Genomic DNA, 60948 nt, shown 5'->3' with positions numbered 1-60948 from the left:
TAGACAAACTGCAGCAGCAGATGTCTACAAGAGATATGAGATAGAAAAAGCTAAGTTGATAGAGGTTTTGGTGAAACACAAGGGTCGAGTGTGTTTTACAGCAGATTTATGGACAGCCCGAAGTGTTGTGATGGGATGTAAGTTCTTCAAATTTTTCTCATTATTTGTCATTCAAAAACAACAGCAAGTAACTTACTGGTTTGTGTCTTTGTATATAACATGATCTCTTTGAGTTTGAAAATAGCCTCAAATCTAGTTCAAAAAATGCTAAGTCAAATCTGGAAACCTATTTGGATGTTGAACAAAGACTAGAGATGAAGACTTTTGAAGACATGGAAGTTTTAAATTTTTGGAAAGAAAATCAGCATCGATATGGTGATCTTGCTTCAATGGCATCTGATTTACTGAGCATACATATCACCACTGTTGCAGCTGAGTCAGCTTTCAGTGTTGGAGGAAGATTTTTGAGTCCTTTCAGAAATTGAATTCTTTCCAAAAATGTGCAAGCGCTAATTGCCACTCGAAATTGGTTAAGACGATTTGCAGAGTTTGAAGGTAAAATTTTCATTATTAACTTACAGAAATCGATTTTTTTATGTTGTTTATCTAACTTATACTCATTAACTACATGAGATATTAAAGATTACTTTGATGATGAAGATAATGAATCTGCAAAAAGTAGCTCAGAAGTTAGAGACTCTAGCACATGAAGGTAAAGCTTTCATTTGTTTATAAGGTATGACTTCAGTTAAGTACGAAATGTGGTTGGACAGAATGCTTATGTGTTGAGGTTTGTATGTGTGGTCTGTCTTTTTATGAGCTTAAAGCATGAGCTTGTTGTCTGTGTTGTCTGCGTTCTTATGAGCTTGTTGTCGTTGTGCCTGCTTCTGGTTTTGTGATCTAGTACTTTGATGTGTTTGTAAAGGTAAAGCTAAGACTGCATTCTTATGAGCATGCGTTGTTAGTTCATGAGATGTTAGAACTTGACTGGTTTTCATAGAACTTGGATTTTGATCATGATAAGTTGTATATCAAGTTATAGATGGTTGTTGTTACTTTTTTATATATCTACTTTGGTGGAATCTAGTTTGGATTTGTAATAGTTGTCCTATGCTCTGTTTGATATAGATTCTTTTTTGAAAAATGCAGATCAATAAAGTCAAGAATGAGCAGGAATGAACTGTAACGCCCACATCCGTCCACGGCTAATGGGCCACCCACACCCGCTCAATCAGCCCGTGGGGCCCATCCCATCCGACGGGGAGTGCATTAATTTTTCAAGGCTCGAAATCATTGTTTACTGACCCTGCAATCACCACATGACTTTTCCTCGTGCTTTGGCCTCACTCGCACGGTATCGCAAATCACTTCCCGATAGGTCACTCATCCTTCCACTACTCCAGCCCATGCACGCTTAACTCTGGAGTTCTAAACGGATGTGTGACAGAAAAGGTAAGTCGACTTTGGTGACATAGGTAGCCAAATCAATTCTCTTAAGCCTTTCCATATATCACAACTCGGGATGTTACAATTCACCCCTCTCAAAGAACGCAACGTCCTCGTTGCATTCCACGACATGTCTCAAGACGCCTCTTGGGTCAGAACCGAAATGGCTAACCAGCTCTGATACCACTTATAACGCCCCGACCGCCCACGGCTAATGGGCTACCCACGCCAGCTCACTCATCCCGTCGGCTTCATCCCGTTCCAACGGTCGGTCCGTTAATTTTTCAAGGCTCAAAATCATTGTTTACTGATCCTGCAATCACCACCCGACATTTCCCTGTGTTTTGGCCTCACTCGCACGATATCGCGAATTACTTCCCGATAGGTCACCCATCCTTTCACTACTCCAGCCCAAGCACGCTTAACTCTAGAGTTCTAAACGGATGTGTGACGGAAAAGGTAAGTCAACTTTGGTGACATAGGTAGTCAAATCAATTCTCTTAATCCTTTTCATATATCACAACTCGGGATGTTACAATTCACCCCCTCTCAAAGAACGCAACGTCCTCGTTGCGCCCTACGACAGGTCTCAAGACCCCTCTCGGGTCAGAACTGAGATGGCTAACCAACTCTGATACCACTTAACGCCCCGACCGCCCACGGCTAATGGGCCACCCACGCTCGCTCTCTCGGCCGTGGCCCCATCCCGTTCCAACGGTCAGTCCGTTAATTTTTCTAGGCTTGAAATCATTGTTTACTGACCCTGCAATCACCACCCGACCTTTCCCCGTGTTTTGGCCTCACTCGCACGATATCGCAAATTACTTCTCGATAGGTCACCCATCCTTTCACTATTCCAGCCCAAGCACGCTTAACTCTGGAGTTCTAAACGGATATGTGACAGAAAAAGTAAGTCAACTTTGGTGATCAAATCAATTCTCTTAAGCCTTTTCATATATATATCACAATTCGGGATGTTACATAAACATGCTTTGGAAGATAGACTGAAGCTGGTTGTTATCAAATTGCAGTCTTCAACGAGCAAACAACATTTGAAAGACCATCTTGTTTATTTGAGTATCACTAAAGTATCAAAATAATTTTTTTTTACAATTTTTAATGTCGTGGTTTGTTTCAACTTTTGAGCATGTTCTGTGACAATCTAACGATTTGAAACTTCTTACTATTTATATGACTCAAACCTTTGATTCAACGTTACTTAATTTAACTTTTATATAATATCACTATAAATAATATAATAACTTAATAAATTACAAGAAATATTTATTTGATGTGTATTTGTATATAAAATGACATTTATTTTGTAAGATATTATAATAAGTGTTTTTACATAAAAAAAAATATAAATGGCTTAAAGGGTTACGAAGGATTGAGCCCTATTTTACATAGTTTAATGGGTTCTAAAAGAGTTAGGGTTCACTTAGGGTTGAGCTTAAACTAAATAGGGCTGGGTTGAACTGGCCAACCCTATACAACATCCGTAAACACAGCTATACCCAACCACGCACCTCATCAGATACGGAGCATTACCTTGGCTGTAAGGAGAGGAAAATGCCAATTGCAGCCGTTGAATGGAGATGGCTGTTGTTAAACCAATGAGTTCGAACCTGGTAGAAATCAGCCCTTTCCTGGTGTCCAACTAAAAAGAATAAGTAGCCATTCCACATAAACCTTCAAACGGAAGACCACTGTGCAAAGACACACCGCCTAGTCGAGATAGAGCCTGCACATTTATGGGAAGCGAGAAAGACAAATGTGTTGTCACCGCTCTACACCATCCACCGGAAAACAAAGACCACAAAGAGACGTAGATGCACTCTCGTGGCTCGATACGCGCTGCCATAGAAGTCCACTCCTCTCAGGAGACAAAGCAAAAGTTCAAAAGAGATTGCACATCAATGTGATTTGGTTATCTTGGAGACCGATAGCCAATAAAGAGTTCTGGAAGTATATGAAACCATTTAGACCTCATAGACATATGTCGCCTCTTAGGAAAGATGTGCTGGTTATACAAGAGATAAATACAATATATTTTTAGACAATGTTTCATATAATCAAATACTTCTTATGTATCATTTTAATTGATGTTTAAGGTTTTTGCACAAAGATTTAAAAAAAAAAGAATAGAATGCATAGATAATCAACAAAAAAACACTCTCGTGTCTCACGATTATTCTATGATAATAGGTTCTAGTTAATTTCTCTAGATCTTAGTATGATAAACAATCCTAGTGTAGAATTCTATGAATATTTCTAGCAATCAATGATTATGAGTTTGACATTAAGCTTATAAAATCTATAAATCTAACAAGAAGTCTACTTAAATATAATCATGGAAAACATAATCATAGACAGAATAGAATGCATAGATAATCAACAAAAAGAGTTCCAGATCAACTCTGAATGAGTTCAATCTATCTCATCGAACCTAAAAGAAATATTAGCCTAAACAGTGGCTGCAAGCTAGTAAATATAGATTAAAACATGTTTTGGGCTCTTATTAAATAATAGAACTTGGAGAGCCAAACTGAAATTGTTGGAAGCTGATAAAAACTCGTCGCGAGAAAATCAGAAGTAGTGTCGATCGACACCAAGGTAGTGTCGGTCGACACTTATGCCACAACCTCGATAGCTTCCTCTCGCGCGTCAGATGGACAACTCTTCAGTACACTGAGAATAGATTTTGATCCAACAGTCTGATCAACCTCAAACATGTGGTATTGGAAAGATAACTCAATTTTCTATCTTGTGTAAAAATATGAGATTCTCCATATCCTAAGAAGTCATCCATCCATTGCTAAACTTTTGACGCATCTGTGCAGTTTTGCATCCCAAATAGTTCAAAAATCTTCAAAGTTGCCCAAAACATACATGAAACTGAAAAGACTCTAAAACGACTCCAACACATATAATAGACTCTAAATAAGACTCATGGTCTAAAAGTGGTAATAACAATAGTATATCACACTCCCTCTTGACATATGTGTCATTCCTCTCATGTTCTTGGGGCTCGAATTTTATTCTATGGAAAAATACAACATGTTAGTGTGGATGGAGAGTCCTAACATTTATCCTTGATGTACCCCATGATCTTGCAATGTTCACAACAAAGGTTCATTTTCTCAGACTGATGACTACTTTTTATTACAAGACTAGTTTCAGCAATCTCTGTGCCCTTTCTTGCATGGTCAGTCTCGCTTGTCACTTTAATAAGATCTCGTGGTCCTTCCTCCTTTTGGATCATCATACAAATTTGTTTTTAAGATTGGAACTTCTCAAACCTCATAATAGGTGAATAAGCGCCTTGTAGAAGTCATTCAGCTTGAGAAGCACACGACTTGATACTGCTCACTTCTTTCATTCATTTCTCCGACATCATAAGTAGGTCGTCTGAGCATCTCCAACTCTGCCAAAAGTCCTCTAAAATGGCCAAAGACATCCTTGAATTCTTTCTCTCCTTGTTGAAGATTACTTAATTCTTTATTCACCTCAAAGATCATGCTGATGTGGAGTATTGATGTACACACTTTTGAGAGTGTTCCATAATTCTTTTGGACTTTCAGCATATGAGTAGGCGCAAGGATAGATTAGTCTAGAGAGCTCTGAGAACATAAAAACAAGAAGGTTATCCTGGATCCACTCAGAATCTTCTTTACTGGTGATCGATATTGTTTGAGGAGACTTAACAAATCCAATATCCACTTCAGTAATACTACTATCCTCTGACGCCTTCTAAGATCTTTCAATATGCTCTCATAAACTATGGCTACCATGAACCAGTCTTTGTAGTCCTTGAACAAAACAAGTAGTTGTTCCCTTTAAGAACAACATGCAATTAAATTTCTTTATGGTGCTCAACAAGGATCCAGAGGAAAACCAAGACAAAAACAAGGCCTTTGTTTCTCTGATACCATTTAGGAAGTGATAGAATTTAGAGTAGAACATGAGAGAATGAAAAATAATAGGAGGAATGGAGAGAATAAACAAAAAGTGTATGTATATTTTCCTATCTTGCTATGCACAAGAATATACCTATTTATATGAATATAATCAAGCTGTAAACACACATAAATGATATATTTGAATGTAGAAAAGATACCATATCGCCTTGCACGAAGCAGAGAGAGTACATAGTCCATGATAGGCTTGGTCATTTGGAACCTTGGGTCGGGCTCGGCCCTTCAGGTCCTATACATTTGGACCCAACTGAGTACTTAGACAATTTTGGGTCGGTTTCGGACTGGGTCTTCTCGGGTCCGAGTCGGTCTAGGTAGAAAACTTCTATACATGTAAAAGAACCACAATATTTGGATACAAACGGGTTTGGTTTGGTTTTCGTCTCTTATGAGTTATTTTCGGGTCTTTTTCATGTTTTCATCGGTTTCTTTATATTTTTTTGGATCTTTTGAGTATTTTTTTTCAGGTTTTTGGGTTAGTTTCTTTGTAATTTCCGGGTCTTCTGCGTATTTTTGGATACTTTTCATGGTTTTGGCTAGGTGATTTTGTAATTTGCGGATCTATTTTATAAATTTCGGGTATAATTCGAGTCTATTTTACCCTATACCAGAATTTTAACCTGAAATTTACCATATACATGAGGTAGATATTAGACTAGGGTTATTAATTTTTGGGTCTACTTTTATACCATCAAGTCTAGGGTTTGGTTCGGGTCGGGTCCAAGACTTGCGGGTCTTCCATTATGAAACCATGTGGGATAAAATGGCATTATCCGTACCCGACCCAAACCATTTTTTGGGTTGGTTTCGGTTTGGGTCTTTGCGTCCGGGTAAAATACACATGCCTAATCCACGATGAGTCTAGTTGAAGTGAATTCTTGGTGGTAGAATAAATATTGTACATAAATATTCCTTAGAACACTAAACTGCTCATTTTAGAAAACCTGAAGTGACCACTTTGAGTTTGTAGATATTAGTTATTTCCTTTCAATAACACGTATCAAAGAGGTCTGTAATTGCTATTAGGTCAAAGACTAAATTCACGAAGAGGGGCACATGTTGTAATAGAAACTGTTATAGCTAAGACTCAAGATTGTATTAGATATATGGTTATGGGTAATGTCTACAAATTTCACAATCACCAACATAGAAGAGATTTAAACAATGATTAGCAAAACGTCTTGTGAATGACTCTAACAAACCAAACACAACAACACCTACGTTCTAATTTAAGCTGTGAACGAGGTTAATTGATGAGATAGGCAATGTCACAAAGTGAAACTACGAGATTACCCTTTACATTATGGGGTGATGGAGTGATTGTATCATTCAAGATATTTTCATGCTTTTCTCGGGGGTTTGGAAAAATCTAGAATCAATACAATTTTTATAATCCTTCATTCCAAAAAGGAAAAAATGTGAAATGACCAGTACAAAAAACATCAAGAAAACGAATCCACGTCATGTTTTGATAATCAGTTTCCACTTACTCATCTGAAATTGGTCCAAATAAGATCTTCTTTCAACTCTTGAATCACCTCCTTGAAGCTTTCAACATCCGGTTTCAGATTTTAAATTCTTTTTCTCAATGTTCTTAATGTATGTATTTTTTTTTTTTTATGATCCTGGTATCCGGAGCCTCGAGAGTATCCGACTAGCGCCAATGACCGTCCACCGGAACTTAGCCGAGGAGCCCGCCGAGGCATCTAGGAGGGCTGGTGATCACCTCATGTAAATCATGTGGGAACCGAAATTCACACCGTCGAGTTTTGTTAATCGGAGGAAAGCCAAGTTAACCTAGCCTTCCCTGAAGGTCCCGGTTATCTGCTGGGCCACACACGACATGATCAATATGAAAGAATAAAATGAAAATAAGCAGAAAAAGAGAATAAGAGGATCTTATTTCCGAATTCGCGTTTGAGCGTGAACAACAAGTAAAGACCTAGGCTACAAGAGCTGTCGGTACGTTCGCTAGTCTAGCGACCTAAATCTAAACTAGTTGAGTCGCAGCTCGATTAGTAAAAACGGAAAAAGATGCCTAAATTGCTCTAAGTTCTAAGTTGCTCTGATGTGCTCTTGTCTCCCCTCCCTCTTCGTCTTAGGTCCTCCTTATATACTCCTCCTTAAGTCGGTTTACCTCTTCTTGGGCCGGATTTGTCGCGAAGCGGGCTTTTCCATATTTTCTTCTTCTTTGTGATTATCTTCGGAAATTTGACATTTGTATCTTCCCGCGGATGATATAAACCGTCATACCAGTCTTTGGGCTCAAGTCTTTTGGGACCATAGATGGGCCGTTGTCCGCAATTCGGACCCTCTTTAGGCCGTATCGAAACTTAAGCGTTTTTACAATTTTACTCGCGAAGTAGCCGTTGGCATAGGCATGGTTCTTCCAACGGAACCCTGTTTCTTCGCATAGCCGAGGCAGTTGGTGTTAAGTTAACCGTAACCTGCTCTACTACGAAGAATAGGAAACCGTTCGAGAGACATAACCTTCCCAACTTCCCGAATACTTTCGACGAGGTTTTTTAGACGGACCATTGGTGTCGTGTCCACGGACCCGAAAACTGAGTTTCGGAAACTTCGGACGAAGATGCATGGTTATGGGATGGGACCAAGTTCGGAATGGTCCACGGAGAATTGGCCACGCTCGCCGGGCGAGCTGATCCGAGCCACGGTCGAGCTCGCCGGGCGAGCTGATCCGAGCCACGGTCGAGCTCGCCGGCGAGCCGACCGACAACACGGTCGTGCTCGCCGGGCGAGCTGGCTCGTGTCACGGCCGAGCTCGCCGGCGAGTCGACTGGCGACACGGTCGTGCTCGCCGGGCGAGCTGGCTCGTGTCGCGGCCGAGCTCGCCGGCGAGTCGACCGGCAACACGGTCGAGCCCGCCAGGCGATCCTTTTCGGCTATTCGTTTTCTAGGCTTTTTGAAGTTTTGAACGAGATTCGATTTTTCTGAGGACTTTCGGACATCGATTCCGTCGTGACCGATTTTGACCCCAACAGTTAGCCCCCCAGCTAGCTAGGATCTATGGACCTGGGCGTTAGGTCCTAGCTTGCGGTATGGTCTGTTCTAGGTGGAATTAGACGTAATCGTTTGTCGAAAGATTGAAGGTGAATAGTAAGAAACAAAATTGTATAAGTAAGGGAAGTAAGTTTTTCAAATTCTTTACTCACTTCTTCCCTTAAGAAAAGATTCCTCCAAGATAGAAAATTTTTCTCCAAGATCTCTCTTTGTTCAAAGAAAATGTCTTCAAGAAAAGGATCTTCAAAGAGGAATTCTTCCTCACACTCATCTTCTGGTGACTCTTCTGCCAATGAGGTGATCGCCCCGAAAGAAGAGTTTGAAGTCGAGGAAGAAGCAAAGGATGCGTACTACAAAGCTCTTTGCGGCTCGCCTCTGCCTTCGCAAGACATTCCGATTCCTAAGAGGCCCGTGAGGTCGCCAAACGCACCCCTCACGCCGAGCATGGTCTCTCCCGATTACCTCACGACTCTCAGGGACTTTTACCAGATTCCAAGTGGAGTCGTATTTCGGATCCCGAGTGGCAACGAGAGTGCGAAGAACCCTCCGGAAGGTTTCTTTACTTGCTACGAGGCCTTCCTGGTGTATTGCCGCATGTAGTTTCCGATCCCTGGTACCATCGTCCGCTCGCTTCACCACTTTGGGCTTTCGATCAGCCAGCTAAGCATTTCGGCCTTGCAGCATTGGCTCGGCGTGTTGATCTCGAGTTACGAGCTAGGAATGGATCTTAACCCCGGCGACTTCGAGGGATTTTGGTTTACGAGAGGAACGGGATCGATGGCTCACACCGCATGGCGCCAAAGAAGGGCATGGCTATAATTCAGGGGCACACTTCACATCCTAAGACATGGTTCGAGCGCTTTTTCTTTGTCCGGATAGATGGGGAGTCTGTCGAGGAGAGCTACCTCCACCTATTCCGTCGGGAATGGAACTTCACCCGTGGTAATACGAATAGTTATGTTTTTCGTTTTGATACCTTGAAAACATGCGAAGATGATTTTTTTTTACTATCTTGCAGTGAACAGGATCCTTCCGCCGACTCCTGCCGATCTTTTTGCCAAACGAGATCTTCTCCGCAGCAGGCCGTTCTTCTGGAATTCCTTCACCGTTGAACGGATTCGGAGCGCGGTGGAGCTCCATCGATCTCGACCCGTCTCTCAGCCTCTTGACGTTCCGTATGACGTAGAACCGGTCATTGATGTCTTGCCTGCTCAGAGGCAGAGAACCAGGTCTCGGAAAGGCAAGGGAGTTGCCTTTGAGAACGTCTCGGGAAACCCTCCGCTGCCAGAATGGAACCCTAGTTTCTCACCAGGGGAAAGGAGTGGAACCAGCGAGGTTCCCCTTCCCAGCGACCTTTTTGCCGACCTCCCTCCCGGTTTTACTACTCATGAGTCGCTGTACGATGAGTCGAGGAGGAAAGTAGTCGCCGAAGGCTCCAGCTTAATCAACGAGGTTTATCCTTTGAACTTTGATCTAAATTATATTTTTTTTGTTTCCTTTTCCGATCTTAAGTTCGTGCAGAGGATGAGGGTGTTCAATGGGTGTTCAATGCGGCGCTCGACGGAAGTTTTCGGGAGTCGCGTATCTCTCACTTCAAAGCCGAGGAGGCTGAAAGAGAACTCTTTCGGTTTCGGAAGGAGATCGAAGAACAGAGCCGGAGACAGGCTGATCTCCATTCTCGGGACCTTGTCTGTTCGGAAAGGAGAGGAAAGAGAGCGATTGTCGCCGAAATGAAGCGGAAGGCTGCTTTGTTTGCCACCGAATTCGAGAGCTTTAAGGATGCTCAAGAATTTGTGGGCGATTTTCGCGAGTGCCGTGGCTCGGTTGATACCCTCTACAAGTCGCAGAACGAGGACTTCTCTTTTCCTGCCGAGGTCGCTGATATGTCGGGTCTTATGAACGGGTGTTCCCATGCCGAATCCTTGGTTCCTCCGATCGAAGGAAGCGTCCGACAGCTTTGGGATTCCATCGAGGTCTCGGAGGACACGGCGGAAGCGGGAACCGGTGTTGGCGATGAAGGTGCCGGGGTCGCGGACGGAGAGGTGGACCAGCCTACGAGCTCGTTCGGGGTCTCCATGTCCGGGTTCTTCGACTTTGAGCGTTGAGGATTATTTCCCTTAGTTTTATTTCGAGGTTTGATGTATCTAGGCCGAGTGTGGCCGTATTTGATTTATGTGTGTCATGGCCTTGCGAGGCTATGTGAACTATGTGTTTGAGACCGGCCGTTTGGTGGCTTTGGGTCCAAGCCGTTTTTTGCGGCTTCTATATGAATGATTGACATTCTGTGCATTTTAGTTTATACTTCTGCCAAGTGTGAGGGAAAGATACGAGTAGTCACTTCGTATCTTAACTCTTAGTTTATCGTCTTGTTCGTTTTCTCTTACTGAACGAGGGGGTTCGGAAACGTTTAGGAGTTTCGCGAAGTTTCGTGAGCGTATTAGATATAGACGATGGGACATGTTTTTAAGATCTCGTATCATGTCTTGAGATGTTAGTGGACCAGTAGGACTGGGTTTAGGGCAAGACCTAGGTTTACTTTCGGCTCTAAGGCTGTGCGATGACTAATCGGCTCTCGTTTTGCCTGTGGGCGATTTCCACCTGGTTCTTTCCGATTTAAAGTCCGCGACTTGGCGCCGGCTTATATGACTTGTATGGAACGAACCGAGCACTCTCCAATGACCGTCTGGAGTGCTGACCAAAATTTTGGATTTCTTGTATAGTGCTCTATGGTATCCTCGTCGGATGTAAGAGAACCTTTACTTTTACGAAAGGTTAGACTACGAGTTCTTTTTTTAGAATGTTTTGGGTTTGTCCGTTGGGGCCAATCGACGGGCAATTTGTTTTTTTTTTTAGAGTCGCGGATGGACCGTGTGTTTGGATAATATCTCTTGAAAATATTTACGATGTCTCGCTTTTTCCGAAAGGTATATCCTTTGTAGTGAGAAAGTTACGATCTTCATTTTTAGAGAAGATGTATTTAGTCTTGCTTGACCATTGATATGCAGTGATGTTGTTTAAGTTAGTTCCCATCTAAGGACTGCTTGAAAGGTATGCGTGTTTGGAGACCCTTGTCTTGGGTGTTTCTCAGGTTAATCTCCGATTGTTGTGGCTTATTGCAAGTGAATCGGGTGACCAAAATAAAATGAGTTTTATTGGAAAAGTTTCAAAAATATCGAGTACATGTGTGGATATTCCGAACTTTTGTGGGAGTATACGAGTATACGTACCCACTCCCCCCCCCCTTTTGGAGAGGGGGATAGTTGAACTTGTCAATAGGACAAGCTGCCTACGTACCTCTTTCGAGGATCAAGCCATCTCGTAGTTCTGGTTTGTTATTGCGGGCGTTCCTACTCGTTGGATAGGGCTGTTTCTGTTACTTCGGCCGTTGAGGCTTTAGTTAAATCGGCGGCCGTTTCGTGAGTCGGGTTTTCCGCTGGTAGGGCGATGGACTCCGGGATCGCGTCACTGTCCGGAGCCGTTGCCTGGGCGAGTGATTCTGAATCGCTCTTGATGGAACCTCCGGGAGTACTCTGAGTTTTCTTGACTCGCTTCGGGCTAATCGCAGGGGTGTTCTGAGTTTGTCGTAGCTTATGCTCGGCCAAAAAGCAGAGCCTAGATTGTTTCTGGAATCCCCAGATTACTGCTGTTCCGTTTGGTGTTGGGAACTTGATGCTAAGGTGGTAAGTCGACGGTACCGCCTTCATTGCGTTGATCCATGGGGTTCCCATGATAACATTATAGATGGTCGGGTTATCGACTACGGCGAAGTCAATGATTTTCGTGACTTCCCTTGCCATGACCGGAAGTTTGATCGATCCGAGGGTCATTGATGTTGTGCCCGAAAAACCGGCCAGTGGTTTTGGTTCCGGGACGACTTCCCCGAGTTCGATGTTCATTCTCCGGAGAGTGTCGCGGAAAATAACGTTGATCGTGCTGCCTGTGTCGATGAGGATTCTTCCCACTTCGAGGTCTCGAATCACCAAGTCGATGACCAGCGGGTCGCAGTGAGGTTTATCGAGTCCGACGGTTTCCTTCTCCTCGAAAACAATCGTATCATTTGGAGCGTTGTCGGTTGGGGACCGAGTCGTCCAATTAGAACTTGTTTCCGCCTTTCTCCTGTAGGCCTTGATGGATGAAACAGAGTCGCGGTAGAATTGCGATTCTCCGATGATCATGTTTATCCACCGGCGGGTACTATTGTCTCCAAGGTCATCCTGCCTTCTTCCGCGTTTCTCGCCAGACTGGTTTGCGCGTGCGTCCCTCTCGGGAGACTCTTAATCAGTCCTGGGAGGGTGGTCGGAATCCAGGATGAGGTCTTTTATGCTAGTGACCTTCGAGAGGTCGCCAGCGAGGAGTTTTGCGGCTAGCCTTGCGCCGAGAACTTTGCAGTTCGTAGTGGAATGACATTTGGTCTGGTGGAACTCGCAGTAGGAGTTATCCTTGTACTGGTTCCTGGTCCAGGTGTTTCCGGAAGTCTTTCCTTGTTCGGAATTGATAGTGTAGTTGTGCTCGCCCTGGACGTCTTATCCCTCGTGGTGGACATACTTGTCGTTTCGAGAGCCTTGTTTGTGGGTATCTTCTGCGGGTTGTACTTCTGGGAAAGGATTTTCATCTCCTCTTCCATTACGATGAAGTCCGTTGCCTTATGAAGAGCATCCTGAATCGTTCTCGGTTTTTCGAGGGATATCTATTGCCGGAATTTCGACCGGTACCAGAGAGTTTTCTTCAGAGCATCGATCGCCACTTTGTTGCTGATCCCGGTGACTCTTGCCATTACTAGCTTGAATCTGTTCATGAACTTGCGAAGTGGCTCGTCTTCTGTTTGAGACAGGCTCTAGAGATCGACGTCCGAGGTTTCTCTGTCCATGAACATGGAATACTGCTTGAGAAACTCTGAAGCAAGTTGGCGGAAACTTCCGATGGAATTTCGTTTTAGGCGAGAAAACCATTCGAGCGCGGCTCCTTTGAGATTTTCGACGAAGAGGAGGCAGTAGCCAGCGTCTCGTTCGCGTTCCTTGAGTTTGCACCTCCCCATCGCGATCTGGTAAGACTGCAGGTGCGCTTTCGGGTCGGTGGTGCCATCGTAGATGGGAATTTTGATCTTCCCTGGGTCCGAGACGTTGGTCTCAGTAATCCGGGCAGTGAACGGGGTTTTGCGTGCTTCCTCGAGAAGTCTGTCGATCTCGGGTGCAGCGCTTGTCGCGTGGTGGATTTGTGATTTCACCGCTTTCACCTCCGCTGCGGTTTTCGCGATGTACTCGCGGAGATCTTGGATCTCATCAGGATTTCTGGCAGCCTTGCGAGCTTGTCTGTGTTGGCTGCGGTGGATCCTGGCCTGCTTTTCGGCCAGCTCCTCCTATTCTACCCAATAGAGGTTTTCTTCTTCCTCGGTCATGGGTCTTTCGAAGGACGCGTCCTGCCGAGCGGACTGGCTTCGCGTTCTTCTTGGGTGGATGTCAGCACCGTCGTCCGAGTGATCGGACTGGTCGCTTATATCCAGGTCGATGCGCTCGATTTCTTCTCCTTCATTGCTCTCGGTAGGAGGTGGAAGGTTCTCCGCAGTTGGATGTGCACCTGGCTGGAGCGTTTCATCAGGGTTTTGGCCTGAGGAAGCCTTGTCCGCGTGTGCAGCTTGATTGCCCGGAGCCTCGAAATCAAGTCTTCTACCGCTGCGGGCTCTTGTGGTCCCGCGCGGGGCTTTGCTCCTGGCATTCGCCATTAAGGCTTCCACCTGTTTTGCGAGAGAGGCCTTGAGTTTTCCTTGTTCGTCCGACTTTTTCTGAGCGGAGGCGAACATTTCCTTCATCTGGTCTAGTATCGCGGTGTCGGCAGTGACCGTTGATACGTTTCCAGCTGGAGTTTTATCAGCGTTGGCATCGACGGGAGTCCCGTCGTGCGTTTGCGGGTCTTTGTCAGCGTTGGTCGTCATCTCGGACTGAGCGTGTTTGGTTGCGAGAGAGATAAATCCGTACCCCCCCCCCCCTCCCTTCCTTCTAGCGCCAAACTGTGGGAACCGAAATTCACACCGTCGAGTTTTGTTAATTGGAGGAAAGCCAAGTTAACCTAGCCTTCCCTGAAGGTCCCAGTTATCTGCTGGGCCACACACGACACGATCAATATGAAAGAATAAAATGAAAATAAGCAGAAAAAGATAATAAGAGGATCTTATTTCCGAATTCGCGTTTGAGCGTGAACAACAAGTAAAGACCTAGGCTACAAGAGCTGTCGGTACGTTCGCTAGTCTAGCGACCTAAATCTAAACTAGTTGAGTCGCAGCTCGATTAGTAAAAACGGAAAAAGATGCCTAAATTTCTCTAAGTGCTAAGTTGCTCTGATGTGCTCTTGTCTCCCCTCCCTCTTCGTTCTATGTCCTCCTTATATACTCCTCCTTAGGTCGGTTTACCTCTTCTTGGACCGGATTTGTCGCGAAGCGGGCTTTTCCATATTTCCTTTTTCTTTGTGATTATCTTCGGAATTTGACATTTATCTCTTCTCGCGGATGAGATAAACCGTCATACCAGTATTTGGGCTCAAGTCTTTTGGGACCATAGATGGGCCGTTGTCCGCAATTCGGACCCTCTTTAAGCCGTATCGAGACTTAAGCGTTTTTACGATTTTACTCGCGAAGTAGCCGTTGGCATAGGCATGGTTCTTCCAACGGAACCCTGTTTCTTCGCATAGCCGAGGCAGTTGGTGCTAAGTTAACCCTAATCTGCTCTACTACGAAGAATAGGAAACCGTTCGAGAGACATAACCTTCCCAACTTCCCGAATACTTTCGACGATGTTTTTTAGACGGAACATTGGTGTCGTGTCCACGGACCCGAAGACTGAGTTACGGAAACTTCAGACGAAGATGCATGGTTATGGGATGGGACCGGGTTCGGAATGGTCCACGGAGAATTGGCCGCGCTCGCCGGGCGAGCTGATCCGTGCCACGGTCGAGCTGGCCGGCGAGCTGGCCGGCGACACGGTCGTGCTCGCCGGGCGAGCTGGCTCGTGTCACGGCCGAGCTCGCCGGCGAGTCGACCGGCGACACGGTCGTGCTCGCCGGGCGAGCTGGCTCGTGTCGCGGCCGAGCTCGCCGGGCGATCCGTTTCGGCTATTCGTTTTCTCGGCTTTTTTAAGTTTTGAACGAGATTCGATTTTTCTGAGGACTTTCGGACATCGATTCCGTCATGACCGATTTTGACCCCAACATATCCCACCAGTGGCCACACATTAGCAGGCTTCTCCGTATTGGACCCGAAGGTCCCTCAATATAATCACCTCCCAGCGGCATTCGAACCCATGATTTTCCAGGTTGAGTTTAACCACTGGACCACTAACACGTGGTTAATGTATGTATGTAATTTATCATACATATATTTCAACACTGACTCTTCTACTCACTTAAACAGATGTTCATATCAAACAACAATGATGTTGTTAATTTTATCTTCATCATCCAACAATGGTGTGGAAAATCATCAAATCAAACTTATATCTCTTTTAGTTTTACACTGCTAAAGTGAAGTTCAAGAATAATTCGTTGATGTGTATATAGACACATCACTATCACAAATATACTTTGAAGGATAACCTTATTTTCCAAATTGGGTTTTCTAAACAAAACGAAACTCATCTCATTCACGTATTCTTAACTATAAAGTTAATAAAATCGATTTGAAAAGGAAAAAATTTGGGCTTTAAGAAAATGGGGAAAAGGAAACAAAAATATGAGGTGAAATCGATATGAGGTTTAGGATTTTAAAGAGTACTATTTGAGTATTTAATTTCAAAGATTTTAACTTTGAAATAACGTCGTCTCATTCAGTGTGAACAGTAGACAATAATACATGGTGACTAAAATTAAATTTTAAATAGCCCAGTCAACGAAAATTTGCTATTTGTTTAGATTAATTAAGATAATGTGAAGAAAGCGATTGAGTTTAGTATTTAACGGTCTATTTTTCTATCTATTAGTAATTTTTACGAAACAAAAATAGCTTAGAAATTTCTTTATTTCGTTGTTTTTCTAACATTTTTGATATAAAGAATAGAAAAATCTCTAGAATAGACCTAAAAAAAAGTTTTTGTCACAAATATAGACCTTAAAAACAAAAATGACCAAAACATACTTAAATGTTTTATCAAAAAAATATACACTTATGCCCCTAGAGTTAATTAATCTAGACATTAGGGTTTAGAGTTAACGGGTGGAGTTTAGGGTTTAGGATTTAAGGTTTAAGGTTTAGGGTTTAGGGTTTAGAGTTGAGTAGTAAGATTTTGGGGATAAGATTTCAAATTTTAAAAAATAAAAAAATAAAAAAATAAAAAAATATAAAATTTTGAAAATAAAAAATGTTATTTTGGTTATTTTAATTTTGAGGTTTATTTTTGTGACAAAAACTAAAACAGAAAATTCTATTCGAAAGAATTGCCATAAAGAATTTAATAAAAACTATACACAATTAAAATAGTTAAATTAATTTATAATTAAAATAGAAAAAAAAAAGAAAGGACAAAACAACTCTAAACCCTAAATCCTAAACTCTAAACCCTAAACCCTAAACTCTAAACCCTAAACCCTAAACTCTAAACCCTAAACTCTAAACCCTAAACCCTAAACCCTAAATCCTAAACCCCACCCTTTAACTCTAAACCCTAAGTTTGTGACTTTTGATAAAACATTAAGTGCTATTTTTGTGACTTTTGACTTTGAGTGCTAGTTTGGGAACAAAAACTTGATTTAGTGCTATTTTTGTCTTTTTCTCTTAATAAAAACTATACACAATTAAAATAGTTAAATTAATTTATAATTAAAATAGAAAAAAAAAAAAAAAAAAAAAGGACAAAACAACTAAGCAACAAAATGGGCCTCAGAAGAAGCCCAATAGACAGCAAAAAGGCGCGTGAGAAATAAGAAAAGAGACGACAGTGGTTGTCACCGGTAAACTAATTCGATAATTCCGAGGAACGTCCATCCTTCCCCTTAAATCCCATCTCTACTCTGAGAGCATTGTGATTCACGAAAACATGTCTCGTCTTCTCAACACGTCGTTCCTTCCTTGTTCCACTTGCAGAACCCGATCCTCCTCCGCTCCTCATTCCCGCGTTAACAAGCCACGAATCGTCAGCGTCCGGGCGAAGATCCGAGAAATCTTCATGCCTGCTCTCAGCTCCACCATGACCGAAGGCAAAATCGTGTCCTGGGTCAAATCCGAAGGCGACAAGCTCAGCAAAGGGGAGAGTGTTGTGGTCGTCGAATCCGACAAGGCCGATATGGACGTGGAGACTTTCTACGACGGTTATCTCGCCGCAATCATGGTCGAGGAAGGCGGTGTGGCTCCCGTTGGATCCGCCATTGCTTTGTTAGCTGAGACTGAGGAAGAAATCGCGGATGCTAGGGCTAAAGCTTCCGGTGGTGGTGGAGGCACTTCTCCATCTCCGCCTGTCTCCCAAGCACCTCCGGTTGTTGAAGAGAAGGTTTCGGCTTCGGTTCCTCCGCCGAAAGTTGTGTCTTCCGCGTCGGCTGTGCATCCGGCGTCGGAAGGAGGGAAGAGAGTGGTGGCTTCTCCTTATGCCAAGAAGCTAGCGAAGGAGTTGAAAGTGGAGTTGGCTGCTTTAGTTGGAAGCGGGCCAATGGGAAGGATTGTTGCTAAAGATGTTGAAGCCGCTGTTGCTGCTGCTCCTCCTGTTCAAAAGGAGGCTATGGCTCCTGCTGTTGCTGCTGAGCTCGGCTCCGTTGTTCCATTCACCACAATGCAAGGCGCCGTGAGCAGGAACATGGTTGAGAGCTTGTCGGTTCCTACTTTTAGAGTCGGTTACACAATCAACACCGATGCTCTTGATGCTCTCTACAAGAAGGTGGCTTCTTCTTCTTTTTTTTTTTTTTGGATCTTCCATTTATTCTGATTGCAAGCTGATAAGAAAAACTAATTGGTTAAAAAGGTTTTTAGCTTTGGGATGAATAGTATAATTGGAGCTTAAGGGTTAGAGTTCAGTGTCATAGGAACCGGTTCTCACTGATCTGCAATGAGACATAGATACTTAAAAGTGTATATGATTTGCATGAGAAGCATATTACGACTGGTTCTAAAGGTGTTTGGTGTTTTTTTCTTATTTGGTTGGCTTGTAGATTAAGTCTAAAGGTGTGACAATGACGGCACTACTAGCAAAGGCAACTGCACTTGCACTCGCAAAACATCCAGTTGTAAACTCTTCCTGCAGAGATGGTAACAGTTTTGTGTATAACAGTAGCATCAACATTGCTGTTGCTGTTGCCATTGATGGTGGTTTGATCACTCCTGTCCTTCAGAACGCCGATAAGGTGCGCTCTTTTCAACAGTTTTGAGTTTACTCTGTCTTTGAAACGGTATCAACGGATTGTTCTAACTCATTTTGTAAACAGGTTGACATTTATTCATTGTCTAGAAAATGGAAAGAATTGGTTGATAAGGCCCGAGCCAAGCAGCTGCAGCCCCAGGAGTACAACACTGGTAATCCTGATCGTTTGCTCAAATGTAAAGAGATCGTTTGAGCCTTGTTTCTTATTCCTTCTGGGTTACTTTCAGGTACTTTCACTCTCTCTAACCTCGGAATGTTCGGTGTTGATCGGTTTGATGCAATTCTTCCCCCTGGAACTGTAAGTTCTTTCCCTTCTATGTACAAATTCACATTCTGTCAAACTAAGTTCTGTGATCAATGAAGGGAGCGATTATGGCTGTAGGAGCATCACAACCTACAGTGGTTGCTACTAAAGACGGCCGCATCGGCATGAAAAACCAGATGCAGGTAACTCTTGTTCTAGAAATTGTTACTCTTCTCTTTTTGTCTTCATGGAACTTGTTAATGATTACTGTTCACTTGCAAATCCACAGGTGAATGTGACGGCAGATCATCGTGTTATCTATGGTGCTGATCTCGCACAGTTCTTGCAAACATTGGCCAGCATTATTGAGGACCCAAAGGACCTTACATTCTAGGCCTAATTACTGCTTTTTTTGCGACCCAATCTTCTCTGCTTTTAATTCCATGGGAGCTTTGTATTTCTGCGGTAATCTGTTTCGTTGATAGAATCGACTCTTTTTTAAAAGAGTACTGTTGAACATATACTCATTTGTTTGTGTTGAGATATCTCCTGCAACATTTGGCACATTGAAAGGCCTTCTCATATGATTTCGTTGCAGTATTTTCATATCCATATTTGATTTCGATCTTATGAAGCTATCTGGTATTCTTAGGCTCGATTATTCAATCTGATATGGACTGATAGTTTTTAAACTACAAATTTGAATGCATTGGGTTCTTCTTGTTTCTGAGTGTCTCAGTAATGTAGATGCAGATAATAGGGGGTGCCATGGAAATCCTCTCTATGCTGCTTAGATAAACAGCAACAAGCAAAAATTTACACATTTTGCAACATCCTATATCTTTACTTAGATTCTTGTGAGCGTCCGTAGGACAGTATTCATCTTTGGCCTTTCCCCAGGAGATATGTTTATACAGGCAAGTGCAATACTGAGGGCACTTAACATCTGCTTTGTTGCTACAGTTGATGTTTTGCTCACTCTGAGGTCAAGAATGTTGTTGGGCTGCTCTTGTTGGCTCGAATGGCTCTGCACCCACTTGGCCAACTCTCTTCCTTCGTTGACGGCTGGCCTTCCGATTAACAACTCCAAAAGAATCACCCCAAAGCTGTAGACGTTACCAGCCATTGTCACCCTCATTGTGTGAGCTTACTCTGATGATGAGATCAAAAGTGAAAGATTAAAAGAGCTCATTTTTCTCCGACAAGCTCAGTAAGGTTTTGTAGTATTATATGCTCACCTGGTGGAATGTAGCCGATGGTGCCTGCAACTGACGAGAGGCTGCTATTGCTTCTGGAAGGATCGATTACTTTGAACAGTTCAAAGTCCCATACCAGTGGATCAGTGAGCGAGTTGAGCATAATTTATATACAGATGGGTTGAGCCAGACTTGGTCCATTTCATAATATTTTTCATAACACAACTAAACAACATTATCTTATGATTTAGATAAACATAATATTTTTATTAAAATATTTATAATACAAACAAATAATATTTTGTGATTTTGAGAGAAAACATGATTTTCGCATGAAAAATCATTGTTCGGTTTAGGTGAAAAAGTTAAATGTTTTGGTTTTGGCGAAAATTAGATTTTTTATTGTTTTGGCAGGAAAATTTGATTTTTGTGGTTTAGCCGGAAAACTTAATTTTGCGGTTTTGGCAAAAAAATTTGATTCCCTGAACTACCAATGCTATATTGTACTTGCTAGTCCAGTCAATCACATCGTTGGAATGGTTGTGTAGAACATCGTAAAGGGTACGAGTGTGAGCAAACTAATGGAAGAGCAAGAATCATTCTCACTATAGTACTTAAGTTAGTGGAACCATTACATTTGAGTGATGCAGCTTGCTCAACCTCATTAGGTCTAGATCTAGTGGCTCACTGCTGGCTTGCTAGAAAAGTATGTCTCTTGCGTTAAGTTTTTTGATGAAATCACTCGAACCGGAAGACATGACTGATCTGTAGTAACTCCATAACATTGTCTGGAACAAAGCATTCTCTAGATGAGGAACAACTACATGTGTAGAGAGTTTGACGTAAGGGATTTCCACGAATGACCTCGGGAAGTTCAGTTGATCTTTCATCATGGTCGACTTGCATGCTGTTTACTTCCTTGAAGCACCTAAAAGGTTTTGACATGATGACAATTATAATCACTGCCACAAGGGAAATAAATCCAACGGCTACAAACGTTACAACCAAAGCTAGTTTGCTCCTCTGATGGCATTTTTTGGATAGAGACTCCATCCTATTTTATCAACTTGAACCCGAGGTTTCCACTGACATTGATTATAATATTCTTGGTGAACTTTGGAATATTTCCAGTAAGCTGGCTGTTGGAGAGTATGAGCTATGTAAAAATATTAAGCTGATCAGAAAATCAGGGATTTCTCCTGAAAATCTGTGATTTGACAGATGAAAAACTTCCAAATGGTCAAGTTGAGACAATGACGATGAAGTTGGGAATGGTCCTTCAAAGATATTGTCGCTGAGATTCAAAGATATCTGCAACTTTCATGGCATTACTGGAATTCTCCCTCTTAGCCAGTTCTGCCCGAGCTGGAGTTACATCAGATTATCCAGAGATTTCCAACGTTATCAGGTATAGTACCACTTAGATTATTTCCTTGCAAGTTCAAGGTGAAAAGTTGCTCTAGCTGCGAAAATGAATGCGTATCGATCCACTCAGAGAGTTCCTGCTGATGTTAGGATTTCGAATGTTTACAAGCTGCACAGCACCCGAGCTAATAGTAACAAAAATTTCAACATATATCTATGTATTTATATGTTTTTGTTACTATTAAGACCACCGCAATTGTCTACCATGTTGCCATTTGGACCCTAAGAAACAAGAGGTTCCTTAACAATCTCATCTTATCTGGGATTGCTCTTGTAAGCTTTTTGATGTAGTTATCACTTAAAGCTTGGTAAGATTTCCAAATGCATGAGGTAGGATCCCCGTGAATCGTTCATTGCTAAGTTCCCATGGTTTCCAAATGCTGCCGGTTAAACAGCTGTTGTCAATCTCTGTATATGTTAGATTTTGCATTGATTCGAAATGCAGCATAAGCCACCAGTCCTTTTAGCTTATTGCTTCCTAGTCTCAGTCTAACCAGTCCAGGTGAAATTCATAACAAACTGATTAGATGACAAATCCACATAGACAAATTAGGCTGCGACAAAATGTTATCTGAAATGGAACCTCGGTGCATTTCTCTGGATCAGATCCAAAATCTAAGAGAATCGTTTACCGTTCTCAACCATTGACGAAGACCACGAAAAAGTGAGTTTTACCTCGTATCCTTGGATGTTGGAACTTTCCATGTCGCCTCCGTTGTAGTTTGTAACCAATGAACTCATCAGAGCTTGTAAACATCACATTCATTAAAGCGTCAGACGAAACAAGAAGACTAAGGCGAAGAGACATTAACCAAGGGAGAGCGACCCAAAAACCAGGCTGTATAATTTCCCCTCCAACGCCAAGATATGTGCAATGACCAAGAGACGTAAAGGACCTCTGAGTCCAATAACGAAGATACATAAAGAAAGGAATGAGAAGACCGCTGCTCTTGGACCAGAATATGCTCTAATACCTGCATAAAGTATTGCGATGCAACACTTGAAGAAACAAGTGAAATCCATGGTATTGGGATGTGTTGGACCACCATAAGGAGTCACCAAGGACATGAAAGACCAGCAAAGCTCGCAGACCTCCACAGCCACTCTAAATGCCGCCTCCGGAATCTGGAGGAAGGTTAACTTAAGCCGAAAATGGTTGATACCGGTGACGATGGATCAAGCCACATCAAGAACACCGAAAGAAAATTGCCATGAAACATGAATCATTTTTATGAGTTATGTCACGTTTTATAATTGAATAAACTTTTATACAGTTTGTTTTCAGATTTAACTTGAATCACTGCAGCCACAATAATTGACAATTTTAGTTGTTTTAGATTCAGAGTGGCATGCATTTTTAGTTGGCCTTTAGATTAATTATTATTGGCCGAGATGGTCATGGTCAGTGGCCATGCCTTGTGACAAAAGTTCACCTTGGCATCAAGGGTTCAATCCCTCCTCTGCTCCAATGGAAGGAGCCTCCCTTTCATGGGGTTAATGGGCTAACGGGCCGGCCCGTTGTGGCCCGAAGTTGACAAAAAAAAAGATTAATTATTGAGAAACAATAGGTTTGAGTCGTAGCAGCTGCTAGAAAAGATTTGGTAACCGATTCTTATCCTTAGTGTGATTGGCAGAGCAGTATACTGCAGAAGATATATACTCTTATTAAAATATTTAATAGAATGATTAGTACAACAATATGGACATGTTCTTTAAAATTATTATAAAAATAGTATATAATATATGATATATTTATTTCTGTTGAAAGATATATAATTTATTTATTTTATTTAATAATATAAAAATTATGTTTATATCGAAAATGTTATTTTTAAAATAAATTTTACAATTAAAATTAATATTTTATAAAATATAATTTAATTGTATAAATTAAATTGTATTTTAAATGTGAAATACTTAAAAATATATATTTTACTGTAAGTTTATTTTAGAAATATTTTTTTCTGAATATAAAAATAATTTTATAATATTATTAAATAAAATAAATTAATTAATTATATATTTTTAATTTTATAAATTATAAATATAAATGTTCTACTAAAAGTTCACATAAAAATATTGACCATAGAGCATTTGGAAAGTATTAGCATTTGGTAAATGTTTTTTTAAATATTTTTCTAACAAATGTTGATTGTATAATGTAGAGTATAATGTTTATACTAATATTGGAATTATGAGTTTCGGCCGAAACTTTTTGCAATTAGAAAAAAAAAGTTGATTATTGAGATAACGTTGTAAGTAAGCCTGGGCGTTCGGGTACCCGTTGGCGTTCGGATCAGGTTTTTTGGATTTTGGTTCTCTTTTATAACACTTCATATGTTCCATTCTAATAAATTTGCAAGTACGGATCGGGTTCGGATCGGTTTTGTATTACATCATAGAACCCATAAAGTAATCATATATCATTCGGATTCAGGTTATATCGGATCGGTTCGGATATACCCGAAATAAAATCTAAAATTTAAAAGTAAAACATAAGAAATATATATTTATTTATATATAATTAAGTATTTAAGGTAGTTATTTAAATTTTAAATACTTATTGTTAGATAACATATCAAAATAAATATGAAATTGAATATTTGAAGTATACATTCATGTTTCATATAATTATATTGTATATTATTTTGGACATTCGGATCGCTTTTTTCGGATATTTTTTCGGATTTTTCGGATTTTTCGGTTTTTCGGGTTACCCGTTCGGGTTCGGTTAGTAACACTTCGGCTTCGGATATGTTTTGTACCACCTTACAAGATCCATTCGGATATTTTTTACATTTTGGACCGGATACGGTTCGGGTTTTTCGGTTCAGATTTCGGGTTACGGATATTATGCCCAGGCCTAGGCCTAGTTGTAAGATTTTCATCTGAAAAGCCCACTTAAGGCCCATAACCTTCCTGAGAAAAAGAAAAAAAGGAGAAATGAAAGTGAAAACGTCTGTGGATAATTAACAAATTGAGTGTAAAATCATTCTCTCTCTCTTGAGGTTGAAGATGATGACAACAGTAGGATTTGCTCAATCGAATTCTTTTCTTTTTTCCATGAGAAGTCAATCCATCGAAAAGACTAAAGCTCCGCGAGCAAAATGGGTCACTTCTTCTTCTTCTTCTTCACATCTTCGTGCATCTTCAGTATCGCCCTCTTCCACTGAGGCATTTCATCGAGTAGATTATGGGCAAGCTATTGCCAATGATGGTATGAATGAAGAAAGCAGTAAGAAGAAGAAGAAAAGGGTCTTCTTCTTAGACGTTAGTCCACTCTGCTACGAAGGAAACAAGCCAAGTTCGCAAGCGTTTGGTCACTGGCTTTCACTCTTCTTCTCTCAAGTCAGCCTCACCGATCCCGTCGTAGCTGTAAAACACTCTCCTCCTCTGCACAAGTCTTTTCGTTTCTGCAATCCATGAAAACGTCTGAAAGATGTTTCCTTTGTAGGTTCTTGATGGAGAAGAAGGTAACAAGCTACGCCGAGAGTTACTGCCTTCATATAAAGCGCAAAGGAAATCACCAAATCCTGGGAAATACTCCAAAAGGCCACACCAATTCGTCGAAGAAGTTCTTCGAAAATGCAATGTGCCAGTGGGTAAAACTATGCATCTACTCAGTTGTAGTGTTGGTGTTTGAACTTAGCCATAGAATTTTGAATAAATGATCTGACTTGAAGCTGGTTTGATGGACAAGGTTGTTAGACTTCAAGGGCATGAAGCAGACGATGTGGTGGCTACACTGATGGAACAAGCCGTGCAAAGAGGATACCGTGCGGTTATTGCATCGCCTGACAAAGACTTTAAGCAGTTGATCTCAGAAAATGTTCAGATTGTCATTCCATTGGCTGATCTCAGAAGATGGTCTTTCTATACGCTGAAACACTACCATGCTCAGTATAACTGTGATCCACAGTCTGATTTGAGCTTTCGTAAGTGTACATTGCTTTGTTTTTTTTTTTTTTGCTCAGTAAAACCAACTAAATTTGGCTGTTCGGAGTATGGAGTTTTACTAAACAGGACTATAATGGGTTTTGGTGATAGGATGTATAATGGGTGATAAGGTCGATGGAGTTCCAGGGATTCAGCATGTTGTCCCGGCGTTTGGAAGAAAAACAGCGATGAAACTTGTGAGGAAACATGGTTCTCTGGAGAGTTTACTAAGCGCTGCAGCTGTAAGAACTGTGGGTAGACCATATGCTCAAGAAGCCCTTACCAAATATGCAGATTACTTGAGAAGAAACTATCAAGTTCTTGCCTTGAAAAGGTTCCTTTCTTTCTCACTTTCATTTTGATTATTAATGCATGCATCTCCTGTTGGATATTCTGTAATCATTCCTTTTGTTTTATCACAGAGATGTGAAGGTACAGATTGAAGAGGAATGGCTGGTGGAGAGAGATACAAGCAATGATTCAGAAGTACTGTCAAGCTTCTTCTCAACCTTGCATGGATGATACTAAGAAACCTCAAGCACACCAACACATCTTGGTGCTAACCACTCAAGAGCCGATGTTAGCTTTTGCTAGCGGCTAATCTTAAGTTTTAGTAAAAACTTTTAGTTAATTCGCAAGTTCACAGTGTAGTTGCATACTGGATTTGGTTACATACTTTATATGTGGTGAATCTATATATCAAATTGGTTGGTATAACATAAAGATGAAGGAGAGGTCACTTCATTTCCTAAATTTGTTAAATGACAATTCACTGTGAACCAATAAAAGGTAAGAACAAAAAGAATCCAACTTTCTTACATTAGCAAACAGATTTTAAGAAAAGCAAGTACACTTTTGCTTCCTGATATTATTCTAGGAAATAACAAAAGTAACGACACAAAGGAGCTGCCTAGGGCTAAAAAAAAAAAACTAGAACATCTTATAAAATAGCTTAATCATATATGGCAAGTGCCTTAAACACTAGTATCCGAAACAGAGCCATCACCACCATTGATGGGCGAGCAACCACATGCACTTGAAATAAGCATTTGAAATGAATCATCAAATATAGATCGTGGGAACCCTCCAAAGTTGCATGTATCAGAGCTCAGCGGCGAGAAAGACTCCTCGAAGCTTATCTTCCCATCCATGAAACAAGGCTGTGAGGTTTCTTGATTAGCATTTGTTGCAGAACCAAGATTGAAACTAACCATTCCTGCGTTGTTGTTATTGTTCCCGCAACCAGAGCTCCCTCTCTGAGAAGATGCAGCAGCTGAAGGTTTTGTCTCTTCAAGTGGGATCGCAGGAGTGTGTCCCTGGAACAGAGCAATGTGACCGAACAGCTTGTCTTTCCGTGAGAATGTGGTACCACAGGAACAGAGCCACTTGTTTTTCCCGCAGTGCTTCTCGTGGGTTTTGAGATCGGCAATGACAGAGAATTTCTTGGTATGGCAGCGGCTGCAAGTGAAGCTTTTGTCGCAGTGGGTTCGTTTATAATGGTTCTTCACGCACAGTATGGTCTTCAGAGGCTGGAACTTTTTGTGATCCTTGTTACGTTTGCAGCCCGGGAATGGGCAAGAGTACCTTTTGACCAGCATCTGCTCAGACCCGGGTACGGTTTCTTTGGTCGGCTTGGCCAGAGCGGCGGGAGTTTTGTACTCGTCACCGTGACCTCTCATGTGCATCCTCAGGTTGGCGTCTCTCTTGAAACCCTTGCCACATATAGTGCAGAAGTTGGTATGGGGTGCGAGGATCTCCTCTTTCTCAAGCTGCTTAATCTCGTAGGAACCGGGAGGAAGGTTCTCTCCTTCCTCGGCATCATCTTCGTTCTTCATTTCATGGCTTTCACCAACAATGGGCTTCGGCAAAACGAGATCTTGGGAGGCGCCACCGTTGTTGTTAAGGGTCTGTGAAGGAAGGTTATTAGCCTCCCTTGGAAAAGGGAACAAGGCTGAACCTGGGGCTGTAGTAGACATATTATGATGCTTAACAGATGGAAGAAGACTACCTGCAGTTGAAATCAGCTGTATGATTATGGAAGTAAGATCAGCGGTTACGAGTTGCCGCTGCTCGTCTTGAAGCTGTCCGTTTCGGCCAAGGATGAGATGAACAAGACCCTGCAGTTCGTGAATCTTATGTTCCATAAAAGACAGGTTGCACAGCATGGTCCTCGGATCCCACGCTTGAGCCTTGACGCCTTGCAGGAAATCAACACTAGCTTGACCACCGTTGTTGTTGTTGTCTTGGCACGAAGAAGAAGCTTTGAAAACATGCAAATTAGGCTCCTCCTCCTCATCCTCCCTAGCCATCTCGTAATCCAAGATGGAAGCACTTCCCCAGTTGTTCTTGCACAGATCATCTTCTCCTGTTTCCATGTTCTTTGTCTACTAACACCTTCAATAACCCTCATGATATGATCATCACATCAATTTAAAATTAAATAAATAAATAAAAAACTTGGAATTGAAAAGTTTAGATGGAACAAATCTCAAACCTTTTGTCTCCCAAAAGTGTCTTTCTCACACGACTCTAGAGATCTACAAATCGATCGATGATAACAAGCAGAAGAATCAAATCATCATTCGCCAACAATAAATCAAACAAACCCCCCAAATCCTATCAAGTTTAACAAATGGTTGAATCAAATTCACTCCATGACAGAAAGAAAGCAAAAAAAAAAAGAGAGAGAGGAAGAGAAATTCACCGCAAGTATAGTAGCCTTTAAATGGTTCTTCGGGACCTCCAGTGGCCGCTTTAAAGGATAGAGAGAAGGAGAGCTTGAGCGAAGGGACTCTCCATGTTTATTAAGCGCTAAATCTCCTCTCCACTTTTCCGATTTTCAAGTCAACGAAATTATCTCAGCCGTTGAAATGTATTTTCATCGGCCATCCACCAGATCTGACGACTCTCGGGCGTTTTGTCGCATCAAACACAGTAACGCTACAGAAGAGCCGTTGATTTATGGAAACTATAGATGACGATAGAGAAGGGGGTGGTAATAGTGTGGGTCCACACCACAATTCTTATGTCACGATTTTCAATATGTTGCTGTTCCTTTTGCTCATTCCGGTGAACTATCCGGGTCAAGATGCCCTACAAACTAGTGTTGTTTTGTGTATTAAAATGAAACATTCAGATTAATCACTCAACTCCATTCTTATAAACCCACCTCAAATTTTCACACAAATGAATGTGAGTTTTCATGGGAAATCGGCTAATTCCTTAGTCAACAAGGGCCAACGGTCCCGATCAGTACATAAACATGTTACCTTTGCGAAAACATACATCAACTAGTACAAAATTTAATTTTTATACGCGAACTTTCAAAATTTGGTTTTATCATACATTGACCTAATTTCCGTTAGTCAAACGTTGAATTGTCGTTAACCAATAATAAAAAATCAGCTAATTCCTACATCAACAGGGACCAATGGTCCAGATCAATACATAAGCACTTCACATGTGCAAAAACATAAATCAACTAATACAAAATTTAAATTCAATACATGAACTTTCGAAATCTGGTTTTAACATACACTAAAGCTTGACATGCGCGTCCGCACGGGTATTTGTTGTTAATTTTTTTATAAATTATTTAATGACATTTATAAATATATAAAATTTTGTTCATTGTTATGTTCCTGCACATAAAAACTAAACCCATCCAAACCAAACCAAACCAAAGAAATAAAAAGTTTTTTTGTTAACTGGTTTGAATTCTTGTCGCGGATGAAGAAAATTTATTCAAACATATAAAATTATTATGGTTAACATGTAAAATAAACGTTGTCGAATTATTATGACAAATATAATTAATGAAGTAGTTAAGAAATCTGGTTTTAACATACACTAAAGCTTGACATGCGCGTCCGCGCGGGTATTTGTTGTTAATTTTTTTATAAATTGTTTAATGACATTTCTAAATATATAAATTTTTGTTCATTGTTATGTTCCTGCACATAAAAACCAAACCCACCCAAACCAAACCAAACCAAAGAAATAAAAAAAAATTTTGTTAACTGGTTTGAATTCTTGTCGCGGATGAAGAAAATTCATTCAAACATATGGAATTATTATGGTTAACATGTAAAATACACGTTGTCAAATTATTATGAAAAATATAATTAATGAAGTAGTTAAGAAGTATAAAAAAATGTAAAAGATATAATAAAACATTTAAATATAGGTAAGTTCTGGTTTATATTTCTATAAGATATGCTGTCAAATTATTTGGAAAAAATGCAATTAATAAAGTAGTTAAGTTGAGTGAAAATAAGGAAATAAAAGATGTAATAAATCTGTTAAAAATATTAGTTAATTTTATTTTGTACTTAAATTTAATAAAATAGATTTACCTAATTTTCACAAGTCAAATAATACCAAAAATAAATTTTCTGTCACGTGTTGATTAAGTAAAGTTTTTATTGTATTATGTGATAATTAAACCGTAGTATGTAGTAATTGACATAGAGAAATGAGAATGTTTAGCTTATCGAAGACATTCTCTTTTCTCTTTGTTCAATTTTGTCTTCTTTCGTTTTCTCGGTGTTAGTGTTTTCTTTTGTCGAAAAAGTTGAAGAAAAAAATTAATGAGAAAAGCTAACTAATGAATTACACGAGAAATAAATCGTTTGACCTACATGATTTATTTTTCTCATTAAATTACCACGTAATACAATTTAATTACCACATAATACAATAAAAACCTTACTTAATCAACACGTGACAGACAATTTATCTTCGATATTATTTGACTAGTTAAAATTAGGTAAATGTCAAGCTTTAGCGTATGTTAAAACCAGATTTCAAAAGTTCATGTATTGAATTTAAATTTTGTATTAGTTGATGTATATTTTTGCACAGGTGAAGTGTTTTTGTATTGATCCGTACCATTGGTCCCTGTTGATGTAGAAATTAGCCGATTTTCTATTACCAGTTAACGACAACTCAACGTTTGACTAACGGAAATTAGGTCAATGTATGATAAAACAAATTTAGAAAGTTCATGTATGAAAATTAAATTTTGTACTAGTTGATGTATGTTTTCGCATGATACACTAAAATTGGATCTTTGTCTACTGTCAAGTTAACAGTGTAGTTGTAATATCTTTAGATTCAATTCCAGAGGACCAGTTCACACTTTATCTTTATGAGATCAAAATTAAGCTAAAATGAAGTGGGGGTTTTAAAGAAGTAAATATCGTAAAGAACAGGTAACTAGATTAGGTTGTTTTGGATTGATTTAAAAGCGCTAGTCTAGGGTTTCTTCTTCAGGTATGGAATCACAAACCAAGCAATTATTCAAAATCAGTTTATAATGAGTCTAAACTCGGATCACTCAGGTTGAATCAACCCACTCTCGTGGTGTTGATTCCTTTGCAAGTCGGTCTTGATGCCTAAACTCTCGTTTGGATCAAGACACGATGGCAAGCTCTAGAGATCAAGTCCGATATGTTCACAATACACCATAATATCTACTCTCGCTGACTAGGGATGCAAAACTCATTCAATTCATATCAGGTTATCAATTAATGGCTGGCTAAATCGATTAACCCTAATTCATGCACTGGGTGATCGGTTCAATGCAAGCAATAAGAACATATATGAATGTAGACAATCTCAAGATGAATTATTTATGCTTAGCTCACGAATCCAAAACCCTAGAACCCTAAACTAACTCGGTGACTACTCAGACATAACACAAGAACAGAGAAGCATGGTTTCTGAATAATACTGCATATAATAGATCAAAGAAATCAGAGGGTTCATGATAATCTTCTCTATGAGATAGATGATGCCTTCTCCCTTACAAGTAGCAATCGCTAAAATCAAAACTCTCTCAGGTATTTTCTTGCGTAAAAATTAAGGTAGGTCTAAAATAATAAATAGGAAACTATATATATAGGAGCCACAGGCGGGTAGAGGAAAGAAATAGGAAATCTAGGGCAAATCCCAAAATATTTGGAAACTTTCTTTTTTTATCTCTGTCGCTGGAACATGCACTCAGGCTGCTCCGGTTGGCTGTTCCGCGCGAAAGACTCCAAATCATACTTTCCTCTCTTCTTTTCCTCTAGTTGATCCATTTCCCATCCAAAGCAACTCTAGACCTGTTATGACTTAAAAGGGACTAAAAAGACTCGATAAAATCTTGAAAACTATTAGTAAGACATACGTATAATGTGCCAAAAACACAATAAATCAACTCCCCCGGACTTAGATCCTTGTTTTTCCTCAAACAAAATCAAGTACCAAGAACCGAGAGAAAGGAAAGTGTGGGAACTCACCTATTCTCAGCAACCATACAATAACCACGAATCTCTGAACCATATAAGCAGTTTAGCTAAAACGACACATCCTAACCAAGAACCCCACAGTCTGCTGTTCAAAACGGCTCCATACTCTGTATCTCATATCTGCCAAAAGTAAAACATTCCAGACAAAACTCCTTATATTCAATTAAGAGTAGTGTGAGCTTCTCATCATAGGCATTAGATAGGGTAACGGTCTAGGTATGAAACAGACCTTTCTGTGTTTAAGTGGAGCTAATCAATGTTTAGGGGTTACCAAATTTCGTAGAGGATGCAGGATATCGCGTAAAATTGCAAGAGAGGATAGATCCATTGATGTCCACAGCCTCTACTCGTTTTTGCATGTTCTTCTTTAGGAACAGTCGCTCTGATCTGCATGGTTCTCATCTCTTTTCTTTATACTCCGTCTAATTTACCAGTGGCGTCTGTCTTTTCTTTAGAATCTTCTCCTTCTTCATCACCTTATTCTGAAGTACATAAAGCTAAATTTTTTTTTTTTTTTTGAATAATACATAGGTGATGGTGACGAAGCAGGATGTAACAATTGTGATATAGTGACATGCCATTGGAGTTCTTGACCTCACATTCATTCCTGTCTCCCTCATTTTCTTAGTTAGATCATCGGCGGCGGAGCGGCTGCTCCATGTGCTTACCCTATTCCTCAGCAGAAAATTTTGTTGCATCAACGAGTGAGAGACTGTGTCGATCCATTCCTCTCTGACCCTTTTGTACATATCTGCACATAAGATACTGAATAACAAATGCATGAGGGCGGAACAAAGGCCTTATGGTTTTAAGGTGGGTACTAGCTAAAGATGAGCTAGCCACTCAGGATCAGCAAGATGGATAAAAAGAATAAGAAGTCCTGAGTGTTGATCACGTTAAACCATGTTCTAACACCCATAACAAGAAGAATTGCAGTCAAGATTAAGTTCAAGTTAGATGGAGTTAAGTCTTTCCAGAGTAACCTCGACAAGCTGAAGGCTTTTGGAGAACAAGATGATGTAATGTCAGGGTGTTTTGGATCCACATGTGCGTCTGTTGCTTCTGCTAAGGTCACTGAATAAGATGAATTAGAGCACGAGGGTAGTTAATACACATCATAGAATAAGGTCCTGATTCCCACAAAGTTTGGACTGACTCGATCTTAACAAACTGACTCGATAAAGACATCAAAGCGGACTGACTCTAAACATAAAAACCAAAGGTAAACGATTAGTAGTAGATAAGCGCCTCCCCCAGACTTACTTCTCACCATCCCTGGTGAGAAAATAATTCAAAGAAAGGCCAAAATAATAAACAAGTGCAGGAAACAGAAACATAAATAGAAATAGTTCAAACGGATATAACAGTGGAGATAGAACTAGGAGACTGCCTAGTCAGTATCATCGCTCTCGGACTGGCCCGCGGATCGCTTGTTCCTTCTGCGTGGAGTGGCCCATGGAGTCTCTTCGTAACCCCTTGCAGTACCTGCTGGCTTCTTCCCTGGACGATGACTGCGCGGTGTAGGCTGGTCTTGACGAGGTTCAGCTGTGCTCGGAGCTCCCATGCATCCTCCAGTGATCGCCTTCAGTATCCTCTTCATGAGGCTGTTGTTCTTGCGCTGAGAATCTACCATCCAGCGACGGTAGGTGGCGTCATCTGCGTTGTCCCAAGGAACTTACCTTCGCGGAGCGGCTGCTCCGAAAAATCAGAGACTGTTCCGGTTTGAGTAAGTCGGGTTTTTTTTTGATTTTTATCCTGCAAATAAGTAAAACGAAACACAAAACTAAATCTAAAAGAAATATTTACACTCAACAGTGGGTTGCTTCCCACCAAGCGCTTGGTTTAAGTCACTAGCTTGACTTGGTTGGCCTATTAGGCTAAGGAAGGATCACTTAGGGGAATTTCTTCACCCTCTGCGATTGTTGTCTCAGAAAGGTATGGCTTTATGCGTTGACCATTGACAACAAATTCTTTCACTTTTGTGTCAGCAACACAACAGCTCCGTGGGGGCGGACCTCTTTAATGGTGAATGGTCCAGACTTTTTTTTTTTTGATTTTTATCCTGCAAATAAGTAAAACGAAACACAAAACTAAATCTAAAAGAAATATTTACACTCACCAGTGGGTTGCCTCCCACCAAGCGCTTGGTTTAAGTCACTAGCTTGACTTGGTTGGCCTATTAGGCTAAGGAAGGATCGCTTAGGGGAATTTCTTCACCCTTTGCGATTGTTGTCTCAACAAGGTATGACTTTATGCGTTGACCATTGACAACAAATTCTTCCCCTTTTGTGTTCAGCAACACAAAAGCTCCGTGGGAGAGGACCTCTTTAATGGTGAATGGTCCGGACCATCTAGATCGCAGCTTTCCAGGGAACAATCGTAACCTTGAGTTGAACAGGAGCACCTGATCCTTAGGTTGAAAGTTGCGGTTGATGATCCTCTTGTCATGGTAAGCCTTAGTTTGCTCCTTGCAGATCGTAGAGCTTTCATAGGCGAGATGCCTAATTTCCTCCAGTTCGTGAATCTGCATGGATCGTCTCTCTGCTGCTGGTTGGATGTCGAAGTTGAGTAGTTTCACAGCCCAAGCTGCCTTATACTCCAACTCAACCGGCAGGTGACAAGCTTTACCGTCCACCAGATTGTAAGGAGTGGTCCCGATTGGTGTTTTGTAAGCTGTTCTGTAAGCCCAAAGAGCGTTGTCTAGCTTGAGCGACCAATCCTTGCGACTTGTGGTAACTGTTTTTTGCAAGATGCTCTTGATCTCGCTGTTTGAAACTTCCACTTGCCCACTAGTTTGAGGGTGATATGGCGTGGCTACCTTGTGTTGCACGCCGTTTTTCTTCAATAGACCTGCAAAGATCTTGTTGATGAAGTGACTACCCCCATCACTGATGACTACGCGTGGTACCCCAAATCTTGGAAAGATGATGGTTTTGAACATCTTAGTTACCACCCTTGCGTCATTTGTGGGACTGGCAATTGCTTCCACCCACTTAGAAACGTGGTCAACTGCTACCAAGATGTACTCGTTCTTAAAGGATGGTGGGAATGTAATGAGATCCTAGGACTCTTCTCTGGATGGTTTTGGATAGATCCTTGCATAAACGAATCAAAGACTCAAGTTTATCAAGGTTGTGGATCGAGTGGTGACACAAGAGTCTGCGGAAAGGCTTCTTGATACTCCTAGGCTTAGATCGGATATGACACAGCTTTCTAAAGCCCTTGGGCGTTGGATATTACACACCAACAGACTGGATATTACACACTAGACACTCTCTTAACTCGTGAAAGCAAAGGGAGAAGAAAACACAAAGGTTTTAAGTGAAAGAAGACATGATTATTACTAGGGTTGCCGTCACACACATATATATAGTGAAAGGCTTGGAACAGGCTCCAAGAATTTCAAAACTAAAGTAATACGCTCCTTTAATAATGTAGAAACAAAGACATAACATAGATAGAGTTTTCGAAAATAAAAGACATAAGTACTTAGAAATAAAAGATAACATAAGGTTCTTCATGTGGTTTGGTCCGAGAGTATCAACTAGGTGATGTGTTAGCAAGACTATGGCCTCGTTAAAAACCTATCATTGCAAAACCCAGTGGGACAAAAACAATGATAGGAAAAGAGCACACATAGCTTGCTAGCCTAGATGATACTCAGCTTGATGGTAAGATGGCTTGAATGGTAATGAGTGTGTCTTGAAGTATCAAGCTTCCTCCAAGACATTCTTCTTGTTCCAAAGACTTCCTGATTAGTCCTCCAATAGCTTCTTTGAGTTTCCTGGTTCTGGCTCGAGTTATGGGACCTTTAGGAATGGTTAAGACATCATCTTCTTCAGCTGGTTCATCTCTAAGCTCTCCATCTCTATCTCCATCAGCTGGCTGGTCCATGATCATATCATCCCCTCCCCCTTGAAAAGGATTTGACCTCAAATCAGGATCATCTTGGAGATCAATCTTGTAGGCATTGTTGCTGATCTTCTTTATGATCTAAAAAGGTCCATCAATTCTCGGCATAAGCTTGGACTTCCTCTCATTAGGAAACCTCTCTTTTCTTAGATGAACCCAGACTTGGTCACCCTCTTTAAAGATCATCTCACGCCTTCCTTTGTTGGCATGCTTGACATACTGCTTAGTTTTCTCTTCAATGTTGAGCCTAGCCTGCTCGTGGAGTTGTTTCACCATCTCTGCCTTCTTTTTGCCATCCAAACGGACCCTTTCACACTCAGGTAAAGGGATTAAATCCAAAGGAGAGGTGGGATTGAACCCATAAACAATTTCAAAAGGTGAAAACTTAGAACTAGAATGCACAACATGATTATATGCAAATTCACAATGTGGCAGATAGTCTTCCCAAGATTTCAGATTCTTTTTGATGAATGCACACAAGAGAGTACCTAGAGTTCTATTAACTACTTCAGTCTGACCATCAGTCTGTGGATGACAAGTAGTAGAGAACAACAGCTTAGTACCTAGTTTAGACCAAAGAGTCTTCCAAAAATAACTAATAAACTTAGTATCTCTATCAGAAACTATGGTTCTAGGCATGCCATGTAAACACACAATCTCCTTAAAGAAAAGATTAGCTACATGCAACGCATCATCAGTTTTGTGACATGCTATGAAATGTGCCATTTTTGAGAACCTGTCAACAACAACAAAGATAGAATCCTTTCCAGTCCTAGTTCTAGGCAATCCAACAATGAAATCCATAGATATGTCATTCCAAGGATGATAAGGGATAGGGAGAGGAGTATACAAACCGTGAGACTGAACCTTAGACTTAGCTTGCTTGCAAGTTGCACATCTCTCACAAATTTTCTCCACATCTCTTTTCATCCGAGGCCAAAAGAAATGATCCTGCAAAGTTTTAAGAGTCTTTGCAATACCAAAGTGACCCATGAGACTTCCTCCATGAGATTCCCTAGCAAACAAGTCTCTCAAAGAGCAATTAGGCACACACAGTCTATTATCATAAAAGAGAAATCCGTCATGTCTAAAGTAATGCCCAGCAGCAAATTTCTCACAAGAGTTATAAGCTTCTTTAAAATCAAGATCAGATTCATACATACTTTTAATCTCCTCAAAACCCAACAATTTGACATCAAGAGTGTTTAAGAGAACATATCTTCGAGATAGTGCATCAGCAACTATATTCTCTTTACCTTGTTTGTACTTGATCACATATGGAAATGTTTCTATGAACTCGACCCATCTCGCGTGTCTCTTGCTAAGCTTGTTCTGTCCTTTTAAATACTTGAGGGACACGTGGTCTGTGTGTATGACAAACTCTTTGGGCCAAAGATAATGCTGCCAAGTCTGCAAAGCCCTCACCAAAGCATAGAGTTCCTTGTCATAAGTTGTATAGTTGAGAGTTGCTCCTCCAAGCTTTTCACTAAAGTATGCTATTGGCCTCTTTTCCTGCATCAATACAGCACCCACTCCAATACCAGAAGCATCACATTCAATCTCAAAGTTTTTATTAAAATCTGGAAGTATAAGAACAGGGGCATGAGTAAGCTTCTCTTTAAGGCATTGGAAGGCAGTCTCTTGTGCTTCTCCCCACTTGAATCCGACTTCTTTCTTTAGAGCTGCTATAGTACTAAAGTCTTTAACAAACCGCCTGTAGAAACCAGCAAGCCCGTGGAAGCTCCTCACTTCACTTATGGTCTTAGGAATTGGCCATTCTTGAATTGCTCTCACCTTCTCCTGATCCACCTTTACTCCATCTGCACTCACAACAAAGCCTAGGAAGACCAAGTTATCCGTACAAAAAGTGCATTTCTTAAGGTTAGCAAACAATTTTTCTTTTCTCAACACAAGAACAGACCTAAGATGATCTATATGCTCTTCTAGGCTCTTACTGTAAATAAGGATATCATCAAAGTATACTACCACAAACAAACCTATGAAAGATCTAAGCACATGGTTCATCAATCTCATAAAAGTGCTATGAGCATTGGTTAATCCAAAGGGCATGACTAACCACTCATACAGCCCATGCTTAGTCTTAAAGGCTGTTTTCCACTCGTCTCCCTCTTTTATTCTTATTTGATGATACCCACTTTTCACATCTATCTTAGAAAAGATACTAGAGCCATGTAATTTATCAAGCATATCATCTAATCTAGGAATAGGGTGGCGATACTTCACTGTTATATTGTTGATTGCTCTACAATCAACACACATGCGCCAGCTCCCATCTTTCTTAGGCACAAGGAGCACATGTACAGCACAGAGGCTCATACTCTCACGGATGTGACCTTTCTCCATCAGTTCCTCAACCTGTCTTTGTAGCTCCTTGGTTTCCACAGGATTAGTTATGTATGCTGGTCTGTTGGGAAGAGTAGCTCCTGGTACAAAGTCAATCGGATGCTCAATCCCACGGATAGGTGGCAAGCCAATGGGATTATCTTCTGGAAATACATCCTGATATTCCTGTAAAAGAGCTGGCTGACATCTCACTCGGATATAGCGGTGTACAATCGGTTAGAGATAAAAGAGATTCTTTAAAAACAAATAAGAGAACCGATTGATGAGAGTAAAGAGATCTTTTGATTTCACTAGTTTTGGCATAGAAGTTGTTTTGCTTATCAGGTTTAAGATCAATCTCTTTCTTTTTCTGAAGTTGAAGCTGATCTTCATGCACTTCTTTAGGAGTTAGAGGTACCAAGATAGTTCGCTTGCCATTGAACTCAAAAGAATGTTTGTTGTTGAAGCCATCGTGAATGACTCGCCTATCAAACTGCCAAGGCCTTCCAAGCAATATGTGGCTGGCTTCCATGGGTATAACATCACAGAGAATGTCATCTTCATATCTCCCAATGGAAAAGGGTACAGAAACCTGAGTAGATACCCTCATCTCGCCTTCTTCATTAAGCCATTGCAGTCGATAAGGCCTAGGATGTTTCTGAGTTTTCAAGCCAAGCTTCTTCACCATTGTCTCGCTAGCAACATTGACACAAGTTCCACCATCAATGATCAGACTGCAGATCTTTCCTTGCACCATACAACGTGTGTAGAACAAGTTCTCTCTTTGTTCTTGCTCCTTGGTTTTGTTTTGCAAGCTGAGAGTCCTTCTTGCAACCAAAAGTCTACCACGAACTGGTTCTTCCTCATACTCTGCCTCTGATAGTTCTTGATCAGTCTCTGGTTTCTCATCTTCAGATTCAAACTCTCCATTCTCCAAAAGAATCATAACTCTCTTGTTGGTACACCATTAGCATAGTGCCCACGCCCTTGACACTTAAAACATTTCACATCTCTTGCACGCGAGCTTGTAGTCTCCATTTTACCCTTTTCTTTGCTGTAGATGCTACTAGGCTTAGGCTCTTCCTTTGGCTGTGGCTTTCTCTCCTTCTGATAGGTCGGTTTATCTTCCTTAGAGGTCTGGTACCGACTAGAACCATAGCTGCTACGCGCATGACTTCTTCTTTTAACTTGTTGCTCCACCAAGATAACTTTGTGTAACATCTCCTCTATCTCCAAGTAATGTTGCATCTCCACTCTATCTTGTATCTCACGGTTAAGTCCACCAAGAAACCGTGCCATAGTAGCTTCACTGTCCTCCGATAAATTAGCTCTCAACATAAGCAACTCCATCTCTTGAAAGTACTCTTCTACAGTCTGTGAGCCTTGTGTAAGCAGCCTCAGCTTTTGATGAAGATCACAATGATAATGGCTTGGCACAAACCTCTTGTGCATCAACGCTTTCATCTCAGCCCAAGTATCAATAGGAAACTCCCCATTGCGCCTCTTGTTTGTAACCAACTGATCCCACCAGCTCAAAGCATAATCATTGAACTCAGTAGCAGCAACTTGAATCTTCTTAATCTCTGAGTAATGCTGACAGTTGAAGACGAGTTCTATCTTCTTTTCCCACTCAAGATACGCATTTGGATCAGTTTTGCCATGGAAAGGAGGGATCTTAAGCTTAAGTCCAGCTAGCTCATTGCGTCTGTGTCTTCGGCCCTCATGATCATGTCGAGACCTTCTACTGCTATGTCTCGAACCGGAGCTATGGCTACTTCTCTCATATAAGTTATCAGTTTCTTCTGATCCAGCATGCTCACGCTGACCACGTCTGTTTCTTCTTTGCTCACGTCTCTGACCAGATGCTTGCTCTTGCCCATCATTCGGTCTCTGATCATACTTCTCTTCCAGCAGCTTCACCATAGCTTCCATAACTTGTTTGGTGATTGCTTCTTGTAACAACTTATTTCTTCTCATAAAATTTGCATCATCCTCCTCGGACCCCATTGCTTCCTGATACACGAAAAGCTTGAACCAGTAAGTAGTTCAAACAAATCAGAACAAAAAGATTCAAATAAGGAAACAAAGGATTCAAACAAAGCGGCAAATCAAGATACTTGAACAACACGCGACGATTTGAATTCTATCAATTTCGAAATCGAAACAAAATAAATCAAATTCAACAGATGATGATTCGAGATTCAACAGATGATGATACGAGATTCAACAGATACGGATCTATGCTAGCAATAACATATCGAAGCACACAATCACAAGAAACTTTCAGATCAAAGAAATCCGTAACGTGATGGACAAGAATACGAAGGGTTTTGTTTAAAACTTGATCGAAACTCTTAGATCTAGCAATTTTGAACCACGGAACAACAGATCTATCAATCCTGACAATGAAAACAAACCGATCAAGTGAGAAACAACACACAAGAACCGAATGATCAAAGATATGAAACGATAAAGAGTAGATCTTATGAACAAACAAAAGAGAAATCGAAACTCCCCTTCCAGAGTGCTCTGATACCACTTAATGAGATCCTAGGACTCTTCTTTGGATGGTTTTGGATAGATCCTTGCATAAACGAATCAAAGACTCAAGTTTATCAAGGCTGTGGATCGAGTGGTGACACAAGAGGCTGCGGAAAGGCTTCTTGATACTCCTAGGCTTAGATCGGATATGACACACCTTTCTAAAGCCCTTGGGCGTTGGATATTACACACCAACAGACTGGATATTACACACCAGACACTCTCTTAACTCGTGAAAGCAAAGGGAGAAGAAAACACAAAGGTTTTAAGTGAAAGAAGACTTGATTATTACTAGGGTTGCCGTCACACACATATATATAGTAAAAGGCTTGGAACAGGCTCCAAGCATTTCAAAACTAAAGGAATACGCTCCTTTAATAATGTAGAAACAAAGACATAACTTAGATAGAGTTTTCGAAAATAAAAGACATAAGTACTTAGAAATAAAAGATAACATAAGGTTCTTCATGTGGTTTGGTCCGAGAGTATCAACTAGGTGATGTGTTAGCAAGACTATGGCCTCGTTAAAAACCTATCATTGAAAAACCCAGTGGGACAAAAACAATGATAGGAAAAGAGCACACATAGCTTGCTAGTCTAGATGATACTCATCTTGATGGTAAGATGGCTTGAATGGTAATGAGTGTGTCTTGAAGTATCAAGCTTCCTCCAAGACATTCTTCTTGTTCCAAAGACTTCCTGATTAGTCCTCCAATAGCTTCTTTGAGTTTCCTGGTTCTGGCTCGAGTTATGGGACCTTTAGGAATGGTTAAGACATCATCTTCTTCAGCTGGTTCATCTCTAAGCTCTCCATCTCTATCTCCATCAGCTGGCTGGTCCATGATCATATCAGAATGGTCTCATGAAGTCGATTCCCCAACAATCGAATACTTCAACCTCCAAGATGAAGTTCTGAGGCATCTCATTCCGTTTACTGATATTCCCTTGTCGCTGGCATGAGTCGCATCTCGAGATGTAGGAATGGGCATCTTGGAACATTGTTGGCCACCAAAAACCGGCTTGAAGGATCTTAGACACTGTTTTAAATGTCACAAAGTGCCCTGCATAAGAGGAACCATGACAGTGATAGAGGATTCCTGGAATCTCAGACTCGGATACACATCGTCATAATACTCCATCCTTGCAACTACGGTACATATAGGGTTCATCCCAATAGTAATATCTTGCTCCTCTCAGAAATTTCCGTTTATCATTGCCAGTGAATTTGACAGGTTCTTTCTCAGCAGCCAGATAGTTGGCGATCTCAGCAAACCATGGAAGATTGGGATGTTGCTTTTTGATCGCACAGACAAGGTGTTCCAGAACGCTGGAGCAAACTGGACGGAGCGGTTGTTCTATGACGCTTCCCAGACTGATCGAGTAGACATGTTCGACTGGAAGGTTGTCATCAACTGATGTATCTTCATCTATCTTCATTCTGGAGAGGTGATCTGCGACGCCATTCTCAATGCCCTTTTTGTCCTTGATTTCTAGGTCAAACTCCTGGAGCAATAAGATCCATCGGAGTAGCCATGGTTTCGCATCCTTCTTCGTCAGCAAATACCTCAATGCTGCATGATCTGTGTGCATTATCACCTTAGATCCAACTAAGTAGGATCTGAACTTTTCAAAGGCGTAGACAATTGCTAGAAGTTCATTTTCTGTAGTTGCATAGCGACAATGAGCTTCATCTAAAGTCATGCTCGCGTAATAGATCACGTGAAGCTTCTTGTCTTTTCGTTGTCCTAGCACAGCTCCAACTGCAAAATCGCTTGCGTCTGTCATGATCTCGAATGGGAGCTCCCAGTCTGGTGGTTGCACGATGGGTGCGCTGACTAGAGCTCCTTTGATCGTGTGGAAGGCTGACAAAAAATCGCTATCGAACTCAAATCTTGTCTCCTTGCAGAGCAGGCGAGTGAGTGGTCTTGCGATTTTGGAGAAGTCCTTGATGAATCTTCTGTAAAAGCCAGCATGTCCGAGGAAACTCCTGATTCCTTTGACAGAGTTTGGAGGTTGTAAGCTTATCATCACTTCTATCTTTGCCTTGTCCACTTTGATCCCCTTTTCTGAGATTTTGTGACCGAGAACAATCCCATCTCGCACCATGAAGTGATACTTCTCCCAATTCAAAACGAGATGCTTTTCCTCGCCGCACTAAAGGACCCTGCACAAGTTTGACAAACACATAGAAAAGGAGTTCCCATAGACGCTAAAATCGTCCATGAAAACTTCCATTATATCCTCAATTAGGTCAGTGAAAATAGACATCATGCAACGCTGGAATGTCGCAGGAGCGTTGCACAAACCAAACGGCATTCTCCTGTAGGCAAAAGTGTCGTAAGGACACGTGAAGGTCGTTTTCTCCTGATCGTCTGGGTGAATGGGAATCTGAAAGAAACCTGAATAACCATCTAAAAAGCAGTAATATGGGTGGTTAGCCAATCTCTCAAGCATTTGATCAATAAATGAGAGCGGGAAGTGGTCCTTTCGTGTAGCCGTATTTAATTTACGAAAATCAATACACATACGGTGACCGGTTACTGTCCTAGTGGGTATCAGTTCATTCTTTTCCTTAGCAACCACAGTGATCCCCCCTTTCTTAGGAACTACATGAACAGGACTAACCCACTTACTATCAGAAACCACATAAATTACACCAACTTGTAGAAGTTTCATTATCTCTTTCTTAACAACATCTTTTAGATTTGGGTTTAACCGCCTCTGATGTTCTACAGAAGCCATCGATTCATCTTCTAGGTGTATTCTATGCATGCATAAATGAGGTGAAATACCGGGAATATTAGCTAACGATTATCCTATTACCTTGCGGTATTTTCTCAATTCACACAATAGTTTAGCAGTTTCCACATTATTAAGCTCAGAGTTCACGATGACAGGGTATGTTAAATTAGGTCCAAGAAACGCATACCTGAGTCCCGCTGGAAAGGACTTTAATTCGATCTTTTGAGCTTTGAGTTCGCTCCACGAATCATCGAGCCGGCTGGTTGGTTTGGTCGGCTTTTTAGGAGCAGTTGCTCCTTTTTGTGAAATCTGATTGCTCGTTTCCCCCAGACTTAGAAAAGCGACCGTCTTCTCGATGCTTTCACACGAGTCTAGCATCTTTTCGTACCCGTTAGCATCAACGTTGCACGTGTTCTGCTCAGACTCTACTCGTATCAGGGCTACTTCCAGAGGATCATCTGTGAGGATTTCTTCGATCATCCCTTGTTGAGGGGTCAAGGCGGCATTCTCGTTGCTAATCGTGAAGTTCTGACCATCTAGCATAGGTCGTTTGAGAAGCTCATCCATCTCGAACTTCATCACAATATCTCCCAGTTGGAGATCAATCCTCCCATTGCGGACATCAATGATTGCACCAGCTGTGCGCAGGAAAGGTCGGCCCAGAATGAGAGGGTCTTTTTGTTCATCTTCGAGCTCTAGAACCATGAAGTCTGCCGGAACAGTGGTGTCACCAATTTGAACTTGTAGATCTTCAAGAACACCTACTGGCAACTTGATTGATCTGTCTGCGAACACCAAAGAAATCCTGGTTGGCTTGAAGTTGGTTAGTCCCATGCGTTTTGTAACTGAGTAGGGCATGAGATTCACACTGGAACCCAGATCGCATAAAGAACAAGCGAAGACTGTTTTTCCAATCTGAACAGATAGGACAAATTTTCCAGGATCTTCCAATTTCCTGACTGTTCTGTTTTGAAGGACTGCGCTGCATTCTTTCGAGACCATCATGATGTCGCTGTCTGTAGAGGTCTTCCCAGAGATCAGCCCTTTCACAAGACTGCGCATTGAAGGAATCATTTGAATCGCATCCATGAGAGAGAACTTAACATTCAACTCATCAAGCATCTTTTTGCACTTCATCTCTTTGCAATCCTTGCGTGATTTCTTAGCAGGGACTGGGTAGGGAACATATGGAATGTAGACGCGAGTAGGAACAGGTTGATCTTGCATCATGGGAGCTACTGGTTCTGCGGCTGTTGGCTCTTCCGGTTCATGATCGTCGTCGTGGACATCCTCAAGCGGAGGTTGTTCTCCTTCTTTATGTTTTCCTTTCTCTTGAGCAGTGAGCTTCTTGGGGATAGGATCTGATAGATGTCTTCCACTTCTCAGCTCGACTACGTTACAGTCCTTGGGATTCTTGTCTGTTTTCCCTGGGAGTGTTCCCTATTGCCTTTATATTGTTTTAGCAGTTTGAGCAATCTGAACGTCCATCTGCCTTATGTGGCTTGCTACATCATCGTATTTGGAATTTAATTTCGTGAACATGTTGTCCATCCGAGTGTTTATCTCGGTGCTTTTCCTTGAATCTGTTGACCTTGCAGAAGTTGTTGCATCATTCCCTTCAGCTCATCTGGTGGACCGCTCGCGGTTGCAGGAGCAGCCTGCGGATTATTCTGCCGGTTCTGAAATTGATTCTGAGCCTGGCTGAGGATGAACATCTTCCCATTTTGATTCTGATTCTGATTCTGGAAGTATGGCTTCTGATATCCAGTGTTTTGGAACTGATTTCCCTGAGATCTGTCGTTGGGGTTGTCTGGATTGGTCTTGTATGAGAACAGATGCGGGTTTTTCCTCACACTAGGGTTTGGATGGTCGTTCTTGAACTGCCAACCCTGCCTGTTAACGTAATTGACCTCTTGCTGATCTTTTTCCGGTGTCTCGGTTTCTACTGCAGCATATGTAGTGCATGGTTCCAGATTGGTTTCTTCCATGACATAGATCTGATTCTGATTGTTCTTGAGCAACAGATCGACCTTAACGGCGAGGTCATCAATCTTCCTAGTGTCCATGCTGTTCACCTTCTTGGAACGGCCAGTCTCCTCGTTTTTGTTGGACGAACTAGCTGCCATGTTCTCTATTAGCGCGTGAGCTCCTTCTGTGGTTTGAGTCATGAAATCTCCGTTCCTCGCTGCGTTTAGAGCATTGCGGAACTCCCATTCCATACCATCGTAGAAGATTCCTAGAACATGGTCATCGTCGAACCCGTGATTAGGACACTCTCTGAAGGTATCATTGAACCGTTCCCAAGCTTCGTTGAAAGGTTCATTAGCGAGTTGCTTGAAGGAGGAGATTTTGTTCCTTAGGGCAGCTGTTTTGGCTTTCGTGTAGAAGTGTCCCAAGAAAGCTGCTCTAACCTGTTCCCAAGAAGTTAGGGAACCTGTAGGTAATTACTTAAGCCATCATGAAGCCTTGTCCGCTAGAGAGAATGGGAACGGCATGCATTTGATGTAGTCGGGTGGGACGCCGTTTGCACGAGTGAAACTGCATATCTCTTCAAAAGCTTCAATGTGTTCCATCGGTATCTCAGCTGACAGTCCATGGAACATCTTTCTCTGGACAAGATTGATCATGCCGGGTTCTAGCTCAAAATCTGCCCTTTGACATGATGAAGGAGCGATAGCAGAGCGCGTAGCAGGGATTTTACGAAGTAGGTTTCTCTCACCAATTGGGACAGGTGGTTCCCGCTGCGCAGCCAGTTGCTGTGCTGCCATTGTTTGCTGCAACTCTTGCATCTATTGCATCTGTTGTTGCATCTGTTTCATAGACGCGGCCATTTGTTCTAGAGTGCCGAAGTCGGCCATTGTTGCAGTGATTTTTGTTGACGGTTGGTTCTTTCTAAGCTTGCGAGTTTCTGATTTGTAAGCGAAATTAAGTCCCCTTGTGTATTGCTCCGAGTATGTCTACTGGTCATGCACCTGGGTCATTAACTGCAAAAAGGATTAAACAAGTTAGAAGTTTTAGACTAAGTAAATAACCAAAAAATAAAGGTAAAAAGCTGGTCCATGTGGGAACCGAAATTCGCACTGTCGAGTTCCGTTTAAATAAGGAAACTAGGAAAACCCTAATTTCCCAGAGGTCCCGGATATCTGCTAATACCACACTCCAAGCAATCAGAACACAAGAATAACAACGATAAAATATAAGAAATCGAAAAGAGAGCAAAGTAGATCTTATTCCGAATTCGCGTTTGAGCGTTACAACAAGGTAAGAGTCTGGCCTATGAGAGCTGTCGGCGAGATTCCTAGTTCTAAAACCCTAAGACATCAATAACCTAGTTGAGTCGCAGCTCGAATAACAAAAACAAAAATATGCCTAATTGCTCTAAGTGCTAAGTTTGCTCTGAGAAAAGTCCCTCCCATGCCTCTCGCCTAGGACTCCTTATATACTGGCTCCTAGGTCGGTTTACGGTTTTCCTCTTCTGTCCTTAAGCTGCCATAGCATAAAAATGGAGATATTCTATTTTTTCCGATCTTCGTAATTATCTTCAAAATTTCGTATTTATCCGCGGAAACTTGACATTTATCTTTCCTTGCGAACCAAGCGTAAACCGTCATGCGGCTTACGGGCTGTTGGTTAAGAAATCGTAAGTTGGGCCTCGAGTCATGTCATAGGTCCCTTTGGACCGTCTTCTGACTCGAAGCGTTTATTACGGCTTCTTTCGATAAAGAACGAACTTTCTGTGGTTTTTACCGTAAAGTTTGATCGATGACTTAGAATGGCGGGAAACATGAAATGGGTTCGCTACGGTCTTCGGGAGATAGCATCGAAGGGTAGACGAGATTGCATGGACTAATGTCGTATCGACGTTTCGGAAGAGCTCGGTCGCTACGTAGCGATCGAGCGGAATGGACGCTCGGTCGCTGCGTAGCGACCGAGCTTCGGGTTGGGCTCGGTCACTACGAGCTCGGTCGCTACAAGCTCGGTCGCTACGTAGCGACCGAGCGGTACGAACGCTCGGTCGCTACGTAGAGACCGAGCTTGGGCTCGAGCTTGGTCGCTACTTAGCGACTGAGCGGAACGGACGCTCGGTCGCTACGTAGCGACCGAGCTTTGGCTCGAGCTCGGTCGCTACGTAGCGATCGAGCGGAACACGCGTTCGGTCGCTGTGTAGTGACCCTTTTTCGAGCTCTTGTCCGATGTCTCGTGTTTCCTCCGCAAAGCTTTTTGTAAGGAATAATCTATTTCGAAAAAGTATTTGTCGAAGAAGGTTTTTCGTTTTCTTCTTCGGACGTTTTGAATGTTAACTTCGTCGTAACCGTTTTTGACCCTAACAGTCCCTGTCGCAACGGCGCCAAAACTTGATACACTAAAATTGGATCTTTGTCTACTGTCAAGTTAACAGTGTAGTTGTAATATCTTTAGATTCAATTCCAGAGGACCAGTTCATACTTTATCTTTATGGGATCAAAATTTAGCTAAAATGAAGTGAGGGTTTTAAAGAAGTAAATATCGTAAAGAACATGTAACTAGATTAGGTTGTTTTGGATTGATTTAAAGGCGCTAGTCTAAGGTTTCTTCTTCAGGTATGGAATCACAAACCAAGCAATTATTCAAGTTCAGTTTATAACGAGTCTAAACTCGGATCACTCAGGTTGAATCAACCAACTCTCGTGGTGTTGATTCCTTTGCAAGTCGGTCTTGATGTCTAAACTCTCGTTTGGATCAAGACACGATGGCAAGCTATAGAGATCAAGTCCGATATGTTCACAATACACCATAATATCTACTCTCGCTGACTAGGGATGCAAAGCTCATTCAATTCATATCAGGTTATCAATTAACGGCTAGCTAAATCGATTAACCCTAATTCATGTACTGGGTGATCGGTTCAATGCAAGCAATAAGAACATATATGAATGTAGATAATCTCAAGATGACTTATTTATGCTTAGCTCACGAATCCAAAACCCTAGAACCCTAAACTAACTCGGTGACTACTCAGACATAACACAAGAACAGAGATGCATGATTTCTGAATAATATTGCATATAATAGATCAAAGAAATCAGAGGGTTCAGGATAATCTTCTCTATGAGATAGATGAGGTCTTCTCCTTTACAAGTGGCAGTCGCTTAAATCAAAGCGCTCTCATGTCTTTTCTTGCGTAAAAACTAAGGTATGTCTAAAATAATAAATAGGAAACTATATATATAGAAGCCACAGGGGGCTAGAGGAAAGAAATAGGAAATCTAGGGCAAATCCCGAAATATTTGGAAACTTCCTTTTTTTATCTCTGTCACTGGAACATGCACTCATGCTGCTCCGGTTGGCTGTTCCACGCGAAAGACTCCAAATCATACTTTTCTCTCTTCTTTTCCTCTAGCTAGTCCATTTTCCATCCAAATCAACTCTAGACCTGTTATGACTCAAAAGAGACTAAAAAGACTCGCTAAAACCTTGAAAACTATAGTAAGACATACGTATAATGTGCCAAAAACACAATATATCATCGCACATGTAACATGTTTATGTACTGATCGGGACTGTTGACCCTTGTTGATGTAGGAATTGGCTGATTTCCCTGAGCAGTAGCGAATGAGGAGTGGCACACGCTATTCCCATGTTCCCATACTGAATATCTGAATATGGTGGCATCGGATCATCGTCCATTGGTGGCTTACTTGGAGATAAGATTGTTAGAAAAAGAGGCCAATTTCGATTTGATAAGCGATGGCTTGGTCAGGAAGGCCTAATGGAATCAATTACGATGGGTTGGTCGGAACATAATGAGGATAGCGGAAATGGGTTAGTGGAAAAGATTAGTAATTGTCGCCATGCAATTTCCAGATGGAGGAAAAATAATCCTCCTTTTGGAAAGGACAAAATTGCGGATCTACAAAAGGCTCTCGAGGAGGTTCAGAACGATGATACCAGGTCTCAGGAGGAGATATTGGAAGTTTCCAGAAAGTTGCAAGAGGCATATCAGGATGAAGAGGAGCATTGGCATCAGAAAAGTAGGAACATGTGGTATTCATCAGGAGATCTCAATACGAAATACTACCATGCTCTAACTAAACAACGGAGAGTGCGTAATAGGATTGTTGGACTTCATGATGCAGCTGGAAATTGGATTACGGACGATAATGGGGTGGAAAAAGTAGCAGTTGATTACTTCGCAGAGCTATTTACTACCACTGCTCCATCAGAGTTTGATAATTTTCTATCAGAGATAACACCGGGGATTACGGCTTAAATGAATCAGTGGCTATTGAGGCTGGCGACTGAGGAAGAGGTGAGAGAGGCTTTATTTATGATGCATCTGGAGAAGGCACCAGGGCCTGATGGCATGACAGCTCTTTTCTTTCAACATTCGTGGCATCTTATTAAGGGTGATCTGGTGGAAATGGTGAATAATTTTCTGATATCGGGGGAAATGGATCCAAGGTTAAATATTGCACATATCTGCATGATTCCAAAGACAGAAAGACCTACGAGGATGACGGAATTACGGCCAATTAGTTTATGTAATGTTGGATATAAAATAATTTCTAAGGTTTTATGTCAGAGGTTGAAAGTCTACTTACCTACTTTGGTCTCAGAGACTCAATCGGCATTTGTGGCAGGGCGCTTGATCTCTGACAATATTCTTATCGCTCAGGAAATGTTTCATGGATTACGGACTAACAAAGCATGTCAAGGAAAATATATGGCGGTTAAAACAGATATGAGTAAAGCTTATGATAGGATTGAATGGGAATTCATTAAGGCATTACTGCAGAAGATGGGCTTCCACCAACATTGGATTAAATTAATGATGGAGTGTATATCGTCGGTTCAATATAGGATTCTTCTAAATGGTCTTCCAAAAGGGCTCATTGTGCCACATAGAGGGTTACGGCAAGGAGATCCGTTATCTCCTTACTTATTTATTCTATGTACTGAGGCTCTGAGTGCAAATATTCGGAAGGCGGAGAGAGAGAAGAAGTTAATAGGAATTAAGGTTGCCAGAGCATGTCCATCGATTTCCCATCTGTTTTTTGCGGATGATAGTTTGTTCTTCTGTAAAGCTCAAAGGGAAGAATGTCTTACTATTCTCAAGATTTTAAAGGAATATGAGGTGGTCTCTGGTCAGCTGATAAATTTTGAGAAGTCCTCAATTCAATTTGGACATAAGATTGAAGAATCGATGAGACAGGAGTTAAGAGATGTCTTGGGAATACAAAATTTGGGAGGAATGGGATCTTACTTAGGATTACCGGAAAATCTTGGCATTTCTAAGGTTCAAATTTTTGGTTTTGTTCAGGATCGCTTATATAATAGGGTAAATGGATGGACTTTTAAATTTTTCACAAAAGGAGGAGAGGAGGTGATCATCAAATCAGTGACTACGGCATTGCCGAACCATACGATGTCTTGTTACCGATTACCTAAAGCCACCGCAAAAAAATTAACGAGTGCAGTAGCCAAATTTTGGTGGAGTCCTGGAGGTAGTACAAGAGGACTACATTGGAAATCTTGGGATAAGGTATGTGTCAGCAAGGAAGAAGGGGGATTAGGTTTTAAGGATATAACCGATTTCAATACAACAATGCTTGGTAAGCAGTTATGGAGGCTAATAGAAAAGCCACACACGTTATTTTCCCGGGTTTTTAAGGGTAGGTATTTTAGGAATGCCTCACCACTTGAACCGGTTCGATCATACTCTCCGTCATACGGCTGAAGGAGTATTGTCTCTGCTAGATCTCTGGTAAGCAAAGAACTAATCAAAAGGGTGGGAACATGATCTTCTATATCAGTATGGAATGACCCGTGGCTCCCAACCACTCGCCCGAGACCAGCCAATAAAAATCAACACAATTTGTTTCCCGACCTTACAGTGGACTCCCTTATTGATTCCACTTCGCGAAGATGGAATTCGCAGGTTCTTCGGACTTTGGTGGATCCACAGGATGTGAAAATCATAGAAAGTATACCTTTGAGTAGACACCAGATGGCAGATAGTGATGGATGGCATTTCACAATTAATGGAAACTTTTCGGTTAAATCAGGATATCAAGTGGAGAGAATTTACCCGGATAGGGAGAGAATACCGTTATTCATTGGTCCTACGGTTGATGTTCTAAAGGCTTTTTGTTGGAAAATACGGTGCCCACCAAAGATAAAACATTTTCTTTGGCAATTGATCTCAGGATGTATAGCAGTCAAGAAGAATTTGCAGGCACGAGGGATGCAAGGGGAGATATGCTGTGCAAGATGTGGAGCAGAGGAGGAATCGATTAACCATGTGTTTTTTGAGTGCCCTCCAGCTATTCAGGTGTGGGCTCTGTCAAAGATTCCAACAAATCGAGCTATTTTTCCGACAGACTCTTTATTTACAAATATGGATCATCTATTCTGGAGAGTCGCTCCACCGATGGAAGATCATCAATTTGCTTGGATACTTTGGTACATTTGGAAAGGAAGAAATAATAAGGTTTTTAGTAATCTGGAGATAGATCCTAGGGATACTCTTAAATTGGCTGAGACGGAATCAACACTCTGGGCTGAGGCACAGTTACTGAAAGATCAGAAGATGGGAGCGGAGACTCAGGTTACGTTTCCTCCGTCGATTCCCGGCAGATGGTGCTTTACAGATGGATCATGGAAAGAGGGAGATATGTTCTCTGGCCAAGGCTGGTTCAGTACTTTAATTGGATTTGCGGGTCTGATGGGAGCTAGGAACGTAAGAGCGTCTCTATCTCCTCTGCATGCAGAGTTCGAGGCGTTACTATGGGCAATGGAATGTATGAAGAACTTAAGACAATTTCAGGTTACGTTTGCAACGAATTGTTCTCAATTGGTGAAGATGGTTTCGGAACCAGAAGAATGGCCAGCTTTTGCAAGTAATTTGGAAGATATCAAGAATCTGAAAGAGAGTTTTACACGTTCAGAGATAATACATGTACCAAGGACGCAAAATAAAAAGGCGGATAATCTAGCACGCAGTGTCAGAAAAAAGCCGTCTTTCGTCGTTCACATGGACCAATATGTTCCGGTGTGGTTTACAGAGTCTATATGAGTCTGTAATGTTGTCGACAAAAAAAAAATATATATATTTATAAATATTTTTTTTGTAACACCTAATAATGTATTAATAATTTCACCTTAACTCATTTTGTAGATGAAATATATTTTTACTTTATTTATAGGTTTTTTTTATGAGATAGATAAGATATATTTTAAATTTAAAATCTGAATTATTTTGGTATAGATGATAGTATTTTGTATTTGTTATAGTTTTTTTATTTATAGTAAATAAAAATATATATATTAATTCTATTTATTTTAAATTTTTAAATTTAATCTATTTTATAAAACTTTATAGGAAATTTTTGTTTAATATTAGATTATAACTATTGTTAGGATATAATAAAGTAGGATTTATTGTGATACTATAGAAACATGAAATTGTCTGGTAAAAAGAGAAAATAGACCAAAAGTTATGCTTTATTGATCAATAGAGCATGGGTACAATGTTATTGGTCAAGAAACCCTAGTTTTATCAGCATGTTTCTATAGTCGAAGTGTTCCATAGTCGATCCCCCTCTTAAAGGGTTTATGAGTCCCTTTTATAGTTTTTTGTAGTTGAAATTTAGATTATCATTTTATATCCTAAAATATGGAAAGATCTACCTTTAGTAGAAGTTTTTTTCATTTTACTCAGAGATTAGAAAACACACGATATAGAGGTGATATCACTCAAATTACCATAAGGAGTGATTTGTAAGAGGTTCAATTTTAATACTTAGGGATCGAATCCACAGAGACTCTAAGATTACACAATAGATTTGTAGTTTTCGAAGTAAAGCTAGACGATTATGGTTAAAGTAGTAGATTGGTTGAACAAGATGGTTGTTCGATTGAAATGTTTTTAGGTTGTAAACTGTTTGGGAAATAGCTAGATTTGGGATAATTCTCAGGTGTGACAAGTATGCAACTTAGTTTAGTTAATTAGGAATTATAAATTGTATGTTCTCGAACTCAAAATTTAGTATAATCTATCAACTTCTATTTGTTTAGATTATCTAATGTCTAGATCTAAGATCTCAACTGTCGCTTGTTGATCTTGAGAAAGTGTCGATCGATGATTCTACATGAATGTCGATCGATACACCTTTCAGACCGTTGATCGATACAACTATGGAGTTGTCGATCGACGTTCCTTCTAGCACGCTTTGCAAACAAGTTTGAATAGGTTCTCTAATCTTCTGGACCACATTTCGTGTGTATCCAGTCAATTAGATCATACTAGTTAGTTTCAGGCAATTAACCAAGCTTCTGCTTGCGCTAGTTAAACCTAAGATCTAAGTTTAGGGTGATCAATCCTAGACTTAGCATTAACATCAACTAGATGAAGAACTATTAAAATATCCTAATAACAATTCATATTAGCAATACATAGATCATCCTTTGAAGAACCCTAATCTAACAGTAAGACTACTCAGACATATTCATAAGAAACATGGTCATGATAGTCTGAATAATACTTAAACGACATGAGTATGAAAAGTAAACAAGACAGAGTAAAGAAAGAAGGGAGTTCAAGATCTTCTCTGTTTATGAAGTTCAGATCTCTTTCTCCTATCCTAAGCTCTCCAAGCTATCAAGTATGCCTTCTCTTCAATTGTATTACAATGGTAGAAGAGGTCTCAAGAAGGTTTGCCTCTAAAATTATACAAAACCCTAATAAATAGCCTAACATGCGGCCAAGAACTTATGGTGCAATAACTTGGAGTTTTGGGTAAAACTTGTGATTTCCTTTAATGTTGTTCTCGTGGATGGCTTGCCGTCGATCGGCATCGATAGTGCTCTGTTGATCGATTGTGTAAGTGATCTATCGATCGATGTTTATCCTCAATAATCGATCCGCCTTAGTGATTTCAGCATAACTCTCAAAAAGGTTCCAAAATACTCCAAAACCACAATTTTCCTCAAATGAGTACCTAAACCTGTAAAAACTATTAAAAGACTTCAAATGCATATAAAAGACTTTGAAAACATATATAAATCATGGTCAAAAGTGGGTAAAATCCATGATATATCAAGATGCCAAAATTCGTTTAATCGGGAGAAGGCGTCATGCTCTAAGTAGTAGGAATGATTTCCTAGATTAATATCCCAACAACTATAGCATATATTTTTGTTTTGTTTAAATATTTAACAACTTAATTTAATTATTTATATAATATATAAACTATAAATATTTTAATAATATTGTATACGATAAAAAACTTATTATATATTTAGATGAATCAACATATTTCTCTAAGTATTCTAAGAATCATTGCGGTGATGACACATAATTACTTCAAATGTTGTAATTCTTCTCAAATAGCATATAAGATACTTTTGGTTAGTAATGATCGCCTTTTAATAAAATATATTATATTTCTCTCCAATACTTTTGGTTAAATATATATAATTAATATAAACAAAATATTTCCTCCGTTTTATAATAAGTGTCACTTAGACACATTTCACACAGATTAAAAAATAACAAAATATACTAATCTACCTTTATTTAGTATACAATTATTTAAATAAAATGATTTAACTAAATATATATTGATTATTATTTTTATTTTTTTTGTAACTTGGCTTTCATATTAAAAACATAAGAAATGTAAAATTGTTACAAACCTTTATAGGCTATAGTAAATTTAGGCTAGACCCAGTGTTATCCTAGTGTATCACATATCATTAGAACTCAGTTGGGCTTTTGAAGTTGTGGATGAAGACTTGTTAGGCCTCATAAGTGGATGGAAGAAATGAGCAACGCTTCGCTTTCGTCGATGGTTCATATGTGCTATGATCGAAGAAACCAAAGCTGCATCATTGCCGAACATGCACGGTTGTTTGTCCCCCTGAAACTTTGGAGTATGTTCTGGATCTGACGATCAATGAAGGTGAGGAGCGAGTCAGTTGATCTGTAGGTTTGCTGATGAAGCCTTGTATTCCTCTCATTTTCACAGCCAGTAGATTGACGCCTGAAAGGATAGATAAGTGAGACGTTGAAGGTCCTTGTTTCCTCTAGTCGATTGAAGCCTCTGAAGGTTCTCATCCCAGTTTGTTTGTAGAAGGCTGGAATTGGCACTGGAATGCCATAGTTGTCCACACTACTCTACCGTAAGAGAAATCAAAAAAGATATGGTTTCTTGTCTCTGCCGCCGAGTTACATAGTAAACAAACGGGATCGGCTCCACTCATTCCCGAACGAAGTAGCCTATCTTTCGTAGGACACCGATCTAACACCACAAGCCAAGACAAGAAGCTCTGTCTTGGGATTCCGTAAGAGCACCACACCACCGAAGACCAAAGGACCGTTTGCTTATCCCCCATGATGTAAGTGCAGATTTCTCCCGTACTGAACTTAGTACAGTTTCTTCCCATGACTTCCCATTCATAAGTATCCTCTTCTTGATTCAGCGTAACTGTTGTTAGGTAAACTTGAACTAACAACTGATTCTCCGTCCTTGCAGGTGGAGGTAGCCAGTGATACTTCTTGGAATAGGGAAGCTATAGTTGCAGCTTTGGGAATCCCTAATCTTCTAGTTGAAGCGTTTAGAAATAGTGAGAGGTTGCCATACAGAAACCAGTTGTCAAACTAAAATCTAGTCGCTAAGCCATTACCAAGTCTGCGGTTTTTGAGATGGTAGACAAGGTCTCTACATTTGATCAGCTTGTTCGCCAACCAAGTGTTAGTAGGGTTCGGTTTAATCGTCCAGTAGTTTGAAAGCGACCCTTTTAACACCACCTCCTTATACAAGCAGGCCCAAACCGTATCAGGCCTAAAGAAGAGGAGCCAGATGAGTTTTAGGATGCAGGCGCGATTCCAAGTGTATAAATCTCTTATCCCAAGACCTCCTTGCTCTTTTGTGAGGGTAACCTTATCCCAAGAGACTCTTGCGGATTGATGACATTCAGTCGTTCCATTCCATAGTAAGAGTCCACAAAGTGAGTTTACCCTTTTTATACAAGCTTTTGGGAGGATGAAAGAAGAATACCAGAAGGTAGTGATGCCTGATATTACTGTCTTTATGAGTAGCAATCTACCAGCAAAGGAGAGAGATTTGGCAGAACAAGACGAGAATCGGGCTTTAACTTGTTGTAAGAGAGGTTCGCAGTTAAGGAGACTCAACTTCTTAGTGCACATTGGGACTCCAAGATAGCGCACAGGGAGGGTATTGTTCGGCATACCGGTGGAGACTACAATCGCAGAGACCTCAGCTTCATAGAGACCGGAGGAGAAGTAACTTGATTTTTGAAGACTAACCGCCAGACCCGAACGGATCTCAAAGTCATGAAGAACTTGCAGTACTCTTTGGACTGACTTGATGGAGCCATCAATAAAGATCAGTAGATCATCCGCAAAGGAAAGGTGGGTCAGTTTCGTCTTGTGGCAGTTGTGGTGGTACGAGAGGTTACCTGAACGAGATTCCTGATTCAACATCAAAGAGAGGCAGTTCATAGCAATCACAAAGAGCTAAGGTGACAGTAGGTCTCCTTGACAGAGACCTTTCTTCCCTTTGAAGAATCCATTAACGGTGCCATTATAACCCACTGTGAAACTTGTTGTGCACACACAGGCCCTTAACAGATTGAGGAATGGAGGGGGAAGATCAAAGCTTTCCAATGCCGAGAATAGGAAGTCCCATGACAGAGTATCAAAGCCCTTGGATATGTCGACCTTAATGGTAATCTTCTTCGAACCCCTATTTTTGTGATAACCATTGACTAGTTCACTTGCCAACAATGTGTTCTCTAATAACAGTCTTCCTTCTACAAATGTAGTTTGATTTGGCACTATATGGTCTTTAAGGATAGGCTTCAGACGATGGACCAGCAACCGAGAAATGACCTTATAGATGGTTGTGGAGACAAGAGATAGGGTAGTATTCAGTGACTCGAGTTGCGCCTGGGAATTTCGGGATGAGAGAGGATAGTTGAGTTCATTTTTGGCAGAAATCCAGAGTTGAAGAAAGTTGTGATGGCATTAATTACTTCAGTTCCCACTACGCTCCAAGCTCCTTTGAAAAAGGCAGAGATAAGACCATCAGGTCCTGGTGCTTTATTAGGATTTAGAGAGAACATTAGATTTGTGATTTCTGTAGTAGTCGGCATGATCATGATCCTTCCTTTCTGTGACAGGCTGCATTGGAAAGGTGTTAACCCTTGGAACCAATCAGGCCCCAACACTGACTTAAAGTGTTCCACCGCATGAGTACTCATTTGTAGTGGATCAGTTAGGAGAACTCCTGATTGTAGTAAGAATGACCTTACTGCATTGAAGCTCGCCCTCGTTAGGCACACACGTTAGAAATAGGTAGTGTTTAAGTCTCCCTCCTTAAGCCAGTTGATTTCACATTTCTGCCAGAAGTAACACTCTTCGATATGTCGTAGGAATTGCCTCTTCAGATTTAGTGTTTTTCCTGCTTCAAACGTGTCTGAAGAAGGGTCCTCAAGGGCATGTACCTGCGCAAGTTGCAACAAACGGTGAGTTTCTTTCACTCTCTCTTGTATCTGCGAGTATTTCTCTCTATTTAATTGTTTTAAACTTCTCTTTATGTTTTTCAACTTCCAACACAGTGTCGAAAGGTTGGCACACACACTTCCGGTTTCAAACCAGGCATCACGAACCACCTCAGTGAAGTTAGGGTGTTTAGTGAGATAGTTTTGGAATTTATAGGGCTGGGTACCTGCTTTAGGAAGTTGGAAGGATAGGTCTATAAGGCAAGGGGTATGATCTGAGGTTTCAGGGGGTATGAAGGTTGCTGAAACATGAGGGAAGGTCAAGATTAGTTGGTTGTTGACTAAGCATCCATCCAGCTTCTTCGCTACTGGAGACAAGAGCTGTTTATTTGACTAGGTATGTGTGGGGCCTTGATAACGTAGGTCAAACACCCCGAGCTGAAGAAGACAGTCACGGAATTCATAGATGTTAGCCAAACTGGAGTTATCTGAATGTTATATGCTCGGATGGGTGTAGAATCTGATTAAAATCTCCTCCTATGAACCATGGCTTGGCATCGAGATCAAGAGTTGTATGGAGGTTGATAAGCTCTACCTAGCGATCAATTATTTCATCGCTTAAGTTGGATGCATAGACTGCTGTGAAGATGAAAGGCGAGCAGTTGGGTAAAGAGATCTCACACGTTACTATCTGATGAGTCTGCGAAAGGACACGAAGCTTTAGCGGATCCTTCCAAATCAGAATTATTCTTCCATCATCATCAGAGAGGTGATTTTATTGAAAATGCCATCCTCCGCAAAGAGTAGACATCAAATGCGCCGACGAGAATTCTTTGATATGTGTTTCCAAGATTGCACCAAAAAGAGGTTTATGGCTATTAAGCCAATTAATAAAAGTCCGATGTTTGTCCGGATCATTCAGACCGTGAAATTTCCCAAAAAAGAATTTGACACTCATTGGGAAAAAAATGGAGGATCCCCAGCAGGCTGGAGAGAAGTATCAGTAGTGAGGACCGAAAAAGGGTTGAAGGTAACATGAGAAAAGTTAGGGGAAGCAGCCAAAAAAGTACCTAACCCTTCATGAAGGAAAGGTGAAATAGGGATTGGGGTGGTAGCTAGGGTATTAGTAACAATGGTCTGGGATGGGGAGAGAGTCGGAGAAGATCGACATCTCTTCAAGGAAGGTTTTAAAGGTTTGTCAGAAGGACTTTGTGGAAGGGAAGATATTTGAGAAGGTCCAGGCGGAGGGTTTTGGTTGTGGAAATAGGAGACAAAAAAGAGGTTTTTGGGTGGAGAGAAGTGTTTTTATGGATATGGTTTGGTGGGTTTTATTTATGAGTGACATGAGTTTTTAGGATAAGTGAAGGACCCGATTTGGAAGGAGAAGTTGTGGCAGTAGAGGAGGAAGAGGAAGGTAGTTTCTTTTTCACTACATATTGGTTGTTGCCGGGAGTATCAGTAACAGTTTTTTTCCTTTTCAGGGGTCTCTGTCGATTTCCCTTTATGTTTGTTTCCAATGATAAGGGCCTGAGGAACCGGGAGAGGGATCTTTAAGCAATTACGCGCTATATGACCCAGCTTGTGACAATGAGAGCAAGTCGTTGGTAACCAGGGATAGTCAACTAGCACTTCAACGACCTCACCACTCTGTCTGGAGAATTCAACAACTCTTGGCAAGGTTTTGGTAAGATCAAGTTCCACTTTAACATGAGATAAGGTCAGACTGGCCAAATTTAAAGTGAAATCATCTGTCTCTTTAGGGTCGCCTACCAAACCCGCAACAAGACTGAGACCTTCTTGATGCCTAAGATCCAGAGGGACTCCCGTAAGGTGAGCCCATATCTTGATCGAGCTGAGAGTAGGAGTAGAGGGTGAGTGACTTGCTGCCCATTGCGCTGTGTGGAACATAGATTCCCCAACGTACCAAATATAATTATCGAGAATTTTTTGTCGCAGGAAGTCACTTGGTATTCTCACAATGACAGAGTGGTTGAGAGCGTTGTTATGGATTTCCAATTTTTTACCCTTTCTCCACATATGATTGAAGACGCTCTGAATCTGGCTAAAAGGTGGGGATCTTCCATTGTAGTAGCAAATGATGAAGTCCTTATGCATATATGCGCCTTTTTGGAAGACAGAATCAGGTATCAGTACCCGAGGCCTACCATTTTCAGCACTAATGATGGAAGCTAATCTTGAAAGAGATTTGTCTCCTTTAACTCTAAGTTGTTCAGCAAGTGTTGGAACAAAGGGTTGAGGTGCTAAAAGAGGGGCAGTATGAACAGGGAGAGTAGAATTAAAGGGTATAGACTGAGGCAGAGGAGTGGCCGAAGGTAAATGTGAAGGGTTGACTAGGGTGGGAGAAGGCGTAGGGGTGATTGGGATGGTAGAATGGTTGAGCAGAGGCAAGGTTTCCTTAGTTGTACTGGAGGACAAAACAGAGAAAGCTCCATTCGAAACCAAGGGGGAGGTACTTTTAGGGGGAATAATGGTGAAATTCTCTACAGCAGAGGTATCACCAAAGTAGGTGGTAGTCTGAGTTTTAGCAGAGTCGAGGGAGTGGGTTTGAGCGGACGAGTTGACAGTGGCAAGGTTAGGGTTTCCTGTAGCAGGAATAGTGGCCACATATCCATAATTAAGTTAAGGAGGTTGGGGTTCAGTTGCAAAGAAGTTTATTTGCTGTTCAGGCGTCACAGTAGTAGCAGCCAGAGAGCCAAGTGGTGAAGACTGAGTCATAACAACATCAGTAGTTGATGGGGAGGAAGAGTTGCGGTAGGCAGAGCGAGAGGGTTTGGGTGAGTTTGCAGATAGGGGTGGGAATTGGAGAGGGTACTGGGGGAGTTCTGGTCAGGAGGGTCAGGGGGAGCGGGAGGAGGGGCTTCACCTGAGGTGGGTGACGGTGGTTTGAGGCCGAAAGCACGGTCCGGAATGGCCCAACGAGACTGCATCGAGAAGCGTGTCAGGGAGAAACTGACTTTCTTTTAAATTATACTAGTGAAAAGAGACAACGTTCTGCAGTTTGTGAAAAGAGACAACGCT

The 60948-nt window shown here is 41.1% G+C and overlaps 3 protein-coding genes, 1 non-coding gene and 1 pseudogene across 8 annotated transcripts; 3 read left to right on the top strand and 2 right to left on the bottom strand.

Moving 5' to 3' along the window:
- Window positions 1-17342: 17342 nt before the first annotated feature.
- LOC106345655 (dihydrolipoyllysine-residue acetyltransferase component 5 of pyruvate dehydrogenase complex, chloroplastic) lies at window positions 17343-19600 on the top strand. Of its 2 annotated transcripts, none has more exons than XM_013784829.3 (6): window positions 17343-18292; window positions 18564-18755; window positions 18837-18924; window positions 19000-19070; window positions 19136-19219; window positions 19306-19600. In XM_013784829.3, exons 1-6 carry the CDS (start codon window positions 17462-17464, stop codon window positions 19408-19410), a joined length of 1371 nt encoding a protein of 456 aa, XP_013640283.1. In that variant the 5' UTR covers window positions 17343-17461; the 3' UTR covers window positions 19411-19600. The 2 variants fall into 2 exon arrangements, with proteins under 2 accessions (XP_013640283.1, XP_048616341.1); XM_048760384.1 differs by having other exon boundaries at window positions 17371-18292; window positions 19155-19219.
- Window positions 19338-22378, bottom strand: LOC106365815 (annotated as a pseudogene).
- Window positions 22379-24586: 2208 nt separating this feature from the next.
- On the top strand, window positions 24587-26326 carry LOC106345643 (5'-3' exonuclease). The gene is made up of 5 exons (XM_013784819.2): window positions 24587-25012; window positions 25092-25235; window positions 25338-25572; window positions 25685-25907; window positions 25996-26326. The coding sequence occupies exons 1-5, from the start codon at window positions 24653-24655 to the stop codon at window positions 26093-26095; spliced, it is 1062 nt and encodes a 353-aa protein (XP_013640273.1). The 5' UTR covers window positions 24587-24652; the 3' UTR covers window positions 26096-26326.
- Window positions 26327-26348: 22 nt separating this feature from the next.
- Window positions 26349-28555, bottom strand: LOC106345625 (protein SENSITIVE TO PROTON RHIZOTOXICITY 1). Of its 4 annotated transcripts, none has more exons than XM_048760381.1 (4): window positions 28278-28549; window positions 28068-28189; window positions 27582-27967; window positions 26349-27480 (listed from the first exon to the last, which is right to left on the bottom strand). In XM_048760381.1, the coding sequence occupies exon 4, from the start codon at window positions 27406-27408 to the stop codon at window positions 26548-26550; it is 861 nt and encodes a 286-aa protein (XP_048616338.1). In that variant the 5' UTR covers window positions 27409-27480; window positions 27582-27967; window positions 28068-28189; window positions 28278-28549; the 3' UTR covers window positions 26349-26547. The 4 variants fall into 4 exon arrangements, with proteins under 4 accessions (XP_048616338.1, XP_048616339.1, XP_013640258.1 ...); XM_048760382.1 differs by having other exon boundaries at window positions 28068-28110; XM_013784804.3 differs by having other exon boundaries at window positions 26349-27967; window positions 28278-28555.
- Window positions 28556-45660: 17105 nt separating this feature from the next.
- LOC125589452 lies at window positions 45661-45767 on the top strand. The gene has a single exon (XR_007325639.1). It is a non-coding gene; the product is annotated as a small nucleolar RNA R71 (small nucleolar RNA).
- Window positions 45768-60948: the final 15181 nt, after the last annotated feature.

Source organism: Brassica napus, chromosome C6 (assembly GCF_020379485.1).
Source record: "Brassica napus cultivar Da-Ae chromosome C6, Da-Ae, whole genome shotgun sequence".
NCBI lineage: Eukaryota > Viridiplantae > Streptophyta > Magnoliopsida > Brassicales > Brassicaceae > Brassica > Brassica napus.
This window is presented reverse-complemented; position numbering and strand designations above follow the sequence as displayed.

Coding starts and splice junctions, on each gene's coding strand:
- LOC106345655 (XM_013784829.3), top strand. CDS start 17,462: ATGTCTCGTCTTCTCAACACGTCGTTCCTTCCTTGTTCCACTTGCAGA. Junction 18,756..18,836: donor TCCTTCAGAACGCCGATAAG/GTGCGCTCTTTT, acceptor TTTTGTAAACAG/GTTGACATTTATTCATTGTC. Junction 18,925..18,999: donor GCCCCAGGAGTACAACACTG/GTAATCCTGATC, acceptor GGTTACTTTCAG/GTACTTTCACTCTCTCTAAC.
- LOC106345625 (XM_013784804.3), bottom strand. CDS start 27,948: ATGGAAACAGGAGAAGATGATCTGTGCAAGAACAACTGGGGAAGTGCT.
- LOC106345643 (XM_013784819.2), top strand. CDS start 24,653: ATGATGACAACAGTAGGATTTGCTCAATCGAATTCTTTTCTTTTTTCC. Junction 25,013..25,091: donor TCACCGATCCCGTCGTAGCT/GTAAAACACTCT, acceptor TTTCCTTTGTAG/GTTCTTGATGGAGAAGAAGG. Junction 25,236..25,337: donor TTCGAAAATGCAATGTGCCA/GTGGGTAAAACT, acceptor TTGATGGACAAG/GTTGTTAGACTTCAAGGGCA.